Source organism: Melanostigma gelatinosum, assembly GCF_949748355.1.
Source record: "Melanostigma gelatinosum genome assembly, chromosome: 11".
Taxonomy (NCBI): Eukaryota; Metazoa; Chordata; class Actinopteri; order Perciformes; family Zoarcidae; genus Melanostigma; species Melanostigma gelatinosum.
The window spans coordinates 23,871,738-23,941,640 of record NC_136644.1 but is presented as its reverse complement, the minus strand read 5'-3'; the positions used below and the strand labels follow the sequence as shown (position 1 = coordinate 23,941,640).

At 42.7% G+C, this 69,903-nt stretch overlaps 7 protein-coding genes and 1 long non-coding RNA gene across 8 annotated transcripts; 4 read left to right on the top strand and 4 right to left on the bottom strand.

The window, feature by feature from the left end:
* The first annotated feature begins 17,238 nt into the window (after positions 1-17,238).
* Positions 17,239-23,901, top strand: LOC306784423 (mitochondrial import receptor subunit TOM20 homolog). The gene is made up of 5 exons (XM_079278401.1): positions 17,239-17,479; positions 21,967-22,013; positions 22,683-22,764; positions 22,950-23,092; positions 23,234-23,901. The coding sequence occupies exons 1-5, from the start codon at positions 17,356-17,358 to the stop codon at positions 23,276-23,278; spliced, it is 441 nt and encodes a 146-aa protein (XP_079134527.1). The 5' UTR covers positions 17,239-17,355; the 3' UTR covers positions 23,279-23,901.
* LOC306784406 (E3 ubiquitin-protein ligase TRIM21-like) lies at positions 19,178-21,487 on the bottom strand (the record flags this gene model as incomplete). Its single annotated transcript, XM_079278383.1, has 2 exons — positions 21,381-21,487; positions 19,178-20,805 (listed from the first exon to the last, which is right to left on the bottom strand). Exon 2 carries the CDS (start codon positions 20,801-20,803, stop codon positions 19,178-19,180), a length of 1,626 nt encoding a protein of 541 aa, XP_079134509.1. The 5' UTR covers positions 20,804-20,805; positions 21,381-21,487.
* Positions 23,902-24,486: 585 nt separating the features above from the next.
* Positions 24,487-36,705, bottom strand: LOC306785071 (uncharacterized protein; the record flags this gene model as incomplete). The annotated part of the gene is made up of 6 exons (XM_079279295.1): positions 24,487-27,820; positions 29,502-29,581; positions 33,025-33,130; positions 33,340-33,501; positions 33,670-33,766; positions 35,083-36,705. The coding sequence occupies 6 exons, from the start codon at positions 36,703-36,705 to the stop codon at positions 26,175-26,177; spliced, it is 3,714 nt and encodes a 1,237-aa protein (XP_079135421.1). The 3' UTR covers positions 24,487-26,174.
* Positions 36,706-39,391: 2,686 nt separating this feature from the next.
* Positions 39,392-41,215, top strand: LOC306784425 (mitochondrial import receptor subunit TOM20 homolog). Its single transcript, XM_079278403.1, has 4 exons — positions 39,392-39,432; positions 40,103-40,184; positions 40,370-40,512; positions 40,654-41,215. The coding sequence occupies exons 1-4, from the start codon at positions 39,424-39,426 to the stop codon at positions 40,696-40,698; spliced, it is 279 nt and encodes a 92-aa protein (XP_079134529.1). The 5' UTR covers positions 39,392-39,423; the 3' UTR covers positions 40,699-41,215.
* A 577-nt stretch (positions 41,216-41,792) lies between these two features.
* Positions 41,793-57,184, bottom strand: LOC306785070 (uncharacterized protein). The gene is made up of 7 exons (XM_079279294.1): positions 57,079-57,184; positions 51,526-53,162; positions 47,959-48,055; positions 47,629-47,790; positions 47,314-47,419; positions 44,533-44,633; positions 41,793-43,772 (listed from the first exon to the last, which is right to left on the bottom strand). Exons 2-7 carry the CDS (start codon positions 53,158-53,160, stop codon positions 42,136-42,138), a joined length of 3,738 nt encoding a protein of 1,245 aa, XP_079135420.1. The 5' UTR covers positions 53,161-53,162; positions 57,079-57,184; the 3' UTR covers positions 41,793-42,135.
* On the top strand, positions 46,664-47,653 carry LOC306784426. The gene is made up of 3 exons (XR_013772361.1): positions 46,664-46,740; positions 47,331-47,412; positions 47,598-47,653. It is a non-coding gene; the product is annotated as an uncharacterized lncRNA (long non-coding RNA).
* A 432-nt stretch (positions 57,185-57,616) lies between the features above and the next one.
* On the bottom strand, positions 57,617-62,521 carry rbm34 (RNA binding motif protein 34). Its single transcript, XM_079277943.1, has 12 exons — positions 62,461-62,521; positions 62,270-62,346; positions 61,415-61,586; positions 61,172-61,302; positions 60,698-60,905; positions 60,049-60,108; positions 59,653-59,696; positions 59,452-59,535; positions 59,305-59,368; positions 59,177-59,219; positions 58,942-59,060; positions 57,617-58,819 (listed from the first exon to the last, which is right to left on the bottom strand). The coding sequence occupies exons 2-12, from the start codon at positions 62,290-62,292 to the stop codon at positions 58,472-58,474; spliced, it is 1,296 nt and encodes a 431-aa protein (XP_079134069.1). The 5' UTR covers positions 62,293-62,346; positions 62,461-62,521; the 3' UTR covers positions 57,617-58,471.
* A 202-nt stretch (positions 62,522-62,723) lies between these two features.
* Positions 62,724-69,551, top strand: tbce (tubulin folding cofactor E). The gene is made up of 16 exons (XM_079278999.1): positions 62,724-63,047; positions 63,970-64,054; positions 64,333-64,479; positions 64,867-64,952; positions 65,322-65,421; positions 65,512-65,614; positions 66,339-66,415; positions 66,524-66,616; positions 67,294-67,358; positions 67,617-67,681; positions 67,815-67,967; positions 68,143-68,281; positions 68,816-68,884; positions 68,986-69,045; positions 69,164-69,255; positions 69,412-69,551. Exons 1-16 carry the CDS (start codon positions 62,921-62,923, stop codon positions 69,505-69,507), a joined length of 1,557 nt encoding a protein of 518 aa, XP_079135125.1. The 5' UTR covers positions 62,724-62,920; the 3' UTR covers positions 69,508-69,551.
* Positions 69,552-69,903: the final 352 nt, after the last annotated feature.

Here is a 69,903-nt window from a genome sequence, read left to right as displayed (position 1 = left end):
CTACATCGTGCGATCGCTATGTCATGCGATCGCTACATCATGTAGATCGCTACAGCATGTAGATCGCTACATCGTGCGATCGCTACATTGTGCGATCGCTACGTCGTGCCATCGCTACATCATGTAGATCGCTACATCATGTAGATCGCTACATCGTGCAATCGCTACATCGTGCGATCGCTTCGTCGTGCGACCGCTACATCATGTAGACCGCTACGTCGTGCGATCGCTACGTCGTGCGATCGCTACGTCGTGCGATCGCTACGTCGTGCGATCGCTACATCATGTAGATCGCTACATCGTGTAGATCGCTATATCATGCGATCGCTACATCATGCGATCGCTACATCATGTAGATCACTACATCGTGCAATCGCTACGTCGTGCGATCGCTACGTCGTGCGATCGCTACGTCATGTGATCGCTACATCATTAATTTATCCTTTTCTGTTGTTCTTGTTCTTCTATTTCATGTTTTAACATCTGCACTATTTTGTGTTTTATGTGTTGGATTCTTATCCTGCTTGTTTTTTTCCTGGCTTTATACATATTTGTGCTGTCATTGTTGGAGGGAGAACAAAAGCTCCTCTGTTATTGTTGTGCATGTCATAAATAAACACTTGAAACTTGAAACCGTGGTGTTCATGCATTAGAAATCCTGGCTGAATGAAACATTTTTCCTGCCTGTGGAATCAGATTTACTGTGGGAGCTGCAGCCCAGTCAGTGTGGTGACAGCATGTGTGTGTGTGTGTGTGTGTGTGTGTGTGTGTGTGTGTGTGTGTGTGTGTGTGTGTGTGTGTGTGTATTTGTGTGTTTAGCGAGGGAACAACACGCCTCAGCATTACCACAGTGATGATAAGTGCAGTTCAGACGGTCCACATGACAGGGTGGAGGCTCAGCAGTAGAAGAATAAGAACATCTCGGCCCAACTTCACTGACTGATATTATAAATAAGTACACACAGCACGAGTACAAAATACTAGTTTTTATCAAAAGAAGAATTGACTGTTTGCCACAGCCCTCACCAACAAGCAGTGTTTGAACACAGATCCCTTACATGATGCTTAATCTTGATGACCTTAATTTGAAATATTTCTTGAAACATTTTTTAAATTGTATCATCCTCCCCATTAACTGTTTATTTGTTGGTATATTTTGAATGCAACGTACTGTTACCTGTTTATTTCTGCCATTGTGCATTTCGTTTTTGCTACATTGATAATCTTTCTTGTTTATAGTTTTTTTTAAATCAACACTCTTTCCCACTTTGTGCTGCAACTGCTGCGTGACAAGTTCAATTTGGGGATTTATGAAAATGTTTCTTATCTAAACACACACACGCACACGCACACACACGCACACACACACACACACACAGACACAGAGCTGCAGATCAACAAGCTGTAAACACTGTGCATATTTTCAGACGTCACCTCCTCCTCCTCCTCCTCCTCCTCCTCCTCCTCCTCCTCCTCCTCCTCCTCCTCATCCTCCCAGCAGACAGCAGCTCCTCTGGGTTTTCTGCGTCTGGAGGCAGCAGGTGAGGAGATTCTGCTCGGTAACCCGTCGTCAAGGAAAAGACACCGCGCTGTGATTGGTGGAGAGCCGCAGCTCGAGGTGTGTGTGGTGTCTCCTGTCAGACAGATGAACCACAGCGAGGCGGTAAACCAGCTCTCTGTGTCAGGCTCATTGAAGAAGCTGGAACTGATTAACTGAAATAAATGGACGAATCAACGACAAACATTGCAGCCTGCACGCTCTCAACAGAAGCTGAACATCATGAGCTGCATATCTGTTGCAGAGGTGTTGCATTAGTTTGCACTTCAGCATCAGATATTTCTGTTATTTTGTCCATCCGCAACTTCGACTGTGCGAACAGATTCTGCACAAAAAAGATGTTTTTGAATTTAGTTGTTGAAGTTCTGTCAATATTACATAAGTGTGAAATGTGATTTCAAATGTTTCCTCCAGATTATTCTTTTTGTTTGTAGAGAAATTTCAACGATTACGATGCTAATCTCTGTGCGCTGCAGTGCATTTTTATATTCTACCACTAGAGGGCACTAAAGTCAGACATTTTTCTAATTACACTAATAATTACATATTGAGTTTCAGTGTCTCTCGGTCAGCTCATTTTCACACAAATACTAAAAAAAAGACTTTTTGAATGCAGCTATCTGACATTTACAACCATTTCACGCTTTGCAGAAGCAATAATTCATGATCATTTCTGTCACTTTTCATGTGGAAAACTGAGTGCAACGCGACAAATGTGCTCAATTGGACAACACGTTGAAGGAACGACTTCTTTTCTGGTATAACTCGGCCCCTTACTCTCTCACTTTACTGTCAAGTGTCTTTTTCTTCTCTCCCTGCTCATGTTGATATCCCTCACTGACTTCCACCTCCTCTTTTCTCCTCCTCCTCCTCCTCCTCCTCCTCCTCCTCCTCCTCCTCCTCCTCTCTGCAGTGTCCTCCAGAGATGACCAGGGGAGCCTTTTATACAATTACTGCCAGGGAGCCATAATTTCATTCTCTCTGTCTCTGTTGGTGGGTAGATGATAATATAAAAGGGGGGCGCTGCACCTGAAGAATACATAATGAATCAGAGAGCGTTGGATAAAAATAGCCAGGGAGAATGAGCGAGGGCACATGACTCTGTCCTCCTCCATCACAGAGAGGCCTGTGGTTTACATTTGAACCTCGTGTTGCTCTGGGAGAGGAGCGGATGGTCGTGATTTATTTTTAATTTTTTTTTCCTTTGGAAGACATCACTTTGAACCCAGCGCTGGCTTCTTCGATAAGACGCTGCGGCGCTCCGGATTGAAGGCAGATGTGTGGCGCAGTTGGCGGTTCTTCCTCTGTTATTCAAGTCAACCCTGATGAATAAGTGGTTTCAGTGTTTCACAACGACCAGAAGATGTGGACCGAAGTTTTCTTCGAAAGCTGAGACCTAAACACACACACACACACACACACACACACACACACACACACACACAGACGTGCACATGCTCTCAAAGGCTTCGTTCAGAATGCAGGCAAATCCGTTTCTCAAATCTCAAATCAAAGACTGCAAGTGATCAGATTGCATTTGCGTGTCCAGAAATGCATGTGTTGCTGTCGTATATGTCCAGTCACTCTTTTACCTCTGGTTTAGTCGCCATCAACTCCTGTGAAAACATATCTGTCTCTTTCGTGATTTCGATATTTGAGGACATTTATACCGTCACACCGGTACTCTTTCAATTACACAGAGAGCCTGTTACATTAAGAGAGTGCTGCAGTGTGTCCTATTTGTAGCCCCATTGTTGCCAGGCTAATACGTTTCTTTGTCTGGTAAAATTAATCAGCCTATAAAAGTGTTTAGGTGGCCCAGTTTTGGGAGTTTCGGATGTTTCGCTGCAACAGAGGAAATAAATTCCTGAGTGAAAACGAGTCAAAATCATCTCCTGATGTCTCTAACACTTTACTGCAATAACACACACTGACGACTAAGTCAAGTCTGTTCAGCAGCCAAGACCGACCGATTACAGAATATCAGAATGAGGAGCTCAGAAAGACCAAAGGAAAGATAACAGCCAGAGAAAACTCCCATACAGGCTGCACATTACAATTAAATATTCCATGTTTCACTTTTTCAAGAGAAAAGGTCCCACGGATGAGGACTATTTTGTCTTTGGACTAAAGCCGATTTCTGCTTGATGTCCTGGAGTACTATAGATACCTACAGCGTAGCTTTGATTTATATTGTGCCATCACATCGTTAGATGAGGGATCAGACCATATCATGCTTGTATTATATTCCCCCCAGTACACTGTGTTTACTTTCTTAAAGGTTCTCAATACGATATTCAGAGCGTTCATATAGCAGCAAACAGCTGTTTGCTATGTAAATATACAGAGAAGTAACGTCTGCCTGAGCAGAGAATGAAGTCATGAGCCCTCTGTGTGTTGTAATCCGAGCTTCTTTGTGCTTTGTTTACATAGCCGGGCCGGCCGCCCGTGCCTTTTAGTGCATGTTAGTGCATGTAAGCGTGCCCCGCACTGGATAACTCATGGCCGCCGCTGCAGTTCCCCCTCCGGTTAACACTGTTAGCTCTGTCAGCGCTGTTGTTTCTGTTTGCACTGTTAGCACCGTTAGCTGCAAGCTAACCGTCGACATGTTTGGAGCCGTGTAGAAATGCGTCCAATTTCCTTTAACTTGCTTCATGTTGTCTCCACTCTTAACGATCTCCACCGGAATCAGAAACTTCTAGGCTTCAACCGACATTGATCACAGTTCTCGAGCTTCTCTGTGGCGGCGTGCTAACTCCTTAACACACTTTTTTCCATTCTGTGTTGTCCAGTTTTGGAGAAGTCGGGGTCGACTTGCGTTCATGCCAATACGTTGTCTCATCAGCTTTGCACTTGAGTTCTTCAGAACGATGTATTATTTGAATTCAAAAGTTTTCAAACTTCTTCTTCGGCGAAAGTAAAAGTAATGTCGCTCTGATAAGAATGAACCGTGTCACCACAGCTCACACTCCATACGCCTCCTGTCACAGCGGGATATTTTCTGTCTGACGTTCCATTTCTCGGAGGCTTTTGACTGTTCATTTCACACCTGCATGGTTTTTTAAAAAAAACAACTCCCCAGCGAATGTGAAACTGAAGACTGTAGTCTTGACTGACCTGCAGTCTACCAGTTATGATGTGCTGTCCTCATTAGCCTGCTCGGGGATCAGCACACATTCACATTTAGATGAGGTTTAACCGTCGCCAAGGACTGGAGATTGGAGAGCGTCCCAGCGATGAAGGAAAACATCTCACGTCCTGCCTGCCAGCAACCAAAAGGAACAGTCGATGCAGAAATCAGATTCTTCTTTTTTCCCTTTTTTCTTCAATACATCTCTGCAGACCAAACAGAGTCCAAGAATTACACTTGGCACATCTGAGACGGGCTGGAAAGGCTTCAGCCGTAAACCGTAAGCTTTCAGTCAATCTGACAGACCTCCCAAATCATCCAAATCTCAGTACCCCCCTCCCCCCCTGCGTCTCCCCACTCTTGAGGAACGGTTAACTCCTGGGTTTTGAGTTTTTGTGTGTTAGAGCTCAAAGCATTCATCTTTCTGGCACGAAACAAAAACAGGACGGAGCTGTGTAACCGGAGAAAAGAGAGCGGCGGTCATTGAAGCTGCTCCGCGAGGCCAAAATGAGAAACAAATGGCTGCTTCTCTGTTAGCCATCGCTGCTGGCTCGCGTCCCGGACTCCTCGATCCCCGGAGACTGGCGTCTGTTCACTTCAACAACAAAAAGAAAACCTGCATCAGCATAACGAACAGAAACGTTCACAAGGTATCGCATTACACGGTGACTTATCAGGTAGGACAGATCTCATCGCCTTCAAGTCCTGTCAGGACGAAGGAGGGAGTGGTTTTAAAATAGAAACCAGGACGTCTCACTGTCTGTTTTGGACCTTTGGACCAGTTTTATTACAAAAACTAAAAATCTAAAGTATACTATAACGACACATTAAAAAAGAAAATAAAAGGGTTAGTATGCTACCTTTTGTTTGAAAACACAAAATGCAGCTGAGGCTGATGGTAAAAATTAAAAAACAAGCAAGAACTGGCAATAGCTGCAACCACGCACAAACATGCATGTTCACGCATTCACACACCCAACCTCATAAACACATGACCTCCACGGCAAATTCCAGCCTCCTATGGTGAAAACTGTTGCGAGCTATGAACTAGAATTTCACAGCTAAAAACGAGACTACAAGGTCTTTTAGTACGTAAAAAAAACTAAAAGCTAAAACTTTGCACCTGTGTGCGATCAAATAAGTACATTTTAAGATCAGGCTTTGGATTTAGAGGCCAGGCTGCGATCAGCTGTCCGGCTCAGTTTGGTTTCCTCACTGAGACCAGAGACGATCAGGTCTGACAATCAGAGGGCTTACTACAGTGTTGGCAGACTGACGACTAAAGCTGATTTGCGAGGCCGCAGGTACCGTCTGCTGGATCTCAAAGGGTCAGAGGTCACTGCGTGTGACTGACCACATGTACGACAGGATTTGAGGAATTACTCTTCGTCAACTTGACGAAATAAGTCACTCAAAATAGGAAAAATGTTAATCTGTGGTTTTGGATGGTCAGGAAACCCAAATAATAAACGGTTGAAGGAAAAGGAAGTGCCCTCAGAGTCACGAGGAGAAGGCAGTTCATGCAACTGGCTCTGCTCTCAGATTTTCCTGGCCTCCTTTTCCTCCCTGGGCGACCGAAGGAAGCGCTCCCAGCTCCGGCAGATAAGAGACGTGTGTTTCATGTGCTTTTGCTGGCAGCAACATCACAGCCAAATGTTCTCATTTCATTGGCAACCAGTGGCGGGGAGGAGTCCATGGGTGACGTGCCTCAGCAGAGAGCCACCTGGGTTCATCACTCAGGCGGCGCCACGGGAGTTTCCATCACCCGGCTTTACCTGACCTACTTCGGCGGTGCATTTTAAGACGACAGTGGGAGGAGGGAACACAGAGCCTCTGGGCTCTCGCGAAGAGCCTTCGTGAACTTTGGCCCTTCAAAGACAGGAATCCCTCGACAGCAGGCTGGTAAACAGACATGGAAAGGTGCTTACGTTCCTCTGGGTTCTATTCATAGTTCTATCATCGGTTCAGTCATTGAGCTGAGCTGCTCCGGACCAACTGACAGTCAGTAGGTGTGTTTCTATCCACTTGTTTTATTATCGATGCCCTGCTTGCAATTTTATTGGCCGTTGCCGATTTCCAACTTTTTAACGGCTCCAAAATGATTGAGTTTGTGGATCAAGAAGACAACAGCTGAGTCTGGTTGTTTGGTCAGAGTTCGGCAAAAACAGTCCAGTTTGGGGGATATTGGCTTCAAGGTCCAGTGTGTAGTCTTTTAAGGGATCTATTAGCAGAAATTGCAGACAATATCCACATCGATGTTTTCATTCGTGTATTATTCACCTTAAACAAAGAATTGTTGTGTTTTCGTAATCTTAAAATGAGTCTTCTGTACCTACACAGAAAGCAGAACCAAACACTGGCTCCAGAGAAAGCCTGTCGCGTTACCTCAAGGCCCCCAAAGTTCTCTGACGCGCTTGTGAAACTGCGCTAATGTGAGCCAACTGGTGCAATGACAGCCGGCATCTGAACTTTATTGCCCCAAAAGTCGGGTTATTATGGTGTGGATTACCTCTGATTGAGCCGAAGATCCTGAAGGACCTGCTTCTTGCCCCGTCAGACTTCTTTTTAGTGATGTCGCCTTGTGCCCACATCTCAGCTAGTAAGTATATTTATTACTATTGACAGACAGAACGATAGACAAAATCATGAAAATAACATTCAGGCCAGAATGTCCCCTCGAAAGGCAACAACATGTTGACAGTTTGCTGCATACCAAAGGTTATTCCCTTTTTCTGCCCTTTGATTGCAGGAAACCTCGCTGTGTTGTGAAGTCTGTTGCTGTCGTTGAGCAGCGGACAAAATCCAGACAAACTTCAGACACAGAACATTCTTTTTACTTCCTGTCCTCTTGACCTCTGCTGGTTTTCAGCCAATGAAAAAGACTGGAATGTGACTACTTAGAACTCCAGTAGGCCAATCGGATCAGACTCCTGGAGAAGTCTGATCTCTTCCTAATGAGAAGAGGAAGAGACTCACTCTGTCAGAGAGAAACGGAAAGCTTTCTCCTGCTCAACCTTTTTCTAATATTTCTGTGGTTTCATGCTCTGTTTGTGTGCTGGGAACAGTTTCACTACTTGGAACTTTTGCTAGAGAATATTTCCAAAACAAACTGTTGCCTTTGAGCAAGGCTCTACATTCCAGATGCTCTGGTGGCAACAACAACTGGGTGTACTGGGCAGCTTCCAGCTCTAAATGAGTGAAACCATATATCCTAGAAAACAGAGGGCATTCATGTTTCCTGAATCTATCTACCGGTAATATGTTTTAAAAGACCCCCAAAAAAGTTATGGAAATAGTATTGAATATAAAGTTCTTCCACCTGGGTCAGAACAGGACCAGACTTCTTTCTACTGCACAGATGGCACATGGGTAAAACCATTTGCTATTCACCACAGATCCCAGTTCAGTGAAGCTTTAAGCTTGTTTGCGTCTTTCATGTCAAAGTGGGAAGCCAGTTAGGGATCATGTGAGAGGAAGAAAAAAGGTGAAAAGAAGCAGATGGTAGCTCAGCAGAGACCCGTCTCTCCACACTACGGCTGCAACTGTTTAGTCTTTCAAATATTTATGTTCATCATAACTTCCCAGAAGCCCTCGAAAACTGAAAACAGAATAAAAGAAGTAAATCCTCTGGTTTGAGAAGCTGGAAGCAGAAAAAACTGCAAAATAAACCAGAAACGTGTAATTTATGGATTTTAGTCCATACAGGTTCCGTTAAAGGTGTGTGTGTGTGTGTGTGTGTGTGTGTGTGTGTGTGTGTGTGTGTGTGTGTGTGTGTGTGTGTGTGTGTGTGTGTGTGTGCGTGTGTTTTACTGTACAGAGGGGTCAGCAGGGTTTGAAAACTTCGTTGTGTAAATCCTAAATAATCCTGTGTAATCTTTGTAATCTTACTCAGCCTTGATTTAAAGGCCAATGTGTGTGTGTGTGTGTGTGTGTGTGTGTGTGTGTGTGTGTGTGTGTGTGTGTGCGCGTGAGAAGCCACTGCAGCATCTTTGGGTGTATTAGCAGTCTGCTGATTGTTTGTTTAGCTTCACAGAGACTGACCAATCAGAGGGCAACCAGTGTGTTTGTAAAGAAAAGTCACAATTTTCTCTTTTAAAGAGAATGAATGCACAACTTCCTGTTAGCTTCTGTTAGCGAGCTAGCTTAGTTATCTGTCCTCATTCGGAAATCATTAAGTATCTTTTTGTACGGTCATTTTGACAAAGATATAACTGGTTATTTCGTCAGCATTAAGCAACTAGAGTTCCCATGAGTCTTATCCCTGCACTATGAGACCTCATCAGAGTTGTGTTTGGTGAATGTGAACCCTGAACAAACAAGAAAATATACATATATATTCCCTCATTTTTGGCTATTGTAGTGTTGTCTGCTGATGAGACAAGACAAGAGATCCAGAATTAGTCGACAGACTTCTGTTATTTAATACGAAGGACAATGTTTTCATGGCCTTTCTGAAATCAAAAATGTGTGTTTCATGTTTTAAAAAAGCCGTCGTGACTTTTAAACTGTTCAAAAGGACGTTTGCAGCTCTGAAAATGAGCGTTTTTTTCAAATTTGCATTTTTTACAGTCGATATCAGAAATCAGTTGACTGTGAAACAGAGCAGCAGCAATACTGATGAAAATATTACTTCCACGGACTCGTTTGAAACTAATTTGTGAAACGTTAAAAGCAAACAGACTTTTGTTGTATCATAAGGTAATTTTTGGGACAGGGCTGCTTGAGTAGAGGGAGCCATGTTTGATTGCTTTTTACATTGATTTACATTAATGATTGCTACATTAAAAGTTGGAGGATCAAAGGACATTTTTAGGATCCTCTGGGGGTCATGCATGTCTGCACAATTTTTAACTGCAATCCGTCAAACAGTAAAATATCTAACAGACCGACATTTCCATCCTCAGAGCCGAGTCAGAAGGCTAAAAAAAGGTTATTTTTGGAAGGTGACGTTTTTCTCCTTTGGTGCATTTAGAGTGTAAAATGTCTTCATGCATAAGTTCTTAAACATGCCGCCTCATCAAACATGTTCAGGGGCATCAGGAGTCAGATACATTTCATCAGCTGCAGCCTCCCAACACAGCTGCAATTTCAGAATGTGATGATACAGGTGAGAGGACTCCTGGTTTTATCAGATAGAATAATAGCCAAACACACGAAAGCATCGACTTCCCTCCCAGCTCTGTTTCTCCCCGCCCTGTTTAATCACGGCCATGTGCTGCGCAGAGGTCAGAGGTCACAGAGATGTTAGCACGCCAAGCTTGCAGGTTCTCATTAGCCAGTAAGGTCGGCTCAGCCGTGTGGGAGCGAAAGGTTTTATCCCACAAGATTGTGGGTAAAAAGGAGAAACTGAGTCAGACAGTGATGGTGTGAGAAGTGGACAGAATTCACCTGATTCATTTTTTTTTTAAGTTGCGCTAAAAGGTCAAAGGTAAACCCACAAGAACATCACACACTCTTACATACACATACAGATACTTTCCTACATCATTTTGAAAAAAGTTAAATACAATTTCAGTTCTTTTGTCATCATACAATTGCAAAATTGGTTAATCATTTTCTTTAAAAAATTGGGGTTGTGCAGTCCTGGTCTACCTTTCAAAGAGAGGCCCTCGATAGTCTGCCGGGAACTCAGACTGAAAAGATACAAAGACTTTCTGGATATTAAAAAAAAAAAAAGACAAATGAAACTTTATTGATTTTTAACGTTTAAATATCCCTGTAACAAAAATATTCTGAAAAATATCACAAACCACTATCATTTTGAATAAATGAATGTTTAAATTGTACATCATTAGTTTCCTGGCTACATGCACTAATACCAACAACCAACCTGTCTCACGGTCGTTCAAGAAATAGTCACGAAATGTAATGCGCTGATTTGTGTACATTTGATGTTTTTTTCGTTTTGCTTAGCGCGACTTTCAAAGGAATGTTCAGGCAACAAAACCACCATAGCTCCATTTATGAAAAACGACTTGAGGGCATCGCCTTACAGCCACACTTTGGGACACGGACACCGGTCTTGTTGAAAGTCCTGTGTCTGTTTGAAAAGTCTGAAAGCTTGCAACACATTCACACTATGGGAAAAAGATTACTTCTCTATGAGAGTCTTTAAAATCCCAAATCCAGGTCCCCTCTTGGCTAAAGTTTAAGAACATTTACAAGACATTTGATTTTAACGTGATTTAAAACCTAAGTAGTGAACCTCCAGTATGTCCCCCGATGGCTCACTGGTCCACTAAATCTGTAACAAGGCTGAGGTCCCCTGTTGGCTAAGTACGCAAGTGCACACACACACACACACGCACACAAATCCCTTCCTCGGGGTAAATCTGGGTGGGAGGTTACGAGGTCAAACGGCATTGCTCTGCAGCAGTGTGTGGTTTAAACACACACACACACACACACACACACACACACACACACACACACACACACACACACACACACACACACACACTATGGCTGGCAGGAATAATTTTCCGTCACATCTCAGAGCTGGTGATGTGGATGAAGGTTGAACTCCATCATTAGAAACATGAACTCACTAAAACTAGATCAGAGGAGACTCTGACTGCTTGAAGTGATTCATACTAGTTTGTATGCCATTTCATATAAGAGGGTGACAGAGTTATACAAATTGTGTTTTATATCATGTATTAGTGCTGTTCAACTTCTGCAGAGTTTACTTGTTCATCTTTACTTTATTTTCTATTATATCTTTGTCTTTTTACATTTTCATAATTTCTTTTACTAGTTTTTCAATTGTATTGATACCAGAAAATGGATTTGTTATTTATATTCTTGTTCTTCTGTTCAAAGACAGGAATGACTGTATCCTCTATCAGGAGCAACACTGAAGGTAGTGGTCTGTGTTGTGGGGTTTTGCTGGACATATGTTCGTGCACACGTGAACACAACTCTCGCTCCCTTGCTGTTGTAGCTGACCAGAAACCAGCAAGTCCCGGCGTTTCATTAGCGCTTGCTAGTGAACATCGGGTCGACCCACAACCTGGACTTTCAGGTCGAGCGGGTTTGGGCCGGGATGAGTCGAACAACTAAACGACAAGGGGACGAAGGAGCTTTCCGAGCAAATTATAAAAAAAACAATGTGTGCAACAATCCAAACCAATTTTCTCCAGGCGCAACTTGAGCTTGAGAACTTTGGCATCTCTGCATTCTACGTGCACCGGATCGCGAGGGTTCAAACCGAACGTTACAGTCTAATCTCGTTAAAGAGTTTTTATTTAAAACACATTTTTATAATACATGAAAATGCATAAATCCATGAAACATTGTGTGAGTCATGACGATGATCTCTGAAAGAACAAGTCCTCATCTGGTTTTTAACCTGAACAGAAGAACATGAGATGACACGTCCAGCCCGGCAGCGCCACATGGTTCTGTTTACACGCTCACACAGGATCACACAAACATGGCTGGAAATCCAAACAACAGCTTGTTTGGAGGAGCTCCATCACTTCCTGATAAAGAAATTAAAAAAACCTCGGGCCCCCTGCTCCTTCTCTGCCTCTCACCCCGAGACTGACTGAGACCCCAAACACCCAACTCCCCTCTCTCCTGGAAACTAAAGCCGAGGAGAATATGTTTGTGTGTGTGGGAAACTCCAGTGAAGCTCAGCCAACCCCTTCGCTAATCCCCCAGAGTCTCCCGCAGCTCAGGAGTGTGTGTTTGTCTCTGTGTGTGTGTGTGTGTGTGTGTGAGACGGTGAAGCGAGGGTCCCACACTCTGCAGTCAGCCCACCCATATTTCATGTTTTCTTGTTCCGCTCGGCTGCTCACTCGCCCCTCAAGAAGGAAATTCCACCTCTCGCTCACCCAGACCCCGTCGTCCTCGTGACCGGATGGTCACATGACCGGACAGCCTACGTTTCCCACAGTGCAAAGGGGCCTTTTCAGTTTTGTTCAACGGAGGTTCTTGCTTGGTGCAAACATACGAAACATGTTTTATGTCTTGGATTCTCATTTTTACTCGTGTGTTTGTCTTTGATATATCTTATAGCATTCTTTGGAGGGGAAGAGTTTCTTTGTCACTGTATTTGTTGCATATAACAATAACAGTGAGAAATGAGCATTGTGCACTTCAGGTTTCCTCGTTTTAAATAGTCAATGTTGTTTTTCAAGGGTTTTTGGTTAGATTCCTTAAAATGGATCTGGGTTTAACGCGAGATTACGAGATTCTTACATTTTCATCTACGCCATAAAATACGTCATGTTGAATGAAATACATAATGTTCGTCTTGTATCGGCCTCTAAGATAACTGTCGATAAACTGGGAAACATTTAAGCCCATTTAAGATCAGTCTACAACAACTAAAGGTGCAAAAGAGGTTAAATAAACCGTCTCATAATAATAATCTCACCAGTAGTAACAATAAACTTTATTTATGAAGCAGATTGCCGCTAATTCTTCACGTCTCGAGTCGAGTAAAAGGAGGCGAGCGTCCTTCACGACGGTCATTAATTCAGCCTTCTGCGGCTAAATAGGTTTTAAAACCCATTAATGACGGCGCCTGAGAGGAACCGCTCTCCTTCAACCACTCTGAAGGTGAACACAAATTCACATTTCAGTACGAGCGGGAGGCTGCAGGCCTGAGGAAAGACACGCGGCGCTTTACGGACTTTACTTGCGGTGTTGCTGGTATTAGTCTTGCCATTGATTCGCTCCGTTTCGTGGGATCATACGGCTCTGGGGCTCTGGGGCTCTGGGGCTCTTTGTCTCGGCAGCTTCAGCCTCGCTAACGGTCCTCGGTGAAGGCTTCACACAGAGAGCTGCCATCTGTGGGGAGCAGGGCGCTGCCAAAGCAAATACACACACACACACACACACACACCAGAACAGACTGAAAGACACCTTCAACACACACACACACACACGTTTGTACTGGCTGATAACATTCAGACATGTAGATGCCCAATTGCAGCCAAAATGAAAGACCTCAGTATGCTTCAAATGTTGCTTGTTGTCGATCATCTCGTGCCTGATTCCACCGAATTGACGAGAGGGCTGCATCCAACTACTTGTGTGACTTTCTAGGACAGTCACATGCATTGTGATTGGTCAGGTGTGTGGAGGCGTGGAAGCAGACGAGGCTTAAACTCTGCATCAACCATTTCAACCGCAAGACAAACTGAAATACTCACGGAAACGGTATCAAGGACGTGAAGCGTTGGATGTCACAAAACTGTAATTGTCTTATTTCCGGCCGCCCAACACAGTAACTCTTTTCTTACATGCTGACAAACTGTGCACAGAAGCTTAGGAGTGACTTTTAAAAGCGCCGTGACACTGGAGGAGAAGGTGAAGAGAGTTGTGCGCAGAACGCAGCCGTAGATCCTCAGGTGAGAACCCTCTGGTTGATCCACCAGACTCAAGATGAAAGAAGGCTGCTCTTTCTCTATTGGGGCGCCTGAGGAAATGAGTCCAGCTCAATCAGTTTCATCTGTTAAATCCCTTCTGAAAACACACTGTTATAAACAGGCTTTTATGTGAGTTTAGTTTTGTGAAGTTTTGATCTGTTCTTAATTGTGTTTCTGCTTGTTGGTGTGTTTAATTGTATCTTTTTACCCAATAGATTACCTTTTATTTCTATTCTTTATTGTTGCTGCTTTGGGGTTTTATTGTATGTAACTTTGTAAACATTGTTTTTTTAAAAGTGCTGAACAAATAAAGGTTATTCATGAAAATCATCTTCCCTCTGGACGCTGAAATGTGGCGTTCAAACACGTCAGAAGTGTAACGTTGGTATCACGTATACGCAGAAGTCTCGGTTCAGTTCATGGCCCGGTTAGTTTTTGGAAAACTGTTGTCACTGTAAAAACAAGGAGCAAACACTTCTGTACTAAACTGTAGGAACACTGAAGGCAACAGGTCACAACAGGCTGGAAAACTGAAAAAGCATCTCTTATGCCATCAGGCTGAAGATATAAAATGGTGTTCGACTCATAAACCCGTTGAATGTGCGTCAGCGCGTTGGATGTGTTTCCACAGCGGTGGAGGAACGCAGACACGCTGTCATCATTTGAAACTTTAATCGCACTGCAGCATGTGTTTCCACAGCAAGCCAAGAGCCCGAACGAACACGTTTATGCTCAAAGTGCTGTTCGTTGCGTTGTTCTCCGTAAAGGCCAGAGGGCGTGCAAACAAGATATACTGTGAAGAAGCAAGAAGTCAAGATTGGTAGCGGCAAAATGCTTTAAACCAACCTCCTCGACGCCGTGGAGGAATTGTAATTTCATATTCATGGACATACTAAATTGCTTGTTTCTAAAGCATTTAAAAACGAGTTGGCCGTCTGCGTAAAACCCTTGAAAATGTTAAAAGTGCTTTCATCAGTGAACTAATTGTGACACGTCTGAAAAGCTCAAAACTACAGCTAGTAAATTCAGAAGCACACAACCAAGCGTCGCAACAACTTGCGGAGCTTCTTCGCACAATGACGGGGTCAATTTCTGGCTCGAGGCCACCTCACACCGGCTTCACTACGGAAACCAGGAACCAGGAACCAGCATGCAGGTCTTCCTGCTCCAGCGCTTCATACAGCTCGCCATAGTGTGACTGACTCGCACGCCAATCCACTTGTTGCGCTAACGTCAGCACATGTTGCTAACCGCGTACGGCAAAGTTCAAACCCCGCCTATTTTCACACCTGCGCACCAATCGGCATCCAACATGCACTTCATTTGAAGCATACGGAGGCCTTCAAAACAAGAAATCTAAAAATCTCAAACACGCATTTCGTGTTAAACACATGGAGTCAAATTAGGCAACCCCGTAGTTACTAATAGTAACCTGTGTTCTTTCTCTCGCAGTGAAGTGGCGACACAGTTACGTTGAACCCGATCCTCAGCAGGGTCAGATACCCCGGGTCACTTTCGTCACACTGACTGTAAACAGCGGCTGTCCTGCTCTCCCATGATGCCACAGGACAAACCATTCAGGCGTGTGTGTGTGCGTGTGTGTGTGTGTGTGTCTGCGCTGCTGCACACCCACAGATTGCAGTATTGTGTGTTGCTCATTCATGCTGCCGTACGAGCTGCTGGCTGTCTGTTTAAATCCTAAACACCATCAGGTATCAAGATATCCCAGGATGCAGACTCTGCACACATACACGCATGTGTGTGTGTTGGACTGTGACAGACTGAGCGTATTCTCAGTGTGTGTGTGTGTTTTATGGAGGCTGTGATGGATCAACAGCTACCCCTGCAGACAGACAGGCATCACTGCTGGTGTGCTGTGCAGCCTGCTGTACCCATAATGCCACGGGGCATGGTGTCTGTTTCAGTCTGTTTGTGTCTGTGTGACTCAGCGTCAGTCAGACAGGAACATATTTAACACTTTGACTTGAATGTGTGCTGATCGCTGAGGGGGAAACAACGGCAACTGGACTCAAACACATTTAAGAAGTTCTGACAAAATGTATGAAAGAGTTTATACATCTACTAATGAATTCATCTTATTTATTTCACACAAGTTGAAACATTTTCTCACTTGCTTGTAGTTTAAAGGAACAGTATGTGACATTTAGAGGGATTAATTGGCAGAAATTGAATACAATATTCCGAACTATGTTTTAATTAGTGTATAATCACCTGAAACTAAGAATCATAGTGTTTTATTTAGCTTTCAGAAAAAGCCATTTATATCTAAGCAGGGAGCGGGTCGTCTTCCAGGGAGTTCGCCATCTTGCACCGCCATGTTTCTACAGGAGCCCAGAATGGACACTGGCGAGAGATATTTCCGTTATCTGAAGGTAGGGATGCATTCAGAATATATATTTTATAAAGTAATTATTTTGCAATGTAGTACAGAAGAGTATTGATAAGGGTAGCTCCAAGTTGTACTAAAATCCTATAACTACCCCCTACCTGAAGGCCACCGTAGTTCTCCAGTACTTTTGGAAAGGGAGGGGTGAGCAGACAGGTGCAATCTGCAACAAACTCCTAGATGCCACTAAATCTTACACACTATTTCTTTTACGTTTTGCTGAAGTTTACATCGCACATTTCATTACATGTCCTCAATGTGCTTCACATTCAAACACATACAGCAAAAAGTAACATTTACATTAAGAATAGGACATCAATCCAACAAAATGCAAGAATCACATGGAATGGAAAACAAAACAAGACCATAAACTCATGATAACAATGTTTACTGAGATAATAACGCGAGTGAGAAGTAGAGTCACTTTCACATAGGCTTCAATACATTCGGAGCAGAGTCGCCCCCTGCTGGTCGGTATAGAGATTACATGTGTAAAACGCCTCTGTTTTGGCTTCACTTTTCAGAACCGGAGGTTGCCGCCTGTGTGTAACTGAGAAATGTCTCAATCTTTGCATGCAATTTATAATCATAAATCACGTAGGTGATATTGTAGAATTTCAAAACACTCACGCTTCTTCAAGCACTCCACCAATGGCTAATTTACAGCTCGGTAATACATGTGAATTGTTTTGAATTTTATAATTCCAGTCAGGCACTCCACAGCCGTCTACAAGCGGTCTAACGGAGGGGTCCTTCCAGGTCCTTCCTGCCCTGAGCCGCTCCGAACAGCCTCTCGACGTAACAACCGACCACCGGAGAAGAAGGAATAACGGTAAATTAACCCCGAAATCCTCCTCGAACCGACCGGGTCCCGGGAGTTATGATGGGCAGTAGGACCAGTGCGCTAGCCGCGGGGGTGTGCGGCGCTCTGCTCGTCGGTTACTGCATTTATTTCGACAAGAAAAGACGGAATGACCCCAACTTCAAGAACAGGCTGCGAGAACGTGAGTGTTGACCTCTTCTTTCCTTCTTCCTCACGTTCATCAGGCCCACGAGCTCAGATCCGGTCCAGTGTGTTCTGGTTCTGTTCGTAGAGGCTGACACAGGATGAGCTCGTGTCAAAGGCTCTGACGTCCCAGGAACAACCAGTTTGCAGCAGCACACAGTGTGTATATATATGTATGTATGTGTGTAACGTTATATAGATAGTGCAAACAAGAGACACAGTAAAATAAACAAGATCATAACAAGTATTATAAATAAGTAATAAAACAGTAAATAATATTAAATAAGTCAAACAAATCCACAATCATTTAAATAGTATGTATACAGACAGAATAATTGTGGTGTGTATGTTTATATATATATATATATATATATATATATATATATATATATATATATATATATATATATATATATACATATATGCATATATGCAGTTGCTTGCTGTCACAACACTAGCCTTGCTAAAGGGCTCCTCAGCAAACCGGCAACACAGACTCATTCATCAAGCTTGTCACACAACGACACAGTCGGCATCACTGCCAGCTGGACGTTTGGAGATTATGGTGTTACTCCGTGAACCTTTAGGACGAACACTTCAGCCTTTTGTCTCTGTGGGCGGAGGACCAACAAACCTCTGAAACACGAGTCTTGTGAAGTCTATTCATTGATTCAGAACCTCCAGTTTCTGACTGGTTGATGATTTTGTTGAGTAATTTCCACTTGTTGAGTTATGTTTTGAGTGTCAATCATCACAACTTCTCCAGTCAACGTCTGATACAAGAAGCTTTTATTGTGAAGCAGCAGTCACAGGACTCACAATACATTAGTAATGAAATACAACGTCAGCGTTTAGTGCTCAAGTCAAAGCGAACTCACACCTTGTGTTCAACAACCACTTTATTTTGCAGTTTTTATCCAACAATCATATATTTACAGATGTCTTTGACTCATAAGCCGTCTCACCAGTATTCATCTGGAGACACTATAAGCATGTAATAATCATCACTCTTAAATCAATCTTCATGACACAATGAAATAATCAGCAATATGTTTTTCTGCGGCTGCCCATCAGATAGAAAAACAAATAAAAATAATCAAGATATTTTGCAGTATTTCTTTTTAGTTTTCTGCTAATTTACTCAAACTGCAGCATGACATATTTGGTGTCTTTAGAAACAATGATTTCTTCTGGAAGTGAAAATAAATGTGTCTGTGGATTAAACAGAACGTGAGTCATGATGCAGGGTCGAAAGATGAACGTATTAAATAAACGTGTTGCCTTTGTAATGGGATACATATAATGACAATAGAGTAAATCAATCACCACAGTGAATTGACGCTTTTTCTCAAGTACCCAAAGTGCCTTTGGGTACTTGTTGATACCGATTAACAATATACACACGCGCACACACACACACACTTTCTCTCTACAGAACACTGGCTCACGTTACGCCAGGCTTGCACTACACTGGTGGAAACCCTGACAGATGATGCCAGACAGACACACAGCTGACAACCTCACTGCTAAACTAGTTCCTGTGAAGGAGACTTACAGGGAAAGTGGCTGCATGTGTACGAGTACATGAGCACAGTATCTGTGCATCCCCACTGTTACCAGATTCTGTAGAGAATAAGATGTAGAGCACACAGGGTTGATGCTGAATATGTTCCTCTGAATGAAGTGGGAGAAGTGATCAGTTTACTCCGACAGGAGAGATGATCAGAGGTGCAGAGTTTCTACCACCAGGACTGAAGTATGGGAAGAGTTTCTCAGTGAATGAGCAGCCAGTGAAGGAGTAGATAAGAGCTGCAGCATCTACGTCATAGAAGGAGACCAGACCCTCCTCATAATCCACAAACACCCCCACCTTCTGAGGCCGAGACTTCAGAGAGAGAAGAACTGAAGGGCCAGCAGCAGCTCTGTACTCATTTCCATTTCTCAAACATATGGTCCAATAACCATTCTTAGGGCTCAGTGAGGTGTTTCCCTTCCTGTTGATCGACTCTCTGGCCACTCCTAAATCCCAGTCACACTTTCTTTTAACTTGAACCTCAAAGTAAAATTTTTCTGAAGAGAAACTCTGTGTTCCTAAAACACAGGGATTGAGAGAAAATCTCTCTGGATTGTCAGGGAGTAATTTCAGTACATTACCAGAATGCACTTGTTTCCCATCATCAGACAAGATGAGACTGGGATTTGCTGTATCAGGATCAAGAGTCACATCCACTGCAAACTTCTGGATCCTCTTCAGCTCAGCTTCAAGCAGCTTCTTTATCTCTTTACTGAGCGTCTCCTCCAGCTGAGACACAGCTCTCACCACAGTCCCCTCATGTGATGGAGGAACACTGACCTTTGTCCAGTCCTTGGTGGGTGGTGGATGGTGGATGTTTGAGGACTGAACACTCTGGAGGAGATGGAGGTGGTCTTCAGAGAGTGAGAGCTGAACCACCTCAGTGCTTCTCTTCATCAGCTCAGAGATTTCCTGTTCCAGCTCTTTGATGAACGCTTCGGCCTGTTTCTCTGTTGTTTTCTTCTTCTCTTCTATTGTTTTGATGAGCTCATTCAGGCCTCTCTCAACAGACTCCTTCAGATCAGTGAAGACCTGAACACCTTCTGCTTTCTCTCTGTCTGCATCTTCCTCACTGAGGTCGACTGAGTGTTTGATCTCCTGAATCTTCACTCGTCTCTTCTGGATCATCTGCTGAATTTCAGCCTCTGTCTTCTTCAGCTCCACCTTCTTTCCTTCATATTCTTCTTTCAGAGGAACAACATCATGCATCTTATGATCTAAAACGGGACAAAGCGTGCAGACACATGTCTGGTCGGTCTTACAGAACAGCTCCAGAGGTTTATCGTGCTTCGTACACATCCTGTCTTCCAGGTTCTCCACAGGGTCGATCAGCTGATGTCTTTTCAGGCCTGACATTGTCAGATGAGGCTCCAGGTGAGTCTCACAGTAGGAGACCAGACACACCAGGCAGGACTTCAGGGCCTTCAGTTTGGTTCCAGTGCAGACGTCACAGGGAACTTCTCCTGGTTTGGACTCTTGTTGCTCTGAGCTGCTGGTTTTCTGTTGAGCTGACTGTCTGAACTGAACAACCATCTCAGAGATGAAGGTGTTGACCCTCAAATCTGGTTTTGTGTTGAAAACCTCTGTACACATGGGACACTGGCATCTGTCACTAGTATTCCAGTGTTCATTGATGCAGTTTTTGCAGAAGTTGTGTCCACATGGTGTGGTGACTGGATCAGTGAACACATCCAGACAGATGGAGCACAGGAACTGATCTTCAGATGACAGATAGTTTGCAGCAGACATATCTACACATAGAGTGCAAGAAAAGAAACACATTTTATTCAAAACAGAGTTTAATTATTTGTTTAAAAAGGAAACAAGTGTGATTATTTTTTATATCTTTTAACTTTTAAGTAAGAAACCAAGATCAAAGTCGTGCTGACAAGTTCAAGCTTGCTACTCTCACAAAGCAGCACAGAATAAGTCTAATGTGTGTTGAAGAACAGCACTGCTAACACATTTCCTCTCGCTGCTTCACAATAAGAGCCTCCCGCTGGTTCACTGGTAGAAAACCTTTAATGTGAAACAACAAGAGGCAATAAAGGAAGCGATCAGTGAACAGTAATAACAGCAGGAAAGCAGCAGTGAGACTGAAGTTCAAACCACAGAGATTCAGCTACAAGTTGCTAAAGTCCTGAGACTGTTCAAAGCTGTTACAGTGAGTTACTGTATAGTGGGACTGTGGACAAACACACAGAGTTATATTGTGAACAATTGATCAAGTATGAAGTGAAAAGAGTGGAACTTCCTGCCTGAGTAAAGTTCCAGTTTTGTGTTGATCCTGGTTGTTGAAAGTGTAAATATGATCAGCTGTACTCACCAGTGTTTGGAAGAGACTCTGCTGTGTTGTTGAGAAAGACCTGATGAAGTCACTTTGACTTTTCTTTGAGAGAAACACAGACTTGTCTTTACTGCAGTGTGTCTGCCACTCTGACAAACTCAACTTTCGTTTCTGGAGTGTGACGTTGAAGCTCTTCTCTTCAGTGTAGCTCCGCCTCTTACCTGGTGAGGTTTTGTTTCCTCCCTCTGGTTTACACGGACAGTCAGTCACGTGACCCTCATCATATTTGTCCCAGTTGTCTCTCCCATACACACCCCAAAGCCTGTCAAGGACAGAAGTTAAGTAGAAGTTGACCCAATGCATATGATTCATATCAGACATCTTGTTGATGTATCTGAACACATCACAAAGGTAAAAATGATTTTATGAAATGCAGTGAACCTGCAGGTAGTACATGGTAGGGCTGAAGTTAACCGTTCCAACAGTTAAGAACACGACACAAAACTCAGTTTGTTGTTTTTAGGTGAGTTATGTGCTTCAACTCTCTTTGGTCTTTAATTCAGGATAAAGGTGATCATCTGGACTCTGACTGTACGTGATGTTTGTTTCTGTGTTTCTGTCGCAGGGCGGAGAAAGCAGAAGGCAGCCAAAGAGAGGGCAGGTATGGCAAAGGTGAGCACAAACCTGTCGTACCACTTCCTGTTATCACCTGTCAATCAATCACATTAGTGAGCTGTATGGTGTGGGGAGGAAGATTTAAAATAGTCAAATATTACTCAGTGACTCTGAAGTTTGATGTAATCTTACTTGATGAAATAACAGTCACCATACAATAAATATTATTATTATTATCAGTGGATGTTTTGCTTGTTTATTTCTATACAAAATCCTCTTTATTAACACTGTGTGCTATATAACTATAATAATAATATTTATAACACAATTGTTAGGCTTTTATTCTGAAGTCAGCACATCTTCACTTCCTGTTTTATTCTGACAGTTTGATGACAACGGGCATTAAGATGTATCATGTAAACATACAAATGAAAGAATATGATGATGAATCTACTTTAACAGTCACCCACTATATACTTTTATTGTAAAGAGGACTTCAGTGATCAGCTGGTGGCTTTTATCTGGCTCCTGATTGGATGATGGTGATTGAAGGAGGCTCGCTCCCAGCATGCAGATGAAGTTGAACTGGCTCACAGATCAGAGCTCATTGCTGATCACCGTATGATGACTTCCTGTGAGGTCTGACCACAGAGACCCCAAAAAGAAACGGTGAAAACCAGAGAGCAGAGTTTTCCTTCCGCTGGCTGACCGTTGTTTGTCCTGCAGCTCCCGGACCTGAAGGACGCTGAGGCGGTGCAGAAGTTCTTCCTGGAGGAGATCCAGCTGGGGGAGGAGCTGCTGGCTCAGGGTAACACCTCCTCACACCAACACCTTCTTTACAGTCACAGTTTCATCTTCACTCGTGTGGTTTTACTGTTTCTCAGTCTTATTCCAGGCAGCAGTGAGTTGTGTCAAAGTCTGTCCTCTGGTCTCTGTGGAGTCCGTCATGGTGTCTTCACACTTTACGTCTGGTCTTTGTGCTTCGCTCCACAGGAGACTATGAGAAAGGTGTGGACCACCTGACCAACGCCATCGCCGTGTGTGGTCAGCCTCAGCAGCTGCTGCAGGTGCTGCAGCAGACTCTGCCTCCGCCCGTCTTCCAGATGCTGCTCACCAAACTGCCCAGCATCAGCCAGGTAGGCCCAACACTTCTCTCTATTCTCCATGTGGATCTCCATGAGTCCTTCTGTTCTCCACACAGAAACAACAACAACAACAGTTTAAAATCACGTGTTATCACTGAAACCAGCCGGTTTGTGTTCTGCTCTGTCCTGCAGCGTATTGTGAGTGCACAGAGTCTGAGCGAGGACGATATAGAATGAGGACCAGGAGGAGACAACCCCCAAACCCTCACCCTGCTCTTCCTCCCCTTCCTCTTCCTCACGTGGACCTTCCACGACGACCCTGCCAACGCCTCGGCCTCCATCGCTCCGGCCGACGTCCATCACTTCCTGAAGTGGAATTAGTTTTGTATTCCTGGTTTATCCACGACAGTCGTGTTTTGTTTTTGACTTCAATTACCCGTTTTGGGGTATTGAGAGTATCTGGATCATAACGGCCAGAGAAACACAAGAGCCCGTCCCCACTTCACCATCATGAGGTCTGTACTCATCAAGTGGACCGGGTGTGAACATGAATCCGCTCCTTCCTTCAGGGTGGTGTAGCACACGTCCTGACGGCATCATGTACCAGGTTTACACCGTCTGACATGTTTGTACCGACCATCTTCATGGTTCTTCTGATATCAGTCGTGGAAAGTTACAGGAACAGGAATCTTCTCTTTGCTCGGATGCTTCACAAAGTATTTATTGTTTGTTTTGTTATCAGTCGTCTTTCTGTTCGTTCTCGACTTGGAAACACTTTTGAAAAAGTGATGAAAAGTTTAGTTTTTGTCATTTTAAAGAGGACGACCCTCTTTAGGAAAATAAAAAATGTGAACAAACTCTGAAGTCGTCTTGTGAGTTTATTTTAAATGACATCACGCCTCCTCCAGCTGTTGCTCGTCTCTGTGTCATCGATATTCAGAAAGTAGCTTCTAGTGAGCAAACATTTAAAACAGTCGTCCTACAACGTTTACAACAGGTCGAGTCTTCATTTCTGTACCTATGATCTCACAGGACGAACCAAAGAGACATCCTAGAAACTACAGCAAAGATCTTCTCCTCCAGAGAGAATCATCCACAGCAGGGAAACTGAGTGTCAATCATCACAACTTCTCCAGTCAACGTCTGATACAAGAAGCTTTTATTGTGAAGCAGCAGTCACAGGACTCACAATACATTTGTAATGAAATACAACGTCAGCGTTTAGTGCTCAAGTCAAAGCGAACTCACACCTTGTGTTCAACAACCACTTTATTTTGCAGTTTTTATCCAACAATCATATATTTACAGATGTTTTTGACTCATAAGCCGTCTCACCAGTATTCATCTGGAGACACTATAAGCATGTAATAATCATCACTCTTAAATCAATCTTCATGACACAATGAAATAATCAGCAATATGTTTTTCTGCGGCTGCCCATCAGATAGAAAAACAAATAAAAATAATCAAGATATTTTGCAGTATTTCTTTTTAGTTTTCTGCAAATTTACTCAAACTGCAGCTTGACATATTTGGTGTCTTCAGAAACAATGATTTCTTCTGGAAGTGAAAATAAATGTGTCGGTAGATTAAACAGAACGTGAGTCATGATGCAGGGTCGAAAGATGAACGTATTAAATAAACGTGTTGCCTTTGTAATGGGATACATATAATGACAATAGAGTAAATCAATCACCACAGTGAATTTTAGATGCACCGATAGCGCTTTTTTTTTCAACAAGTGCATTTGGGTACTTGTCGATACCGATTACCGATATTAGCACTAAATAATACAATTACATAGCAAGCAATGCATTTAAAGTTATGCTTAAACTCTAGCCCTATTTGTAGGCCTCTGCTCGAAAATGGCATACCCATACTAAAGTGAGCACAGTTCTGTAACTACAAGGTCTATTTTAATGATGTTTGATGCTATAATCAGATCACAACACTTGTGAGATTGTTCAGATGGGTAATATTGTGTATATGTTGCTGGTTAATATCGTACATGAAGATATTACACAGCTCAAATAGAAAATATTCCGGTTCGCTGGGGAAAAAAGCACTTTTATTGATATTATGTTTTTGAAATAATGCAGCTGGCTGCCTAAAAACTCTCCCAAATCATAGCACAACCGATCAGTAGTTGTTGAATGAAGGTTAAAGTGGGATAAAGTGAAGAATAAGAGGCTTTAGTACAGAGAGGTCACGCGAGGTCGTCATTTTCGAACCAGCTGTTGCAGCTCTTACATTGTACTTTTATACACTATATAACTATATATTTCACTTTTTTATCACTCATATTATTCAATACATCTGAATACAGCCGTTAGGAATGATTTTGAGAGCAGGGTCCTCTCAGAGCCTGTCTCTGGCTGTCATCCATAGGATTTTCTCAGTTCCTGTGTGTGTATGGGGCTGTAGCTCAGCCTATCATCGGTCGATTTCAGTCAATGAGCCCGCCTTCGACGCGTCAGTCTCAGGAAGGCGGGTGTCGAAGCGGGTGTTGATTGACAGAAGTTTCAGTGAGTAAAGTTGCAAGAAGTGCCGCGTATCCCCGAGTTAAAATTCCATGGTGGATTGGCCCCCTTCTACAGGAAACTGATGGGCAGCCGACAGGATGCAGTTGCCAACAATGATTGTAGCTTTGAACCGGATAATTTTCGATGTTATTGTCATCATTCTTCATAAAAGGTGAGCAAAAACCAACGATTTTTTTCTGTGAAAACCAAAGGTATTTATGCGTTCTGTGTCGAATGCTCATGCAATTTTTGAACGATATTTACGAGCACCCCAAAGCCCGAGAGCCCCCACATTTGGGGGTGTCATGTGCAAGAGGTTTTAATTGTCATCAGATGTTCCTCCCTTTCTGACTGTATCATGATGCTGTTGCTACATTTTAACATTCAACTTTGTTGTTTTGCTGATACTAACAGCAGAGTTTGCACTCGGGAGGTCGCACGCACGCACGCACGCACGCACGCACGCACGCACGCACGCACGCACGCACGCACGCACGCACGCACACACTAGTTCATGTGAAGGAGACTGACAGGGATTCTGTAGAGAATAAGATGTAGAGCACACAGGGTTGATGCTGAATATGTTCCTCTGAATGAAGTGGGAGAAGTGATCAGTTTACTCTGACAGGAGAGATGATCAGAGGTGCAGAGTTTTTACCACCATAATTAAGACCAGGAAAGAAGTATGGGAAGAGTTTCTCTTTGAAGGAGCAGCCAGTGAAGGAGTAGATAAGAGCTGCAGCATCTACGTCATAGAAGGAGACCAGACCCTCCTCATAATCCACAAACACCCCCACCTTCTGAGGCCGGGGCTTCAGAGAGAGATGGACTGAAGGGTCATCAAGAGCTTCATACTTATTTCCTTTTCTCAACCATATGGTCCAGTAGCCATCCCCACGACTCAGTGTGATGAGTCCGTTCCTGTTGATTGATTCTCTGACCACTCCTAAGTCCCACTCCGTCTTTCCTTTAACTTCAACCTCAAAGTAAAATATGCCAAAAGAGAAACTCTGCTTTGCTAAAACACAGGGTTCGAGAGAAAATCTCTCTGGGTTGTTTGGGAGATTCTTCTTCACATTACAATGTTTCACTTGTTTCCCATCAGCAGACAGGTTGAGTTTAGGATTAGCTGTATCAGGATCAAGAGTCACATCCACTGCAAACTTCTGGATCCTCTTCAGCTGAGCTTCAGCAACCAGCTTGTCAAACCTTTTACTGAGCGTCTCCTCCAGCTGAACCACAGCTCTCCTCACAGTCCCCTCATATGATGCTGGAGGAACACTGACCTTTGTCCAGTCCTTGGTGGGTGGCGGATGGTGGATGTTTGAGGACTGAACACTCTGGAGGAGATGGAGGTGGTCTTCAGAGAGTGAGAGCTGAACCACCTCAGTGCTTCTCTTCTTCAGCTCAGAGATGTCCTGTTCCAGCTCTTTGATGAAAGCTTCGGCCTGTTTCTCTGTTGTTTTCTTCTTCTCTTCTATTGTTTTGATGAGCTCATTCAGGCCTCTCTCAACAGACTCCTTCAGATCAGTGAAGACCTGAACACCTTCTGCTTTCTCTCTGTCTGCATCTTCCTCACTGAGGTCGACTGAGTGTTTGATCTCCTGAATCTTCAGTCGTCTCTTCTGGATCATCTGCTGAATTTCAGCCTCTGTCTTCTTCAGCTCCACCTTCTTTCCTTCATATTCTTCTTTCAGAGGAACAAACTCGTGCGTCTTATGATCTAATATGGGGCAGAGCATGCAGACAAATGTCTGGTCGGTCTTACAGAACAGCTCCAGAGGTTTATCGTGCTTCGTACACATCCTGTCTTCCAGGTTCTCCACAGGGTCGATCAGCTGATGTCTTTTCAGGCGTGAAGCTGTCAGATGAAGCTCCAGGTGAGTCTCACAGTAGGAGACCAGACACACCAGGCAGGACTTCAGGGCCTTCAGTTTGGTTCCAGTGCAGACGTCACAGGGAACTTCTCCTGGTTTGGACTCTTGTTGCTCTGAGCTGCTGGTTTTCTGTTGAGCTGACTGTCTGAACTGAACAACCATCTCAGAGATGAAGGTGTTGACGTGCAGCTCAGGTCTTGAGATGAAAACCTTTGTACACATTGGACACATGTGCTGGTCGTTGGTATTCCAGTGTTCATTGATGCAGTTCTTGCAGAAGTTGTGTCCACATGATGTGGTGACTGGATCAGTGAACACATCCAGACAGATGGAGCACAGGAACTGATCTTCAGATGACAGATAGTTTGCAGCAGCCATATCTACACAGAGTGGAAGAAAAGAAACACAATTTATTCAAAATATAGTTTAATTTTTTGTTTAAAAAGGAAACAAGTGTGATTCGTTTTATATCTTTTAACTTTTAAGTAAGCAACCAAGATCAAAGTCGTGCTGACAAGTTCAAGCTTGCTACTCTCACAAAGCAGCACAGAATAAGTCTAATGTGTGTTGAAGAACAGCACTGCTAACACATTTCCTCTCGCTGCTTCACAATAAGAGCCTCCAGCTGGTTCACTGGTAGAAAACTTTTAATGTGAAACAACAAGAGGCAATAAAGGAAGCGATCAGTGAACAGTAATAACAGCAGGAAAGTAGCAGTGAGACTAAAGTTCAAACTTTTTTTTTGATTTGATTTATTTGTATAAAACAATGTAAATACATGTATAAATATAAAAATACAAATAATACAAATAAATACATTAAAAAATACAGGGTGACACAAAAAAGCGAAAAACACTTGTTTCCATTGTGGCCCACAGAAGGGAAAAATCACAGACAAACTTGACGACTTAATGAAAAAAATGATACTAATAATAAATAAATTGGTTGTTATCTTGAAGGGCATTTCATGGTAAAAAAATTGCTTAACCCTGATTTTAAAAAACGGTTTAGAATCGCTGGCCTTGATGTGACTAGGGAGGCTGTTCCACAGCTTTGCACCCGTGAACTCAAAAGAAGTAGATCCGAAGGACTTTACATGTGGAATGACGAAGGACAAGGTGCTGGACCTAGTATTGTGGTTGGAAGAATTTAGTTTAAATGAACCTGATAAATATTCAGGGGCCTGGTTATTGACAATATTGAACATATGGTTGAGTTTGAGTTGTTGAACTCTAAGATTCATGGGCAGCATATTGACCTGTCTGAATTGAGTAGGACCTATGTGTGTCCTAGGATGAGCATTAAGGAGGAAACGTATGATTTTGTTCTGCATAATCTGTAACCTCGCCTGATTTGTCTTGGTCAGGCCAGAGTACCAAGAAGAGCTGGCATAGTCCATATGACACTGGATTAGAGCTGATGTGAGTAGCCTTTTTGTTTGAAGATCTAAATGTTTGGCCTGCCTATATAGGAATTTCAATTTTGCACTAGATTTGCTGATAACTTTATCAGCTATGTAATCACCCGATAAGGTCTGATCTAGCTCCAGACCAATGTATTTAACACAGGATTTACTGCTGATAACAGTACCAGCACAGGCTACATCGATAGTGTCATTAACCAGGAGTCGTCTTTTGGATCCGAACAAGATCGATTCAGTCTTTCCTAAGTGGAGAGACAGTTTGTTGTCTATCAACCATTCTCTCACCGACTCAAGTTGAGAGGACAGGGTTTGCTGGATTTCTGCTACATTTTTGCCAGCTACCAACAAAGCAGAATCATCAGCATACAACAGCAGCTTGCAGTTAACTGCTGAGGGCATATCATTGACATATATGAGAAATAGAAGGGGACCCAGGATTGACCCCTGGGGAACCCCGCATGTAACTATAGCTGGAGTAGACAGGGTGCCCCCTACATCTACTACCTGCAGCCTTCCATCAAGGTAGGATTTGAACCAGGCTATGGTTGGTTCATTAAATGCTAAGGCTTCTAATTTGAGTAGGAGAATTTTGTGATCCACAGTATCAAAGGCTTTTTGTAGATCTAGAAGAGTCATACCTGTGTAGTTGCCTTTGTCTTGCTCATGTTTGACATAGTCCAATACGTGGATCAAGCAAGTATCTGTGGAGTATTGTGATCTAAATCCAGATTGGAACTCATATAAGAGTTTACTATCACTTAAATAGTGATTGACTTGTTCGTATACTATTTTCTCTATAATCTTTGATACAATGCTCAAAACCGAGACAGGTCGATAGTTGCCCACTTCTGTCTTAGAGCTCTTTTTGTGGATGGGAGTTATTCTAGCAGCTTTTAATTCCGCAGGAATTTTGCCTCTAGAAATGGATAAATTTGCAATATACGTTAAAGGACTAGTAATGAAATTGGCACCATCTTTAAGAAATCTAGAGGGTAGGTTGTCGAGACCGGTAGCCTTGTTCGAATTTAGAGAAGTTAAGTGGCCCAGCACTTCATCCTCCGTCACCACACGTAAGCTAAAACCATTTGGCTGAACACCCTTTTCTGTATAGAATTTTTTTACATGTTCTGGACCATATTTACCCAGACTGGAAGGCAACACTTTGACTAGATTGGAGGCAATTGTAGAAAAATAATCATTAAAAGTGTTTGCCACTTCCAGTGTGTCGAACAAGATACTACCATTTTTATCTAGACCTATATTCTGGGGTTTAGGTTTAGTTGAGTCAGAGGACCCCATACTACCTAGAAGCTTCCACAGTTTTTTAGGTTGAGTTTTAAATTCATCCACCTTTTCCTTATAGTAGTCCGATTTAGCCTTGTTTTTTTTGTATTGGACTTGGTTTCTAAGGTAAATAAACTTCTCATGCCAGACAGGGTCTTTTGTTTTGACAAATTTACGTGAAGCTTTATTTTTTTCGTTGACCAGATGAATAATTTCCCCAGTGATCCAAGGATCAGAATTGTTTTTGATACGAACTGTTTTATTTGGGGCTACTTGGTCCAGGACTGACACAAATTTGGTTTTGAAGGTTTCCCATGCTTCGTCGACAGTTTGACAACATAAAACAGCACCCCAATTTACTAGACCTAGTTTGGTTTCAAACACCTCTGTGGAGTAGTTTTTCATACACCTTATTTGTTTACTAGTATGTTGGTTGGTGGTCACCTTTTTACATTTTCTAGTACAGTAAACTAACATATGGTCGGTAGTCGGTAGACGGTAGTCGAAACCACAGAGATTCAGCTACAAGTTGCTAAAGTCCTGAGACTGTTGAAAGCTGTTACAGTGAGTTACTGTATAGTGGGACTGTGGACAAACACACAGAGTTATATTGTGAACAATTGATCAAGTATGAAGTGAAAAGAGTGGAACTTCCTGCCTGAGTAAAGTTCCAGTTTTGTGTTAATCCTGGTTGTTGAAAGTGTAAATATGATCCGGGTCTGTGTACGTTTTGAGAGTCTGTTTTACCGTTTAATCGAAAATACAGAAATACCATTGTTTTCTCGTTTTTCGTTTTAAATCAAAAACAGCCGTTTTTGATTTCTGAATCTAAAAACGAGAGAACCAAAGTCAAATAACGAGCCGATTTTGTTTTTTTGCAAATCCCTTTTTTGTTTTTGCCTTTAAAAAGAGAGCAAAGCACAACAGGTAACCCGGAAGTAAGAATATTTCCAAATAAAAGTCAAGGCAATAGAATGACCGGATGCAGGAAATGTTATTGTCTATGACGCTAAAGCAACCGCACCCTACGGTGGAAAAACAAACGTCAGTGCCAACAGCAACAACTCTGAACACAACAATTACTTTAAACTATATCACGAACTGTATTGCATCACACAATGCATCGATTAATCGAAAACTTGATTACTGCTGAGTACATGAATAAATTAATATTAAACTACATGTAGTCAACTACTGTTGCTAACACACTCCCATCGGCCCAGGACTCTTTATTGATATTCATTAACGTAATTTATTCTGATGTTACTCTGGTATGTGATTGCATCATAGACGATATAAGCATTTCTTGCATACGGTCATTCTATTGCCTTGACTTTTATTTGAAAATAGTCTTACTTCCGGGTTACCTGTCGTGCTTTGCGTCTCTTTTTAAAGGCAAAAACAAAAAAGGGATTTGCAAAAACCAAAATCGGCTCGTTTTTTGACTTTGGTTCTCTCGTTTTTGGATTCAGAAATCAAAAACGGCTGTGCGTTTCTGTTTTTGGTTTAAACGAGAAAACCATGTTATTTCTGTTTGTTCGATTAAACAGACTATCAGAACGTGCACGGACGGATCAGCTGTACTCACCAGTGTTTGGAAGAGACTCTGCTGTGTTGTTGAGAAAGACCTGATGAAGTCACTTTGACTTTTCTTTGAGAGAAACACAGAGACTTGTCTTTACTGCAGTGTGTCTGCCACTCTGACAAACTCAACTTTCGTTTCTGGAGTGTGACGTTGAAGCTCTTCTCTTCAGTGTAGCTCCGCCTCTTAACTGGTGAGGTTTTGTTTCCTCCCTCTGGTTTACACGGACAGTCAGTCACGTGACCCTCATCATATTTGTCCCAGTTGTCTCTCCCATACACACCCCAAAGCCTGTCAAGGACAGAAGTTAAGTAGAAGTTGACCCAATGCATATGATTCATATCAGACATCTTGTTGATGTATCTGAACACATCACAAAGGTAAAAATGATTTTATGAAATGCAGTGAACCTGCAGGTAGCACATGGTAGGGCTGAAGTTAACCGTTCCAACAGTTAAGAACACGACACAAAACTCAGTTTGTTGTTTTTAGGTGAGTTATGTGCTTCAACTCTCTTTGGTCTTTAATTCAGGATAAAGGTGATCATCTGGACTCTGACTGTACGTGATGTTTGTTTCTGTGTTTCTGTCGCAGGGCGGAGAAAGCAGAAGGCAGCCAAAGAGAGGGCAGGTATGGCAAAGGTGAGCACAAACCTGTCGTACCACTTCCTGTTATCACCTGTCAATCAATCAGATTAGTGAGCTGTATGGTGTGGGGAGGAAACTAAGATTTGAAATAGTCAAATATTACTCAGTGACTCTAAAGTTTGATATAATCTTACTTGATGAAATAAGTCACCATACAATAAATATTATTATTATTATCAGTGACGTTTTGCTTGTTTTTTTCTATACAAAATCCTCTTTATTAACACTGTGTGCTATATAACTATAATAATAATATTTATAACACAATTGTTAGGCTTTTATTCTGAAGTCAGCACATCTTCACTTCCTGTTTTATTCTGACAGTTTGATGACAAAAGGCATTAAGATGTATCATGTAAACATACAAATGAAAGAATATGATGATGAATCTACTTTAACAGTCACCCACTATATACTTTTATTGTAAAGAGGACTTCAGTGATCAGCTGGTGGCTTTTATCTGGCTCCTGATTGGATGATGGTGATTGAAGGAGGCTCGCTCCCAGCATGCAGATGAAGTTGAACTGGCTCACAGATCAGAGCTCATTGCTGATCACCGTATGATGACTTCCTGTGAGGTCTGACCACAGAGACCCGAAAAAGAAACGGTGACAACCAGAGAGCAGAGTTTTCCTTCCGCTGGCTGACCGTTGTTTGTCCTGCAGCTCCCGGACCTGAAGGACGCTGAGGCGGTGCAGAAGTTCTTCCTGGAGGAGATCCAGCTGGGGGAGGAGCTGCTGGCTCAGGGTAACACCTCCTCACACCAACACCTTCTTTACAGTCACAGTTTCATCTTCACTCGTGTGGTTTTACTGTTTCTCAGTCTTATTCCAGGCAGCAGTGAGTTGTGTCAAAGTCTGTCCTCTGGTCTCTGTGGAGTCCGTCATGGTGTCTTCACACTTTACGTCTGGTCTTTGTGCTTCGCTCCACAGGAGACTATGAGAAAGGTGTGGACCACCTGACCAACGCCATCGCCGTGTGTGGTCAGCCTCAGCAGCTGCTGCAGGTGCTGCAGCAGACTCTGCCTCCGCCCGTCTTCCAGATGCTGCTCACCAAACTGCCCAGCATCAGCCAGGTAGGCCCAACACTTCTCTTTATTCTCCATGTGGATCTCCATGAGTCCTTCTGTTCTCCACACAGAAACAACAACAACAACAGTTTAAAATCACGTGTTATCACTGAAACCAGCCGGTTTGTGTTCTGCTCTGTCCTGCAGCGTATTGTGAGTGCACAGAGTCTGAGCGAGGACGATATAGAATGAGGACCAGGAGGAGACAACCCCCAAACCCTCACCCTGCTCTTCCTCCCCTTCCTCTTCCTCACGTGGACCTTCCACGACGACCCTGCCAACGCCTCGGCCTCCATCGCTCCGGCCGACGTCCGTCACTTCCTGAAGTGGAATTAGTTTTGTATTCCTGGTTTATCCACGACAGTCGTGTTTTGTTTTTGACTTCAATTACCCGTTTTGGGGTATTAAGAGTATCTGGATCATAACGGCCAGAGAAACACAAGAGCCCGTCCCCACTTCACCATCATGAGGTCTGTACTCATCAAGTGGACCGGGTGTGAACATGAATCCGCTCCTTCCTTCAGGGTGGTGTAGCACACGTCCTGACGGCATCATGTACCAGGTTTACACTGTCTGACATGTTTGTACCGACCATCTTCATGGTTCTTCTGATATCAGTCGTGGAAAGTTACAGGAACAGGAATCTTCTCTTTGCTCGGATGCTTCACAAAGTATTTATTGTTTGTTTTGTTATCAGTCGTCTTTCTGTTCGTTCTCGACTTGGAAACACTTTTGAAAAAGTGATGAGAAGTTTAGTTTTTGTCATTTTAAAGAGGACGACCCTCTTTAGGAAAATAAAACATGTGAACAAACTCTGAAGTCGTCTTGTGAGTTTATTTTAAATGACATCACGCCTCCTCCAGCTGTTGCTCGTCTCTGTGTCATCGATATTCAGAAAGTAGCTTCTAGTGAGCAAACATTTAAAACAGTCGTCCTACAACGTTTACAACAGGTCGTGTCTTCATTTCTGTACCTATGATCTCACAGGACGAACCAAAGAGACATCCTAGAAACTACAGCAAAGATCTTCTCCTCCAGAGAGATTCATCCACAGCAGGGAAACTGAGTGTCAATCATCACAACTTCTCCAGTCAACGTCTGATACAAGAAGCTTTTATTGTGAAGCAGCAGTCACAGGACTCACAATACATTTGTAATGAAATACAACGTCAGCGTTTAGTGCTCAAGTCAAAGCGAACTCACACCTTGTGTTCAACAACCACTTTATTTTGCAGTTTTTATCCAACAATCATATATTTACAGATGTCTTTGACTCATAAGCCGTCTCACCAGTATTCATCTGTAGACACTATAAGCATGTAATAATCATCACTCTTCAATCAATCTTCATGACACAATGAAATAATCAGCAATATGTTTTTCTGCGGCTGCCCATCAGATAGAAAAACAAATAAATAATCAAGATATTTTGCAGTATTTCTTTTTAGTTTTCTGCTAATTTACTCAAACTGCAGCTTGACATATTTGGTGTCTTTAGAAACAATGATTTCTTCTGGAAGTGAAAATAAATGTGTCTGTAGATTAAACAGAACATGAGTCATGATGTGTTGATCATGACTCACGGGTTGATGCTGAATATGTTCCCCTGAATGAAGTGGGAGAAGTGATCAGTTTACTCCGACAGGAGAGATGATCAGAGGTGCAGAGTTTTTACCACCATAATTAGGACAGAAGTATGGGAAGAGTTTCTCTTTGAAGGAGCAGCCAGTGAAGGAGTAGATGAGAGCTGCAGCATCTACGTCATAGAAGGAGACCAGACCCTCCTCATAATCCACAAACACCCCCACCTTCTGAGGCCGAGACTTCAGAGAGAGAGGAACTGAAGGGCTAGCAGCTGCTCTGTACTCATTTCCATTTCTCAAACATATAGTCCAGTAACCATTCTGAGGACTCAGTGAGACTTGTCCCTTCCTGTTGATCGACTCTCTGGCCACTCCTAAAGACCAGTCAGACTTTCTTTTAACTTGAACCTCAAAGTATTTTTTTTCTGAAGAGAAACTCTGCTTTCCTAAAACACAGGTACAATCAGAAAATCTCTCTGGATTGTCGGGGAGTAATTTCTCTACCTTACCAGTACGCACTTGTTTCCCATCAGCAGACAGGATGAGACTGGGATTTGCTGTATCAGGATCAAGAGTCACATCCACTGCAAACTTCTGGATCCTCTTCAGCTCAGCTCCAAGCAGCTTCTTTATCTCTTTACTGAGCGTCTCCTCCAGCTGAGACACAGCTCTCCTCACAGTCCCCTCATATGCTGGATGAACACTGACCTTTGTCCAGTCCTTGGTGGGTGGTGGATGGTGGATGTTTGAGGACTGAACACTCTGGAGGAGATGGAGGTGGTCTTCAGAGAGTGAGAGCTGAACCACCTCAGTGCTTCTCTTCTTCAGCTCAGAGATTTCCTGTTCCAGCTCTTTGATGAAAGCTTCGGCCTGTTTCTCTGTTGTTTTCTTCTTCTCTTCTATTGTTTTGATGAGCTCATTCAGGCCTCTCTCAACAGACTCCTTCAGATCAGTGAAGACCTGAACACCTTCTGCTTTCTCTCTGTCTGCATCTTCCTCACTGAGGTCGACTGAGTGTTTGATCTCCTGAATCTTCAGTCGTCTCTTCTGGATCATCTGCTGAATTTTAGCCTCTGTCTTCTTCAGCTCCACCTTCTTTCCTTCATATTCTTCTTTCAGAGGAACAAACTTGTGCGTCTTATGATCTAAAACGGGACAAAGAGTGCAGACGCATGTCTGGTCGGTCTTACAGAACAGCTCCAGAGGTTTATCGTGCTTCGTACACATCCTGTCTTCCAGGTTCTCCACAGGGTCGATCAGCTGATGTCTTTTCAGGCCTGACATTGTCAGATGAGGCTCCAGGTGAGTCTCACAGTAGGAGACCAGACACACCAGGCAGGACTTCAGGGCCTTCAGTTTGGTTCCAGTGCAGACGTCACAGGGAACTTCTCCTGGTTTGGACTCTTGTTGCTCTGAGCTGCTGGTTTTCTGTTGAGCTGACTGTCTGAACTGAACAACCATCTCAGAGATGAAGGTGTTGATCCTCAAATCTGGTCTTGTGTTGAAAACCTCTTTACACATGGGACACTGGCATCTGTCACTAGTATTCCAGTGTTCATTGATGCAGTTTTTGCAGAAGTTGTGTCCACATGGTGTGCTGACTGGATCAGTGAACACATCCAGACAGATGGAGCACAGGAACTGATCTTCAGATGACAGATTGTTTGCAGCAGCCATATCTACACATAGAGTGGAAGAAAAGAAACACATTTTACTCAAAATATAGTTTAATTATTTGTTAAAAAAGGAAACAAGTGTGATTCATTTTTATATCTTTTAACTTTTAAGTAAGCAACCAAGATCAAAGTCGTGCTGACAAGTTCAAGCTTGCTACTCTCACAAAGCAGCACAGAATAAGTCTAATGTGTGTTGAAGAACAGCACTGCTAACACATTTCCTCTCGCTGCTTCACAATAAGAGCCTCCAGCTGGTTCACTGGTAGAAAACGTTTAATGTGAAACAACAAGAGGCAATAAAGGAAGCGATCAGTGAACAGTAATAACAGCAGGAAAGTAGCAGTGAGACTAAAGTTCAAACCACAGAGATTCAGCTACAAGTTGCTAAAGTCCTGAGACTGTTCAAAGCTGTTACAGTGAGTTACTGTATAGTGGGACTGTGGACAAACACACAGAGTTATATTGTGAACAATTGATCAAGTATGAAGTGAAAAGAGTGGAACTTCCTGTCTGAGTAAAGTTCCAGTTTTGTGTTGATCCTGGTTGTTGAAAGTGTAAATATGATCCGGGTCTGTGTACGTTTTGAGAGTCTGTTTTACCGTTTAATCGAAAATACAGAAATACCATTGTTTTCTCGTTTTTCGTTTTAAATCAAAAACAGCCGTTTTTGATTTCTGAATCTAAAAACGAGAGAACCAAAGTCAAATAACGAGCCGATTTTGATTTTTTGCAAATCCCTTTTTGTTTTTGCCTTTAAAAAGAGAGCAAAGCACAACAGGTAACCCGGAAGTACGAATATTTCCAAATAAAAGTCAAGGCAATAGAATGACCGGATGCAGGAAATGTTATTGTCTATGACGCTAAAGCAACCGCACCCTACGGTGGAAAAACAAATATCAGTGCCAACAGCAACAACTCTGAACACAAAAATGACTTTAAACTATATCACGAACTGTATTGCATCACACAATGCACCGATTAATCGAAAACTTGATTACTGCTGAGTACATGGATAAATTAATATTAAACTGCATGTAGTCTACTACTGTTGCTAACACACTCCCATCGGCCCAGGACTCTTTATTTATATTCATTAATGTAATTTATTCTGATGTTACTCTGGTATGTGATTGCATCTGTAAATAAAAATATACATTCATTCAATGTTAAACACAGCTTATACGCGGATATGTGAGTTCTAGTACAAGAAAGTCAAAAACGCCAGGTGGGGCACTCTCGCACTCGCCTGAACAAAGTGGAAATACTAGAACTCTGAAGGATAGCTTTTGCCCCAGTTAAATGTCACATAGTCTTACAGAGAACTAGTCTCAACTGCCTGCTCCATCTTAGAGATAGAAAGAGGCGCCCTTGCATATCTAGCGCCTAGCTTATCTAGTCGGCCGAACATAACAATATGTTGCTACATCAACATTTCACACACACTGACGTTCCAGAGAAGGCGGATCCCGGACGTGAGCCAGTGTGGGCGGAGATGCTCAGAGCTCCAACAGGTCATCTTAATGCTAAAAACAGATCCACCTCCTACTTTGCTTTGACCAATAGGCTCCAAAAGGAGGACCTAATATATGAACGCATGCGCACTCTGTCTAAGCGCCTTTTAGCTTTTCATTCACTCCTACAGAGTGAACTTTTTAGGCCCGTGCACGTTTAACTGCTGGACATAATACTTCTGTCACAAATAAACCTTATTGCTTGAATTGAGCTAAACGCCTCGACCTAAGTCTGTTCACCTGAGTTTTCTCCTCAACATGAGATTTATTCTCAACAATCATAGACGATATAAGCATTTCTTGAATACGGTCATTCTATTGCCTTGACTTTTATTTGAAAATATTCTTACTTCCGGGTTACCTGTCGTGCTTTGCGTCTCTTTTTAAAGGCAAAAACAAAAAAGGGATTTGCAAAAACCAAAATCGGCTCGTTTTTTGACTTTGGTTCTCTCGTTTTTGGATTCAGAAATCAAAAACGGCTATGCGTTTCTGTTTTTGGTTTAAACGAGAAAACCATGTTATTTCTGTTTGTTCAATTAAACAGACTATCAGAACGTGCACGGACGGATCAGCTGTACTCACCAGTGTTTGGAAGAGACTCTGCTGTGTTGTTGAGAAAGACCTGATGAAGTCACTTTGACTTTTCTTTGAGAGAAACACAGAGACTTGTCTTTACTGCAGTGTGTCTGCCACTCTGACAAACTCAACTTTCGTTTCTGGATTGTGACGTTGAAGCTCTTCTCTTCAGTGTAGCTCCGCCTCTTACCTGGTGAGGTTTTGTTTCCTCCCTCTGGTTTACGCGGACAGTCAGTCACGTGACCCTCATCATATTTGTCCCAGTTGTCTCTCCCATACACACCCCAAAGCCTGTCAAGGACAGAAGTTAAGTAGAAGTTGACCCAATGCATATGATTCATATCAGACATCTTGTTGATGTATCTGAACACATCACAAAGGTAAAAATGATTTTATGAAATGCAGTGAACCTGCAGGTAGCACATGGTAGGGCTGAAGTTAACCGTTCCAACAGTTAAGAACACGACACAAAACTCAGTTTGTTGTTTTAAGGTGAGTTATGTGCTTCAACTCTCTTTGGTCTTTAATTCAGGATAAAGGTGATCATCTGGACTCTGACTGTACGTGATGTTTGTTTCTGTGTTTCTGTCGCAGGGCGGAGAAAGCAGAAGGCAGCCAAAGAGAGGGCAGGTATGGCAAAGGTGAGCACAAACCTGTCGTACCACTTCCTGTTATCACCTGTCAATCAATCAGATTAGTGAGCTGTATGGTGTGGGGAGGAAACTAAGATTTAAAATAGTCAAATATTACTCAGTGACTCTAAAGTTTGATATAATCTTACTTGATGAAGTAACAGTCACCATACAATAAAGATTATTATTATTATCAGTGACGTTTTGCTTGTTTATTTCTATACAAAATCCTCTTTATTAACACTGTGTGCTATATAACTATAATAATATTTCCAGCACAATTTTTCGGCTTTTATTCTGAAGTCAGCACATCTTCACTTCCTGTTTTATTCTGACAGTTTGATGACAACGGGCATTAAGATGTATCATGTAAACATACAAATGAAAGACTATGATGATGAATCTACTTTAACAGTCACCCACTATATACTTTTATTGTAAAGAGGACTTCAGTGATCAGCTGGTGGCTTTTATCTGGCTCCTGATTGGATGATGGTGATTGAAGGAGGGTCGCTCCCAGCATGCAGATGAAGTTGAACTGGCTCACAGATCAGAGCTCATTGCTGATCACCGTATGATGACTTCCTGTGAGGTCTGACCACAGAGACCCCAAAAAGAAACGGTGAAAACCAGAGAGCAGAGTTTTCCTTCCGCTGGCTGACCGTTGTTTGTCCTGCAGCTCCCGGACCTGAAGGACGCTGAGGCGGTGCAGAAGTTCTTCCTGGAGGAGATCCAGCTGGGGGAGGAGCTGCTGGCTCAGGGTAACACCTCCTCACACCAACACCTTCTTTACAGTCACAGTTTCATCTTCACTCGTGTGGTTTTACTGTTTCTCAGTCTTATTCCAGGCAGCAGTGAGTTGTGTCAAAGTCTGTCCTCTGGTCTCTGTGGAGTCCGTCATGGTGTCTTCACACTTTACGTCTGGTCTTTGTGCTTCGCTCCACAGGAGACTATGAGAAAGGTGTGGACCACCTGACCAACGCCATCGCCGTGTGTGGTCAGCCTCAGCAGCTGCTGCAGGTGCTGCAGCAGACTCTGCCTCCGCCCGTCTTCCAGATGCTGCTCACCAAACTGCCCAGCATCAGCCAGGTAGGCCCAACACTTCTCTTTATTCTCCATGTGGATCTCCATGAGTCCTTCTGTTCTCCACACAGAAACAACAACAACAACAGTTTAAAATCACGTGTTATCACTGAAACCAGCCGGTTTGTGTTCTGCTCTGTCCTGCAGCGTATTGTGAGTGCACAGAGTCTGAGCGAGGACGATATAGAATGAGGACCAGGAGGAGACAACCCCCAAACCCTCACCCTGCTCTTCCTCCCCTTCCTCTTCCTCACGTGGACCTTCCACGACGACCCTGCCAACGCCTCGGCCTCCATCGCTCCGGCCGACGTCCGTCACTTCCTGAAGTGGAATTAGTTTTGTATTCCTGGTTTATCCACGACAGTCGTGTTTTGTTTTTGACTTCAATTACCCGTTTTGGGGTATTGAGAGTATCTGGATCATAACGGCCAGAGAAACACAAGAGCCCGTCCCCACTTCACCATCATGAGGTCTGTACTCATCAAGTGGACCGGGTGTGAACATGAATCCGCTCCTTCCTTCAGGGTGGTGTAACACACGTCCTGACGGCATCATGTACCAGGTTTACACCGTCTGACATGTTTGTACCGACCATCTTCATGGTTCTTCTGATATCAGTCGTGGAAAGTTACAGGAACAGGAATCTTCTCTTTGCTCGGTTGCTTCACAAAGTATTTATTGTTTGTTTTGTTATCAGTCGTCTTTCTGTTCGTTCTCGACTTGGAAACACTTTTGAAAAAGTGATGAAAAGTTTAGTTTTGTCATTTTAAAGAGGACGACCCTCTTTAGGAAAATAAAAAATGTGAACAAACTCTGAAGTCGTCTTGTGAGTTTATTTTAAATGACATCACGCCTCCTCCAGCTGTTGCTCGTCTCTGTGTCATCGATATTCAGAAAGTAGCATCTAGTGAGCAAACATTTAAAACAGTCGTCCTACAACGTTTACAACAGGTCGTGTCTTCATTTCTGTACCTATGATCTCACAGGACGAACCAAAGAGACATCCTAGAAACTACAGCAAAGATCTTCTCCTCCAGAGAGATTCATCCACAGCAGGGAAACTGAGTGTCAATCATCACAACTTCTCCAGTCAACGTCTGATACAAGAAGCTTTTATTGTGAAGCAGCAGTCACAGGACTCACAATACATTAGTAATGAAATACAACGTCAGCGTTTAGTGCTCAAGTCAAAGCGAACTCACACCTTGTGTTCAACAAGCACTTTATTTTGCAGTTTTTATCCAACAATCATATATTTACAGATGTCTTTGACTCATAAGCCGTCTCACCAGTATTCATCTGTAGACACTATAAGCATGTAATAATCATCACTCTTCAATCAATCTTCATGACACAATGAAATAATCAGCAATATGTTTTTCTGCGGCTGCCCATCAGATAGAAAAACAAATAAAAATAATCAAGATATTTTGCAGTATTTCTTTTTAGTTTTCTGCTAATTTACTCAAACTGCAGCTTGACATATTTGGTGTCTTTAGAAACAATGATTTCTTCTGGAAGTGAAAATAAATGTGTCTGTAGATTAAACAGAACGTGAGTTATGATGTGTTGATCATGACTCACGGGTTGATGCTGAATATGTTCCCCTGAATGAAGTGGGAGAAGTGATCAGTTTACTCCGACAGGAGAGATGATCAGAGGTGCAGAGTTTTTAACACCAGGCTTAAGACCAGGGCAGAAGAATGGGAAGAGTTTCTCAGTGAAGGAGCAGCCAGTGAAGGAGTAGATAAGAGCTGCAGCATCTACGTCATGGAAGGAGACCAGACCCTCCTCATAATCCACAAACACCCCCACCTTCTGAGGCCGAGACTTCAGAGAGAGAAGAACTGAAGGGTAAGCAGCAGCTCTGTACTCATTTCCATTTCTCAAACATATGGCCCAGTAACCATCCTGAGGACTCAGTGAGAATCTCTTCCTGTTGATCGACTCTCTGGCCACTCCTAAAGACCAGTCAGACTTTCTTTTAACTTGAACCTCAAAGTATTTTTTTTCTGAAGAGAAACTCTGTGTTCCTAAAACACAGAGACAAGGAGAAAATCTCTCTGGATTGTCGGGGAGTAATTTCTCTACCTTACCAGTATGCACTTGTTTCCGATCAGCAGACAAGATGAGACTGGGATTTGCTGTGTCAGGATCAAGAGTCACATCGACTGCAAACTTCTGGACCCTCGTCAGCTCAGCTTCAAGCAGCTTCTTTATCTTTTTACTGAGCGTCTCCTCCAGCTGAGACACAGCTCTCACCACAGTCGGCTGATATGATTGGCGGATGCTGACCTTTGTCCAGTCCTTGGTGGGTGGTGGATGGTGGATGTTTGAGGACTGAACACTCTGGAGAAGATGGAGGTGGTCTTCAGAGAGTGAGAGCTGAACCACCTCAGTGCTTCTCTTCTTCAGCTCAGAGATTTCCTGTTCCAGCTCTTTGATGAAAGCTTCGGCCTGTTTCTCTGTTGTTTTCTTCTTCTCTTCTATTGTTTTGATGAGCTCATTCAGGCCTCTCTCAACAGACTCCTTCAGATCAGTGAAGACCTGAACACCTTCTGCTTTCTCTCTGTCTGCATCTTCCTCACTGAGGTCGACTGAGTGTTTGATCTCCTGAATCTTCAGTCGTCTCTTCTGGATCATCTGCTGAATTTCAGCCTCTGTCTTCTTCAGCTCCACCTTCTTTCCTTCATATTCTTCTTTCAGAGGAACAAACTCGTGCATCTTATGATCTAGAACGGGACAAAGCGTGCAGACACATGTCTGGTCGGTCTTACAGAACAGCTCCAGAGGTTTATCGTGCTTCGTACACATCCTGTCTTCCAGGTTCTTCACAGGGTCGATCAGCTGATGTCTTTTCAGGCATGAAGCTGTCAGATGAGGCTCCAGGTGAGTCTCACAGTAGGAGACCAGACACACCAGGCAGGACTTCAGGGCCTTCAGTTTGGTTCCAGTGCAGACGTCACAGGGAACTTCTCCTGGTTTGGACTCTTGTTGCTCTGAGCTGCTGGTTTTCTGTTGAGCTGACTGTCTGAACTGAACAACCATCTCAGAGATGAAAGTGTTGATCCTCAAATCTGGTCTTGTGTTGAAAACTTCTTTACACATGGGACACTGGCATCTGTCATTAATATTCCAGTGTTCATTAATGCAGTTTTTGCAGAAGTTGTGTCCACATGGTGTGCTGACTGGATCAGTGAACACATCCAGACAGATGGAGCACAGGAACTGATCTTCAGATGACAGATAGTTTGCAGCAGCCATATCTACACATAGTGTGGAAGAAAATAAACACATTTTCATCAAAATATAGTTTAATTATTTGTTTGAAAAAGGAAACAAGTGTGATTCATTTTCATATGTTTTAACTTTTAAGTAAGCAACCAAGATCAAAGTCGTGCTGACAAGTTCAAGCTTGCTACTCTCACAAAGCAGCACAGAATAAGTCTAATGTGTGTTGAAGAACAGCACTGCTAACACATTTCCTCTCGCTGCTTCACAATAAGAGCCTCCAGCTGGTTCACTGGTAGAAAACATTTAATGTGAAACAACAAGAGGCAATAAAGGAAGCGATCAGTGAACAGTAATAACAGCAGGAAAGCAGCAGTGAGACTAAAGTTCAAACCACAGAGATTCAGCTACAAGTTGCTAAAGTCCTGAGACTGTTCAAAGCTGTTACAGTGAGTTACTGTATAGTGGGACTGTGGACAAACACACAGAGTTATATTGTGAACAATTGATCAAGTATGAAGTGAAAAGAGTGGAACTTCCTGCCTGAGTAAAGTTCCAGTTTTGTGTTAATCCTGGTTGTTGAAAGTGTAAATATGATCAGCTGTACTCACCAGTGTTTGGAAGAGACTCTGCTGTGTTGTTGAGAAAGACCTGATGAAGTCACTTTGACTTTTCTTTGAGAGAAACACAGAGACTTGTCTTTACTGCAGTGTGTCTGCCACTCTGACAAACTCAACTTTCGTTTCTGGAGTGTGACGTTGAAGCTCTTCTCTTCAGTGTAGCTCCGCCTCTTACCTGGTGAGGTTTTGTTTCCTCCCTCTGGTTTACACGGACAGTCAGTCACGTGACCCTCATCATATTTGTCCCAGTTGTCTCTCCCATACACACCCCAAAGCCTGTCAAGGACAGAAGTTAAGCACAAGTTGACCCAATGCATATGATTCATATCAGACATCTTGTTGATGTATCTGAACACATCACAAAGGTAAAAATGATTTTATGAAATGCAGTGAACCTGCAGGTAGCACATGGTAGGGCTGAAATTAACCGTTCCAACAGTTAAGAACACGACACAAAACTCAGTTTGTTGTTTTTAGGTGAGTTATGTGCTTCAACTCTCTTTGGTCTTTAATTCAGGATAAAGGTGATCATCTGGACTCTGACTGTACGTGATGTTTGTTTCTGTGTTTCTGTCGCAGGGCGGAGAAAGCAGAAGGCAGCCAAAGAGAGGGCAGGTATGGCAAAGGTGAGCACAAACCTGTCGTACCACTTCCTGTTATCACCTGTCAATCAATCACATTAGTGAGCTGTATGGTGTGGGGAGGAAACTAAGATTTGAAATAGTCAAATATTACTCAGTGACTCTAAAGTTTGTCAAGAAGAGTTGAGCCCACAGAGCTGCCTCGAAAACATGCATACACGATCAGGGGAAGGTCAGGATATAAAAAGCATAAAGCATATACTCAGAAATCAATAGTTAAAGTGTAATCGAAAGATAAAGTGTATGATCATTATATAACAAAATGTTTAATCAATATGTAACGAATGTCTAATGCATAGAGTGATTTAACAAATGTAAACCTGATAATAATAATAAGTGTATCTGAGTATAGTGCAGTCTGAGTGTAGAAAGTACGGAGAAAGAGGAAGTAAGCAGGGCGGTTGCTTCAAGGGATGGGGAAATAATGATGGTTGAGAAGAAAAGACACAAAGCACAATAATGATGAAGGATGAGATCAATAATCATTTTATAAGCAAATGTGTACTAAGTAAACTGATTTAACAAATGTAAAAACTGATTAACAAATGTTCTGTGTGACCGGAGCCGAGATGTGGGAAGAGTGTTTTGTCAGGATGAGTCAGCAGAAAGAGTGAAGTTAGGAACAAATGTGCGAGTGTAGGAAAAGGGGAAGTGCAACAGATGTTGAACACCCAGACAGGGAAGTTGGGGTGATTTCCTCATGCACACACACACAAAAGTTAGGTCATTTTCGAAGCACAGGCACCAGATCAATGATGTCATGTTCATCATGGGCTGAGGGACCCCGTGTTGAGGAAGAGGGGGGAGAGACGCGAGAGGCAGCCCAAAATTGTTATAAAAGAAGTAACTTGCAAACAGCAAGACGGGAATTCACGATGGGACGCCGACCGAGCCATCCATGGAGAAACACTGGACCTCGTTCGACAGCCGCGTCCGAGGACTTCGTCTCTGTTCACGGAAAGAAGACCGCCGTTCGTGGACAAAAATTGAAAGACGGAGAATCACCTCTCCCCCCTGCTCGCCTTTACCAACTGGACAACGGAGAAGACGCAGCAGCCTGAGAAAGACTTTGTACTGAGTTTTGAGGACTGTTGAACGGACTCTGCTGCAGAGCAGGAGGACCGAGGGTCTGGCCAGACCCTCGGTCCTAACAACTCCAAAAGAACCTTTTCATCGCACCATTGGACATCCAGCTCCAACCGAGCCGTCTCGGCAACTAAAACTAATGAGTATAATCAAAGAAGAAAATTAACGGAACGAATCGAGTGTAGTGACATTTTATGTGAGCTGTAGCTTAACCCTTGCAAACTAACCAAATATAACCTGCAATAAATATCTAATCTGCATTTAAAGTAAATTTCTCAAGTGCATTCATTTGCTCAAGTAGTAAAAAGTTCCTCGTGGCAGTAAAAAGTTAAAGCCATTGTATGTCTAACAACTGAGTTCTGAAAGGTTATCCTAGAGACCGAATCCACTTAACAACCCCTTACGGTTTTAGAAAGAAGTAATCCTAGCCGTTAAAACCTAACCTGGCATTTACCAAGAGCACGGATCCATAAGAGGGAAGCTGCCATAACCGACGCGACTGGTAGGAGCGCCCGGGGTCAGGGTGGCCCCTCGACCGAGTGCACTCAGACCGGAGGAAGCAGGGTAGACGTCGGGAGTAACGGCAGTTAGAAGAGCCAGGCGAGTTCCCTCGCAAGAACACCAGCTCGACAATCTTTTAATAGAGAGCTGAGTCAGTAAGTAGCCCCGTATCGGGCCAGAAGTACCCCAGGATCTAACAAGTTTGATATAATCTTACTTGATGAAATAACAGTCACCATACAATAAAGATTATTATTATTATCAGTGACGTTTTGCTTGTTTATTTCTATACAAAATCCTCTTTATTAACACTGTGTGCTATATAACTATAATAATATTTCCAGCACAATTTTTCGGCTTTTATTCTGAAGTCAGCACATCTTCACTTCCTGTTTTATTCTGACAGTTTGATGACAAAAGGCATTAAGATGTATCATGTAAACATACAAATGAAAGACTATGATGATTCATCTATTAACAGTCACCCACTATATACTTTTATTGTAAAGAGGACTTCAGTGATCAGCTGGTGGCTTTTATCTGGCTCCTGATTGGATGATGGTGATTGAAGGAGGGTCGCTCCCAGCATGCAGATGAAGTTGAACTGGCTCACAGATCAGAGCTCATTGCTGATCACCGTATGATGACTTCCTGTGAGGTCTGACCACAGAGACCCCAAAAAGAAACGGTGAAAACCAGAGAGCAGAGTTTTCCTTCCGCTGGCTGACCGTTGTTTGTCCTGCAGCTCCCGGACCTGAAGGACGCTGAGGCGGTGCAGAAGTTCTTCCTGGAGGAGATCCAGCTGGGGGAGGAGCTGCTGGCTCAGGGTAACACCTCCTCACACCAACACCTTCTTTACAGTCACAGTTTCATCTTCACTCGTGTGGTTTTACTGTTTCTCAGTCTTATTCCAGGCAGCAGTGAGTTGTGTCAAAGTCTGTCCTCTGGTCTCTGTGGAGTCCGTCATGGTGTCTTCACACTTTACGTCTGGTCTTTGTGCTTCGCTTCACAGGAGACTATGAGAAAGGTGTGGACCACCTGACCAACGCCATCGCCGTGTGTGGTCAGCCTCAGCAGCTGCTGCAGGTGCTGCAGCAGACTCTGCCTCCGCCCGTCTTCCAGATGCTGCTCACCAAACTGCCCAGCATCAGCCAGGTAGGCCCAACACTTCTCTTTATTCTCCATGTGGATCTCCATGAGTCCTTCTGTTCTCCACACAGAAACAACAACAACAACAGTTTAAAATCACGTGTTATCACTGAAACCAGCCGGTTTGTGTTCTGCTCTGTCCTGCAGCGTATTGTGAGTGCACAGAGTCTGAGCGAGGACGATATAGAATGAGGACCAGGAGGAGACAACCCCCAAACCCTCACCCTGCTCTTCCTCCCCTTCCTCTTCCTCACGTGGACCTTCCACGACGACCCTGCCAACGCCTCGGCCTCCATCGCTCCGGCCGACGTCCATCACTTCCTGAAGTGGAATTCGTTTTGTATTCCTGGTTTATCCACGACAGTCGTGTTTTGTTTTTGACTTCAATTACCCGTTTTGGGGTATTGAGAGTATCTGGATCATAACGGCCAGAGAAACACAAGAGCCCGTCCCCACTTCACCATCATGAGGTCTGTACTCATCAAGTGGACCGGGTGTGAACATGAATCCGCTCCTTCCTTCAGGGTGGTGTAGCACACGTCCTGACGGCATCATGTACCAGGTTTACACCGTCTGACATGTTTGTACCGACCATCTTCATGGTTCTTCTGATATCAGTCGTGGAAAGTTACAGGAACAGGAATCTTCTCTTTGCTCGGCTGCTTCACAAAGTATTTATTGTTTGTTTTGTTATCAGTCGTCTTTCTGTTCGTTCTCGACTTGGAAACACTTTTGAAAAAGTGATGAAAAGTTTAGTTTTTGTCATTTTAAAGAGGACGACCCTCTTTAGGAAAATAAAACATGTGAACAAACTCTGAAGTCGTCTTGTGAGTTTATTTTAAATGACATCACGCCTCCTCCAGCTGTTGCTCGTCTCTGTGCACGAGTCATCGATATTCAGAAAGTAGCTTCTAGTGAGCAAACATTTAAAACAGTCGTCCTACAACGTTTACAACAGGTCGTGTCTTCATTTCTGTACCTATGATCTCACAGGACGAACCAAAGAGACATCCTAGAAACTACAGCAAAGATCTTCTCCTCCAGAGAGATTCATCCACAGCAGGGAAACACTGAACTTCCTGTGCTGCTGCTGCATCACTTTCTCTTTGTCTTTGTAAAATGTTCAGGCTAAATAACTGTGTTTGCATCACGTTCACATTTTGACTTTCGACCCCTCAAGTTTCTGCGTCGCCCGTCTGTCTTGCGTTGCCTGGAATCCCACAATGCATTGCGATGTCCCACAATGCCTTGCGGTGTCTCACAGAACATCAACGGTGAAACTTTGCGCTGCATCCAGTGGTTCTTTGGTGCATTTCTGTTTTATTCATTCGATGGCAGTGAAGACAAAGATTCAGTTGTTTACCACTTTGGAGGTTCACATCACGCGACTCATGATTTCAGAGCATTTGAAGGGTTACAAATATTTAGCATGAACATTATAAAACTACATGCATTAAATTAGAGTTTAATTATTTTGAAGGACAAACTGTGTTAGGAGCAACACTTCAGCCTTTTGTCTCTGTGGGCGGAGGACCAACAAACCTCTGAAACACGAGTCTTGTGAAGTCTATTCATTGATTCAGAACCTCCAGTTTCTGACTGGTTGATGATTTTGTTGAGTAATTTCCACTTGTTGAGTTCTGTTTTGAGTGTCAATCATTACATCTTCTCCAGTCAACGTCTGATACAAGAAGCTTTTATTGTGAAGCAGCAGTCACAGGACTCACAATACATTAGTAATGAAATACAACGTCAGCGTTTAGTGCTCAAGTCAAAGCGAACTCACACCTTGTGTTCAACAACCACTTTATTTTGCAGTTTTTATCCAACAATCATATATTTACAGATGTCTTTGACTCATAAGCCGTCTCACCAGTATTCATCTGTAGACACTATAAGCATGTAATAATCATCACTCTTAAATCAATCTTCATGACACAATGAAATAATCAGTAATATGTTTTTCTGCGGCTGCCCATCAGATAGAAAAACAAATAAAAATAATCAAGATATTTTGCAGTATTTCTTTTTAGTTTTCTGCAAATTTACTCAAACTGCAGCTTGACATATTTGGTGTCTTCAGAAACAATGATTTCTTCTGGAAGTGAAAATAAATGTGTCGGTAGATTAAACAGAACGTGAGTCATGATGCAGGGTCGAAAGATGAACGTATTAAATAAACGTGTTGCCTTTGTAATGGGATACATATAATGACAATAGAGTAAATCAATCACCACAGTGAATTTTAGATGCACCGATAGCGCTTTTTTTTTCAACAAGTGCATTTGGGTACTTGTCGATACCGATTACCGATATTAGCACTAAATAATACAATTACATAGCAAGCAATGCATTTAAAGTTATGCTTAAACTCTAGCCCTATTTGTAGGCCTCTGCTCGAAAATGTTATACCCATACTAAAGTGAGCACAGTTCTGTAACTACAAGGTCTATTTTAATGATGTTTGATGCTATAATCAGATCACAACACTTGTGAGATTGTTCAGATGGGTAATATTGTGTATATGTTGCTGGTTAATATCGTACATGAAGATATTACACAGCTCAAATAGAAAATATTCCGGTTCGCTGGGGAAAAAAGCACTTTTATTGATATTATGTTTTTGAAATAATGCAGCTGGCTGCCTAAAAACTCTCCCAAATCATAGCACAACCGATCAGTAGTTGTTGAATGAAGGTTAAAGTGGGATAAAGTGAAGAATAAGAGGCTTTAGTACAGAGAGGTCATGCGAGGTCGTCATTTTCGAACCAGCTGTTGCAGCTCTTACATTGTACTTTTATACACTATATAACTATATATTTCACTTTTTTATCACTCATATTATTCAATACATCTAAATACAGCCGTTAGGAATGATTTTGAGAGCAGGGTCCTCTCAGAGCCTGTCTCTGGCTGTCATCCATAGGATTTTCTCAGTTCCTGTGTGTGTATGGGGCTGTAGCTCAGCCTATCATCGGTCGATTTCAGTCAATGAGCCCGCCTTCGACGCGTCAGTCTCAGGAAGGCGGGTGTCGAAGCGGGTGTTGATTGACAGAAGTTTCAGTGAGTAAAGTTGCAAGAAGTGCCGCGTATCCCCGAGTTAAAATTCCATGGTGGATTGGCCCCCTTCTACAGGAAACTGATGGGCAGCCGACAGGATGCAGTTGCCAACAATGATTGTAGCTTTGAACCGGATAATTTTCGATGTTATTGTCATCATTCTTCATAAAAGGTGAGCAAAAACCAACGATTTTTTTCTGTGAAAACCAAAGGTATTTATGCGTTCTGTGTCGAATGCTCATGCAATTTTTGAACGATATTTACGAGCACCCCAAAGCCCGAGAGCCCCCACATTTGGGGGTGTCATGTGCAAGAGGTTTTAATTGTCATCAGATGTTCCTCCCTTTCTGACTGTATCATGATGCTGTTGCTACATTTTAACATTCAACTTTGTTGTTTTGCTGATACTAACAGCAGAGTTTGCACTCGGGAGGTCACACACACACACACACACACACACACACACACACACACACACACACACACACACACACACGCACACGAAACCCTGACAGATGATGCCAGACAGACACACAGCTGACAACCTCACTGCTAAACTAGTTCATGTGAAGGAGACTGACAGGGAAAGTGGCTGCATGTGTACGAGTACATGAGCACAGCATCTGTGCATCCCCACTGTTACCAGATTCTGTAGAGAATAAGATGTAGAGCACACAGGGTTGATGCTGAATATGTTCCTCTGAATGAAGTGGGAGAAGTGATCAGTTTACTCTGACAGGAGAGATGATCAGAGGTGCAGAGTTTTTACCACCATAATTAAGACCAGGAAAGAAGTATGGGAAGAGTTTCTCTTTGAAGGAGCAGCCAGTGAAGGAGTAGATAAGAGCTGCAGCATCTACGTCATAGAAGGAGACCAGACCCTCCTCATAATCCACAAACACCCCCACCTTCTGAGGCCGGGGCTTCAGAGAGAGATGGACTGAAGGGTCATCAAGAGCTTCATACTTATTTCCTTTTCTCAACCATATGGTCCAGTAGCCATCCCCACGACTCAGTGTGATGAGTCCGTTCCTGTTGATTGATTCTCTGACCACTCCTAAGTCCCACTCCGTCTTTCCTTTAACTTCAACCTCAAAGTAAAATATGCCAAAAGAGAAACTCTGCTTTGCTAAAACACAGGGTTCGAGAGAAAATCTCTCTGGGTTGTTTGGGAGATTCTTCTTCACATTACAATGTTTCACTTGTTTCCCATCAGCAGACAGGTTGAGTTTAGGATGAGCTGTATCAGGATCAAGAGTCACATCCACTGCAAACTTCTGGATCCTCTTCAGCTGAGCTTCAGCAACCAGCTTGTCAAACCTTTTACTGAGCGTCTCCTCCAGCTGAACCACAGCTCTCCTCACAGTCCCCTCATATGATGCTGGAGGAACACTGACCTTTGTCCAGTCCTTGGTGGGTGGTGGATGGTGGATGTTTGAGGACTGAACACTCTGGAGGAGATGGAGGTGGTCTTCAGAGAGTGAGAGCTGAACCACCTCAGTGCTTCTCTTCTTCAGCTCAGAGATGTCCTGTTCCAGCTCTTTGATGAAAGCTTCGGCCTGTTTCTCTGTTGTTTTCTTCTTCTCTTCTATTGTTTTGATGAGCTCATTCAGGCCTCTCTCAACAGACTCCTTCAGATCAGTGAAGACCTGAACACCTTCTGCTTTCTCTCTGTCTGCATCTTCCTCACTGAGGTCGACTGAGTGTTTGATCTCCTGAATCTTCAGTCGTCTCTTCTGGATCATCTGCTGAATTTCAGCCTCTGTCTTCTTCAGCTCCACCTTCTTTCCTTCATATTCTTCTTTCAGAGGAACAAACTCGTGCATCTTATGATCTAATATGGGGCAGAGCATGCAGACAAATGTCTGGTCGGTCTTACAGAACAGCTCCAGAGGTTTATCGTGCTTCGTACACATCCTGTCTTCCAGGTTCTCCACAGGGTCGATCAGCTGATGTCTTTTTAGGCGTGAAGCTGTCAGATGAAGCTCCAGGTGAGTCTCACAGTAGGAGACCAGACACACCAGGCAGGACTTCAGGGCCTTCAGTTTGGTTCCAGTGCAGACGTCACAGGGAACTTCTCCTGGTTTGGACTCTTGTTGCTCTGAGCTGCTGGTTTTCTGTTGAGCTGACTGTCTGAACTGAACAACCATCTCAGAGATGAAGGTGTTGACGTGCAGCTCAGGTCTTGAGATGAAAACCTTTGTACACATTGGACACATGTGCTGGTCGTTGGTATTCCAGTGTTCATTGATGCAGTTCTTGCAGAAGTTGTGTCCACATGGTATGCTGACTGGATCAGTGAACACATCCAGACAGATGGAGCACAGGAACTGATCTTCAGATGACAGATAGTTTGCAGCAGCCATATCTACACAGAGTGGAAGAAAAGAAACACATTTTATTCAAAATAGTTTAATTATTTGTTAAAAAAGGAAACAAGTGTGATTATTTTTATATCTTTTAACTTTTAAGTAAGCAACCAAGATCAAAGTCGTGCTGACAAGTTCAAGCTTGCTACTCTCACAAAGCAGCACAGAATAAGTCTAATGTGTGTTGAAGAACAGCACTGCTAACACGTTTCCTCTCGCTGCTTCACAATAAGAGCCTCCAGCTGGTTCACTGGTAGAAAACTTTTAATGTGAAACAACAAGAGGCAATAAAGGAAGCGATCAGTGAACAGTAATAACAGCAGGAAAGTAGCAGTGAGACTAAAGTTCAAACTTTTTTTTTGATTTGATTTATTTGTATAAAACAATGTAAATACATGTATAAATATAAAAATACAAATAATACAAATAAATACATTAAAAAATACAGGGTGACACAAAAAAGCGAAAAACACTTGTTTCCATTGTGGCCCACAGAAGGGAAAAATCACAGACAAACTTGACGACTTAATGAAAAAAATTATACTAATAATAAATAAATTGGTTGTTATCTTGAAGGGCATTTCATGGTAAAAAAATTGCTTAACCCTGATTTTAAAAAACGGTTTAGAATCGCTGGCCTTGATGTGACTAGGGAGGCTGTTCCACAGCTTTGCACCCGTGAACTCAAAAGAAGTAGATCCGAAGGACTTTACATGTGGAATGACGAAGGACAAGGTGCTGGACCTAGTATTGTGGTTGGAAGAATTTAGTTTAAATGAACCTGATAAATATTCAGGGGCCTGGTTATTGACAATATTGAACATATGGTTGAGTTTGAGTTGTTGAACTCTAAGATTCATGGGCAGCATATTGACCTGTCTGAATTGAGTAGGACCTATGTGTGTCCTAGGATGAGCATTAAGGAGGAAACGTATGATTTTGTTCTGCATAATCTGTAACCTCCCCTGATTTGTCTTGGTCAGGCCAGAGTACCAAGAAGAGCTGGCATAGTCCATATGACACTGGATTAGAGCTGATGTGAGTAGCCTTTTTGTTTGAAGATCTAAATGTTTGGCCTGCCTATATAGGAATTTCAATTTTGCACTAGATTTGCTGATAACTTTATCAGCTATGTGATCACCCGATAAGGTCTGATCTAGCTCCAGACCAATGTATTTAACACAGGATTTACTGCTGATAACAGTACCAGCACAGGCTACATCGATAGTGTCATTAACCAGGAGTCGTCTTTTGGATCCGAACAAGATCGATTCAGTCTTTCCTAAGTGGAGAGACAGTTTGTTGTCTATCAACCATTCTCTCACCGACTCAAGTTGAGAGGACAGGGTTTGCTGGATTTCTGCTACATTTTTGCCAGCTACCAACAAAGCAGAATCATCAGCATACAACAGCAGCTTGCAGTTAACTGCTGAGGGCATATCATTGACATATATGAGAAATAGAAGGGGACCCAGGATTGACCCCTGGGGAACCCCGCATGTAACTATAGCTGGAGTAGACCGGGTGCCCCCTACATCTACTACCTGCAGCCTTCCATCAAAGTAGGATTTGAACCAGGCTATGGTTGGTTCATTAAATGCTAAGGCTTCTAATTTGAGTAGGAGAATTTTGTGATCCACAGTATCAAAGGCTTTTTGTAGATCTAGAAGAGTCATACCTGTGTAGTTGCCTTTGTCTTGCTCATGTTTGACATAGTCCAATACGTGGATCAAGCAAGTATCTGTGGAGTATTGTGATCTAAATCCAGATTGGAACTCATATAAGAGTTTACTATCACTTAAATAGTGATTGACTTGTTCGTATACTATTTTCTCTATAATCTTTGATACAATGCTCAAAACCGAGACAGGTCGATAGTTGCCCACTTCTGTCTTAGAGCTCTTTTTGTGGATGGGAGTTATTCTAGCAGCTTTTAATTCCGCAGGAATTTTGCCTCTAGAAATGGATAAATTTGCAATATACGTTAAAGGACTAGTAATGAAATTGGCACCATCTTTAAGAAATCTAGAGGGTAGGTTGTCGAGACCGGTAGCCTTGTTCGAATTTAGAGAAGTTAAGTGGCCCAGCACTTCATCCTCCGTCACCACACGTAAGCTAAAACCATTTGGCTGAACACCCTTTTCTGTATAGAATTTTTTTACATGTTCTGGACCATATTTACCCAGACTGGAAGGCAACACTTTGACTAGATTGGAGGCAATTGTAGAAAAATAATCATTAAAAGTGTTTGCCACTTCCAGTGTGTCGAACAAGATACTACCATTTTTATCTAGACCTATATTCTGGGGTTTAGGTTTAGTTGAGTCAGAGGACCCCATACTACCTAGAAGCTTCCACAGTTTTTTAGGTTGAGTTTTAAATTCATCCACCTTTTCCTTATAGTAGTCCGATTTAGCCTTGTTTTTTTTGTATTGGACTTGGTTTCTAAGGTAAATAAACTTCTCATGCCAGACAGGGTCTTTTGTTTTGACAAATTTACGTGAAGCTTTATTTTTTTCGTTGACCAGATGAATAATTTCCCCAGTGATCCAAGGATCAGAATTGTTTTTGATACGAACTGTTTTATTTGGGGCTACTTGGTCCAGGACTGACACAAATTTAGTTTTGAAGGTTTCCCATGCTTCGTCGACAGTTTGACAACATAAAACAGCACCCCAATTTACTAGACCTAGTTTGGTTTCAAACACCTCTGTGGAGTAGTTTTTCATACACCTTATTTGTTTACTAGTATGTTGGTTGGTGGTCACCTTTTTACATTTTCTAGTACAGTAAACTAACATATGGTCGGTAGTCGGTAGACGGTAGTCGAAACCACAGAGATTCAGCTACAAGTTGCTAAAGTCCTGAGACTGTTGAAAGCTGTTACAGTGAGTTACTGTATAGTGGGACTGTGGACAAACACACAGAGTTATATTGTGAACAATTGATCAAGTATGAAGTGAAAAGAGTGGAACTTCCTGCCTGAGTAAAGTTCCAGTTTTGTGTTAATCCTGGTTGTTGAAAGTCTAAATATGATCCGGGTCTGTGTACGTTTTGAGAGTCTGTTTTACCGTTTAATCGAAAATACAGAAATACCATTGTTTTCTCGTTTTTCGTTTTAAATCAAAAACAGCCGTTTTTGATTTCTGAATCTAAAAACGAGAGAACCAAAGTCAAATAACGAGCCGATTTTGTTTTTTTGCAAATCCCTTTTTTGTTTTTGCCTTTAAAAAGAGAGCAAAGCACAACAGGTAACCCGGAAGTAAGAATATTTCCAAATAAAAGTCAAGGCAATAGAATGACCGGATGCAGGAAATGTTATTGTCTATGACGCTAAAGCAACCGCACCCTACGGTGGAAAAACAAACGTCAGTGCCAACAGCAACAACTCTGTGAACACAAAAATTACTTTAAACTATATCACGAACTGTATTGCATCACACAATGCATCGATTAATCGAAAACTTGATTACTGCTGAGTACATGAATAAATTAATATTAAACTACATGTAGTCAACTACTGTTGCTAACACACTCCCATCGGCCCAGGACTCTTTATTGATATTCATTAATGTAATTTATTCTGATGTTACTCTGGTATGTGATTGCATCATAGACGATATAAGCATTTCTTGCATACGGTCATTCTATTGCCTTGACTTTTATTTGGAAATATTCTTACTTCCGGGTTACCTGTCGTGCTTTGCGTCTCTTTTTAAAGGCAAAAACAAAAAAGGGATTTGCAAAAACCAAAATCGGCTCGTTTTTTGACTTTGGTTCTCTCGTTTTTGGATTCAGAAATCAAAAACGGCTGTGCGTTTCTGTTTTTGGTTTAAAACGAGAAAACCATGTTATTTCTGTTTGTTCGATTAAACAGACTATCAGAACGTGCACGGACGGATCAGCTGTACTCACCAGTGTTTGGAAGAGACTCTGCTGTGTTGTTGAGAAAGACCTGATGAAGTCACTTTGACTTTTCTTTGAGAGAAACACAGACTTGTCTTTACTGCAGTGTGTCTGCCACTCTGACAAACTCAACTTTCGTTTCTGGAGTGTGACGTTGAAGCTCTTCTCTTCAGTGTAGCTCCGCCTCTTAACTGGTGAGGTTTTGTTTCCTCCCTCTGGTTTACGCGGACAGTCAGTCACGTGACCCTCATCATATTTGTCCCAGTTGTCTCTCCCATACACACCCCAAAGCCTGTCATGGATGCATGACTCATATCAGACATCTTGTTGATTAATCTGAGCACATCACAAAGGTACTTCACTAAATGTTAACAGGTTTTAAACAGGTTTACTAAAAATAGATAAGATGTGAATGCAGCATTAATGGAACACTTCAACATTTTAATTGGCTGTCTACCACAATAACTACCACATCTGGATGTGAAACATGAAGCTACAGACAGGATGTGGTTAGCCTAGCTTAGCATAAAGACTAACAGCAGTCTGGTGACTTTTTTTATGCAGCGATTTATGGTGGAAATGTCTTTACGTATGTGATGAACAACACAAAATTCATACGTCAGGTGACAAAGCAAAATATCAGGTCTCTCTGGGATTCTGTATTCCTTTCAAATATTTAATGTTATCTCTTCTGAGTCAACACAAATCTAGGGCTTGATTTACTCTTCTGTCCTCTTGTTGTGAGTAACCTCTCTAAATGTGCATGTGGCTCCACATCCATGATACATTCATTCATTTTTAAAACCCCTGGACTTTGTGTTTCAGCAAAGTTTCCGTTTATGTTCGAAACTTTTTGCACATTCAAAACATTCCCCACATATCTGTATTCTGATAAGTCGAGAATAAAGTCGGAATGTTACGACAATGTCGTTATTTAATGAGAATAAAGGCTTAATATTTCAAGAAAATCAATGATTTGATCGTATCTCATTCAGACCGTCTGACGGACAGAGAACCCTGTCGGCTGTGAGATGCTCTTCATCGGAGGTGGAAAACCGAAACTAACTGAAAACACTTCAGATCGTCAGACATAAATCTCACCATCATTGTCCACACAAATTAGAACTGCACCACTTCCGATAAAGTGCAGCTCACAGCTTTTCAGCGGGAAGCATCCCGGAGTAAAGAGACGATGCCAAACACAGCAAAGCTTTCTAAAAGTGAGAGCAGACGCAGAGACAGCGACTTCATTTCCTAATTCTCTAATTATTATTATTATGATCCTAACGGGGCCCATCACTACTCCGTCATCGTTGACAGACTACAATTCTTTCTTTTGGTTTATCTTTAGACGGTAGTCGAGTCCTCACACACTTTCTATTGCTGAGCTGTAGATCGGGTATCAGATATGAACAGTCTTTCTGGGCTTGGATTTCTTCTTCAGTCCTTTCTTTTTAATCTTTTTGTTTGGATCCACCATCTCTCCTTTGAAGGAGGTGGAGCTCTTCTGCTGGTTTCCAGAGAACTTCTTTTTAGACTTGAAACCGCCTCCTCTCTCCTGACCCGAGCCCTTCATGGGGCCCTTCATGGGGCCCTTCATGGGGCCCTTCATGGGGCCCTTGCCGGTCCTCCCTTTGGTTTCGTTGCTGTCCGTCTTATTCTTCTGCCTCGACGCCCTCTTCACCCGGATGGCTCTGCCCTCCAGTTTGGTGCCTTCCAGTTCCAACGCCAGCTGCACCGAGTCGGCGCTCTGCAACAGGAAGTACCAAACGGGTACAACACCATTAACTCTCACATAAAACCCGGTACAAAAAAAAGAACCTCAAGAGAACACAAACGAAAAAAAGAACAGCGCCGTTTGGGTCGTCGTACCTCAAACAGGATGTAACCGAATCCTTTCCCGAATCCAGAGTTCTGGTCTCGCACCAATCGTACGGCCTCCACTGTGCCACACTCCTCAAAGTGCCGCCGAAAAGCCAGTTCGTTTAACTCTAAACACACACACACACACACACACACACACACACACACACACACAGCAGGTCAACTTCGACACAAAATGACGAACATCAACACTCGTCAAGATTAAAACAGCGGACAGACTCACCGAACGAAAGATTCCCCACAAATACGGAGCGTTTGTTTTCGTACTGCAAGACAAGCACAATGTCACCAAATATGTTCCAAAAACTCACGTCAACAGATTTACAGATGAACTGCGATGTGGAGACTCACCGCTGAGCCGTTCGTCACTCTGTCCACTCGGATGTGGAAGTCTTTCTCGACCTCCATGCCGTTCCTGTGAGCAGAGACGGACGGAGAGCTTGTTGTTGTTGTAACGAACACGGCGACTCTATTTGTGGGAACGGTTGAATGACTCACCTCTCCAGCGCTTTGGCGACTGTGGCCTCGTCCTCAAACACCACGTAGGCGTTTATGCTTTGCTTTTTTGGATGACTTTTGCGTCTGGGAAGTAAAAAAGAAGAAGATGGCAACCCCACACGAGAGTTTAACATGTGAAGCGGTTGTTTTGGTCGTTCATCAACTCTTCACTCTACAGAACGGATTCAAACTGAAACTTACTGAATAACGGCCACTTTGCGGGACATTAAGGGATCCTCTCTGACCTACAGGGAGCAAAGAAACCAGATCATTGGGAGCTGAGGAGAAGTTACATAAATAAATAAAATTCAACTTTGGTGAACTTTGACATCTTGACCGGCAGCAAAGTGTCTTGATCTTTGAGATCTGAAATCTGTCGTCTGAATAAACTGTGCATTTATGGTTCAATGATATTTAGCGAGGGAGCTTCTTCTTTCTCCCTCTTCAACAATCTTTCCTGAATGAAATGATGAACAATCCGGAGAACAAGATATCAGGGAGGAGTAAACTGCAGTGAAGCAGAGAAAGAAGCTGTCGCGTGTTCCCGGCGGTTCAGTGCTATTTGCTGGCGTTGTTTGTGTGTCGTTGTGTTTTTACCACAGAGCGAAAGCGGATGGACTCGATGGTTCCTTTTTCTTTGAAGAGGCTTTGCAGGGTCTGAAACACAAAGGGGGGAAAAAAACATCAGGTTCTTCTTCTCTACTACAGATTATTGATTAATCCAGGAATAAACAATGACAGAAAATCAGGTTGAAAGTTTAAAGCAGTGAAGCTGTGGAGGCCAAATGTTTATGTCTTCTGTTCTCATTCGTCAAAACTCTGAGTTTGTTAATCTAATGTACACTTTTAAACATACACAATTAAACTCGACGCCTTTTCAACTGCGTTCACACAAAAACATTGTTATTACTGTCGGCTGACGAGGTGTAGGTCCAAAAGTAAACGGTTTATTCTGTTGGATCCATATTTTTATTATCAGTTGCTGCATTTTGTCCCCGACAGGTCACAGCGCACGATAAATGTATTTTAAAATGTAGCGTAACATACTGTAGGAGTCCAGCACTTCATCCTAAACGAAGTTGAAGTCTGATAAATGATAAACTGGCTTTCTGTAACCGGCCCTTAGGTGTGTTAAAGCTCTGTTTCCATGGTCTCTATCAGGCCTGTCATCATAATTACATTATTAACTGACCTCAGTCGTTTTTACGTTAAAAACAAGCATTTCAATCTTCTGTTGTCTCTGTACCTTCCTGGTGCAGCTGATGGGCAGGTTGCCAACAAACACCGTCCTCTTCTCCTTTTCCACCTCCTCCTCTTTACTGGCTCTCAGCCTCTGCCTCTTCATCACCCACTGCTCTGCGCTGATCTCTGCCCCCGGCTCTTTCCTCTTCTTCTTTTTAGCAGGCGCCGCCTTCCCTCGCTCTTCCTCGTCGGCGTTCTGTAAACTGATCTCCCTAAAAAGCAATGGAGGCGAGAGGAAGAGGAATTAAAGAAAAGAGGGGGACGGATGTAACAGAATCAAAGAGGGAAAACCAAAAGACAAGAAGTGACGAGGATTTTGTGAAAGAATATTTAGAGAGCAAAAATAACAACAACGTTGGTGTTGTATACAAATGCAAAAAAGAAAAGAAAACAACAGAACACGGAGGAAAGAAAGTAAGAAGAAGACGACGACAGCTCTGTGGATTAACGAACTGATGTCTGTTTCTAAACTCCATACCGGTTGTCCAGCTTCTGGTCGGCTTCTGATTTCTCCTTAAGTTGCTTCTGATTAATCTTCCGACTGGGCTGACCTTTGACCTCTGGAGTTTCCTTCTGTTGCTCCTCTGCTTCTGTGCTCTTCTGAACAGGCTGCCATAAAAACAACCACACGGTACATGTTAAAGTACAAGTGTGGATTAGAACTACAGTAACCAGCTGTTTTAAGAAATGAATACGTCTTTTTTGTGTGTGTTTGCGTTACCTTGGGTGCAGGCTGAAACAGAAGACGACCAGCCGGTGCAGCGGTGCTGAATAAAGTCGACAGCGATCCGGAGGCGGCAGACTTCTTCTTGAATAAACTTCCTGACACCTGACCCACCTCGTAGTCAGCTGCCGGTTCCCCCGACACTGCCTCCTCACCGACGACAGAAACACTGAAATGAAGAAGGTGCAGAACACAGACAATGTCAGAATCCACGATTCTCGCAGTTGCTAAATTAAAGAGGGTGACAGTAAATATGAAAGATCGGCTCAGAGAATACAGTATGTGAGTAAAAATATGAACTGATCAGGAGTAAAAGAGAGGATATTCATCAGGGTACGGAATACGGGGTTGGAGTCTTACAATAACTACCGGCAGATAGATTAGGGTTACATTTTCAGTGCAAAGTAAAAATGCACTGAAAATAATGTGTAACTATCTTAGTTTTAGTTCCTATCACATACTGTAGCTGATTTTGCACACAACACATATGAAAAAAAGTACAGCTGAAGCTATTAGTTGATTAACTGATCAGAAAATCAACTGCCAACTCCTTTGATAATCGCTAAATCATTTTTAATTTAAAGACATTTCATGGTTCCAGCTCCACATGTCAATCATTGTAATATAGTAGTAATATATTGAGGTTTGGTTTGTTAGTTGGACAAAACAAGTAACATTTTCAATGCAGGACTTCTCCTTGTATTAGATTGTTCATACAGTGTGATATTAGTAGTTTTACCTAAATAAAAGGATCTGATAGTGAACACTTCATTCCCCGCTGCCGAGGGTTGATATAAACAGTAAAATTAATGATATTGAGACATTTTGTCGTGTAAAAATGTGTAAACAAACCTCTTCTGGAGTTTCTTCTTCATGGTTTCTTCCGGAGATTATGCCAGCGTCACTCGGAAACTGATTTCTGGTTTGTTCTATTTATCGAAACACGTAATTTATCGGGTTAAATGCAGCAATCAAACGAATTTCTACGATTTTAAACGCCAATAACACGAGAGTTATTACACACGTTCACACGTTTTCCTTACCAGCACACGGCCCGTCCTACTGCAAATCACTTCCCATCGGGAGCAAGGTCGCTGCGACACAATAGTTCCTTTTTGTTTTTCATTAACGTCGATTTAATATCGCCGAACTACGCACTACAGATATAGAATAGTGGGAGTCAGACAGGGTTAAGCTAGAGTACGTAAACGTACATATTTAATATCATACGTATTTCCTATCAGTTTTATTTGTGAAAACATTTGTGTGCAGCTTCGAAATCTGTCACTTCCGGTGAGCCAGAGACGTCAATATTTTGGGTTGTAACGTTGAACTGCCAGCTAGATAGAAGCTAACCTACATTAAAGCCTGTATTTTAAAACGTCACATGTTATCTTTATATCTCTCTATGTCAGTAATTATTTAACAAATGTTTTTCATCGTTTAAGGAGGGGAGGATTGTGGAATACGGTGAACGCTAGCTAACGACAAGTTCTAACGTTGATGATTGAAAACAAGGCTTCGATGGGAGTCGACCAGGCGGAGCCGGAGGACTTGGTGAGCAGGCGGGTGTCCTGCGACGGGGAGCGGGCCACGGTGCGATATGTGGGCCTGGTGCCACCGACAGAAGGTCGGTTAAAACCTCACACACTCACTCTATCCCCAGTGTTTAGGTCACTGTTCTTGCAGCTAGTCGTAGCAGTGGTGGGATGTAACGAAGTGTATTTAACGTTACTCAAGTGTTTAACGTTACTAGCCTCAAGTACAGGTTTAAAGTACTCGTGTGCTACTTTATACTTCTACTCCACTACATCTCAGAGAGAAATGCACTTTTTTTAATCCATTACATTTATTTGACAGCTTTATTTACTTCAGATTGTTAAAATGAGATATTATCATTATTGTGATGAAATTATGATGTACGATTCGAGGTTTAGATAAAACATGGTTGATTCCTTAGTGAAATTCACCCAGCAGTTTATAAAGTAATTAAATTAAGCTCCACCGTTACCAGCTGCAACATTAAAGTGATGAACACATTATCGCATCAATAATTATAACCCAATAATATCATTAACATTATTCAGAAATTGGCCATTTTGCACAAAGAGACCTTTTACTGATTGTACTTTAGGTATATCTTTAAGTGTACTTGAAGTACACTTAAAGATATAAGTATACTTAAAGATATAGCGAGACAATGAATACTTAGGACAACGCACAAAGGGAACTCCAGAAGTCTTTCTCCAGCGAGAGAAAAGAAGGCTGCATGACATCTGCAGCTTTGTAGTCGGACAGATGTTTGACCAGCTTCCTCATGCTTTGCCTCACCAAACATTATTAGAGTCTTTAGCCCAGAGCGTCTCAAACAGTCAGGTTTGGGATCAAATGTCTCGTCAGATGTTTGCTTGTGTTTAGACGACATTCAACGTTGGAGAACTTCTTCATGGAATTGAAAAACTTACTGAAAAACTCCCACATGCCCACCATCGGTACTCCACCTCCCACACGTGTTGATGCACTATCACTGATCAAGTGTTTGTTTTGTTCAGGGCTGTGGCTCGGCGTTGAGTGGGATAACCCAGAGAGAGGCAAACACGACGGCAGCCACGAGGGAGTCCAGTACTTCACCTGCAGGTCAGTTGCTACCGGCACTTTAATGCCTCGTGAAGCTGGAACGTTATTATCCGCTCACATGAGTTCATATGCACATTTCTGAAAGCGAAGCTTATTTTTTACGTCTGTTAGACTAAATAAGACGTTTGATGACAAGTGAAGAACATGTTCTTGTTACATTCAACAAATACAATAAGAATCAATAGCTCAATCCACAGTTATACAATCTTTTAATTTGCTTATTTGATCTGATCTGAAATGAGTAAAGGTCCCTGATGGTTTTCTCTCCACCCTCTCAGACACCCTAAAGGAGGCTCCTTTGTTCGTCCAGCGAAGGTGCGCTTAGGCGTGGACTACCTGACCGCTGTGCGACAGACGTATCAGATCGACACAGAGGCGGTGATGAGTAAGGACATCTCCGTGTTGGGCAAAATCAAGGACCGCGGGTACGAAGCTCATCGGACAGTTTTTGTCGATCAGTTTAAATTTCTTTTGAGTGTTCATTTACACAGAGGCAGTGCCTTGCTCAAAGGCAGCCCTAGACCCCAGTTGCACCGATGTGGTTTAATAATGATCGAGGGTCACTGACGTTTTTCTGGACTGGAAACAAATTCAAAATCCAAGTTCCAACAGTTCCAATTATAGTTAGAGTAGCCTTTATTGAAGGAAAGTAGAAACGGTAGACCTATTGTAGTACAGGTGATTCCATCTGGATAGTATTTGTTGTTGTCTGTCTTACTGGAGAGGAGGAGGTAACATGATTAAATAGTTCAGGGCTCAAGGACCTGTTTCCTTTTTATTGATCCTTTTTTTTTTTTTTTTTGTCTCGACAGTTATGAGAGTCTTCCATCAGCGCTGCTCAGCCGCTGTGAAGTGAACGGGCCCGGGGCTGACGGAGAAATCAGGAAAACAACGCCATGTATCTTTTTACACACCCAGCAGGCCTCATGTGGCTTCACAAAAAATGACTTTCTGATGTAAAGTGACAGTGTTAACGTGGTACACCAAACTGAGGATATAATTAAGATAGTACTCAGTGTTTGTCGCCAAACTACAGACATTCAGCTCCTTAAGGACAAGAATGTTCCCATTGGAACCCATTAAAAGCACATTTCTTTTACAGCATAAAATCATGCATTCCATGATATCAAACATTTAATTTGGAGCCCTGACTTCAAAGTCCCAAGAGCAAATACACGCTATCCCCTAGGATAAAGTATACAGAAAGTACTGCACTACGTCGGCGGTGTGAATGTCAGCTCAGTGAGTCCTTAACGGCAATGATCAGACGTGCAGTGGTTGGACATGAGCAGGTCTCTGCTGTCCTGCTGGGAGGACGTGTCAGCCATCACTCAGCAGCTGGACGAACTGGAAAGACTACAGCTGATGTAAACATTCCTCTGACTACGTCTGTTGGATTTGATTTTCATTCTGTCTTTTCACTGACGCTTCCGCTTGTTTTATTGTTGTTTATTTAGCAACAATAGACTGCGTCTGCCCTCTGACGTCTCGGCTCACTGCCAGGCTTTCTGCAGCCTCAGAGTCCTCGTCCTCAACTGCTGTGACCTCACCTGGCCACAGGTACACCTGTCCGTACATAACGGGGCACGTAGCGCACTGTAGCACACTCGTAGCGCACACGTAGCGCACTGTAGCGCACACGTAGCTCACACGTAGCTCACACGTAGCGCACTGTAGCGCACTCGTAGCGCACTGTAGCACACACGTAGCTCACTCGTAGCTCACACGTAGCTCACACGTAGCTCACACGTAGCGCACTGTAGCTCAAACGTAGCGCACACATAGCTCGCACGTAGCGCGCACGTAGCGCACTGTAGCGCTCACGTAGCTCACTCGTGTCTGTGTTCACCGGAGCCCCGAACTACGTAGAGAGTTTAACGTACCCAGGCGTGATCACGCTTTATTGACTTATGTTGTATTTATATGTATTGATGTTTTATTTATAAATAAAGTATATCGGGAAAAAATATGTTGAATACTTAAACAATTAATTATTGTCAAAAAATATACTTTTAAAGAAATTTATTTTGGAATTCATGTATCTTCCTATATTCCACCACAGCATACATTAAAAAAGTATAAATACTTATTTCATATCATCGACATATGTTGTCGATACAAGCATCATATTTATCTCAAACAAATGATTCAAAGCTCTCTGTACGTCATATCCATGTTGTTATATGTCGTTTTAAAATCATGTGCGTGTGTGCGTGCGTGTGTGTGTGTGTGTGTGTGTGTGTTTTACTCATGGATTTATCTCTCCCTGCTGGTCTCTGGTCAGATCCTGGAGTGCGCCCCCATGTGGCCACAGCTGGAGGATCTTTCCGTACAAGAGAACAACGTCACCGAGCTGCAGAGGTAACGCTGTCGCTTCCTGCTTCCTGTTTCCTGTTTCCTAATTCATCCGACGTTGGGACTCTTTGTGTAACTCTGACGTGTAACTCTGATGTGTTTGATGTTTTAAAGGCCTGAAGGAGTGCTGCGCTGCCTGAAGAGCCTCGATGTGTCCTGTAATCAGTTAGTGCAGCACAGCGTGCTCACTTTAGCAGCTCTGCCCAGGTACAGTACACACAGACACACACTTTCACACACACGAGCATTCAAAAGGTTGGAATCAGCTGTTAGATTGATGTTTCTTCTTCTTTCCTTCAATAAAGGCTTTTCTAACACCGATAGAACAGTATGATTCAGACACCAGATGTATTCTTTACATTTGAAATAGTTTTGGCCCCAAAAGAATAAGAATTAAATCAAACTTTCATTCAGTCAATGTCTCAAACTGATAATCTTCCAGCTTGTTATTTGGCTGCATTGTTGTGAGACACTTGAAACAGAAACATGTTCTTATTTAAATCTGCACACATGTTGATGCTGAGCTTCCAGTTCCTTTGACCCGTGACTGGTGATATTTCTTCTCTTCTTATTCAACTGTTGCTCCGATGGATCTTTGTCTCTTTCTTTCAGTCTGGTTCTGTTCTCCATGTACAAAACAAACCCGTCATATAAAATACCATCTATTTGCAAAGATGACTTTCTACAAACTAAAAGCATGAAAGACCTTTCAGAAATATAGAGACGTCCTCTCAGACATCTGACTGTCACGAATCAGACTCGTGTGGCAGGAGACTCATAACATTTCAACTCTAGTATCTATCGAATTTAGGGCATTTTTATGTCGTCTTTTTTTTTTGGCAAAAGCTTCTGAAATAAAATGGAAAAACGCTGTTTGATTGCAGACTGGAGCAGCTGAACTTGTCCAGGACGGGACTGTCTGACATTCGATTTGATGACGCTGCTCCTGGTGAAAAAAACATTTTAATAACTCACATTAATAATTACTCTGTTCAACATTTAACCTCCTACTGCTTCACAGTCACATCCTCAGTTAACCATGTGATGCACTTTCTTTGAAGAATGCTGTTTAAATATAGTTTAATATTATTATCATGATTAATAGTATTATCTACACTGTATGTCTTTTATAGCATTATATCAAAGAAGAGGTTTTGATAAAATACTGATGATTATTGATTACTTATGTTGAGTCTTTCCTCTGTAGGATCTCAAACAGCCATGTTCTCGACGCTGATGAAGCTCACCCTGGACGGCAACAACATCTCTGAGGTCAGTCGACAGAGAACAGAAACTCTGTTCAGCGTCTGTTGGTCCATAGTTTCACTTGAGTTACTCTGATTCATGGAAAACAGCAACGCTGCTCTGAAGTTGATCTCTCTCTCTCTCTCTCTCACTCTCTTAGTGGTGTGTGGTGGATGAACTGGCGAAGCTTCCCAGTTTGGCTCACTTTTCGTGTCGCGGTAACCAGCTGGTGAGCAGTGATGGAAACCCCAAAACAGTCAATCAGCTGCTCATCGCCAAACTGGGACAACTGGTCTTCCTCAACAACACTAAGGTGAGTGTGTGTGTGTGTGTGTGTGTGTGTGTGTGTGTGTGTGTGTGTGTGTGTGTGTGTGTGTGTGTGTGTGTGTGTGTGTGTGTGTGTGTGTGTGTGTGTGTGTGTGTGTGTGTGTGTGTGTGTGTGTGTGTGTGTGTGTGTCATGCTGACCCATTGCCATGATTTCCATCAGATCCTCCACAAAGAGAGGAGGGGGGCGGAGCTCGACTACATCAAGATGTTTGGATTGGAGTGGCTGAAGGCGGGTGGGAGGAGTCAGCCCAGCGCCCAGTTCATCAGTCAGCACCCTCGTTACCTGAGCCTCATCGACGGTAAATCCCAGCAGATGATTTAAAGGAGCAGTCAGTAAAAATGTGACTCTGGGCTGACATCTAGAGGCAGCTGTAGGGAACTACAGCAAACACGTTTTCTCCTCCGTGAGCCTCGGTGGTTTCTGGGAAATTCAACACTGTTCACATGCTGCATGTCATGACATGGACCAGTGTACAGCAACAAAACACACATTACATTATGGTACATTACAGTTCAATTGGGATTATTCACAGCTTATTTACAGTATGACCAATAAGGTAGCAGATACTTTATGGCTGTACTTCATGTTTTCAGTGTTTTAATAAAAATAGAAAATCACAGCATTTCAAACGAAGTGTATCTTTAATGTTTTTATAGATTAAAATAAATATTTCTCGTTTTTGAAAATCATTACTTCTGTTCTACCAGAACACAATTAACTGATTGTTAAATTCCTTTTAGAATAAATAAAGGTTATTATTATCATTATTATTTCGATTTCTCCTCCTATGACCTGAAGTGATGATGATAATGATGAAGATCATGTGTTTCAGAGTATGGCGCTCCAGAAGAAGGCGAGCTGAAGAAGCCGAAGCCGTTTGCCCTGAAAAATCAGCTGTTGAGTTAGTCCCGCCTCTTTCTGCTCTCTGATTGGCTGATATGACCACTGAAGGATATTTGATATTTACTGAACACTGATCTCGTCCTCGTCTCTCCTCACCAGAGATCACGTTTGTGTTTCCTGATCATGCGGACCGGAAGCCGATTGAGAAGAAAGTTCTAGGTAATAGAAGTCAAGAGCGTCTCGTAGCTTGTATGACACTTTAAATTAACTGAGAAAATCAAACTGAAATATGGAATCAGGTCCAGTTGAGTTGAACAGTGTGTGGTCTGTTCTGCAGCCTCCATGGTTGTTCAGAAGGTGAAGGGACTCCTCTACAGACTTCTGAAGGTTCCTGCAGCAGATCTGAAGCTCACCTACACCAGCCCCAAGGTAAAACATGCACTTTAATGCCATTAACTGTGGGTGGGACAGTGTTTTCATATCCTAGAAAACCATTGACGTCCGTGAATTCATCAATATTCTGCACCAGAAAATGTTCATAGAGCGTCTGTTGCTGAGACTTTTCTTTCATCCTTTTCTTTGTAGATGTTGGGGACAGAGTTTGAGATCGACAGTGACCTGAAGACTCTACAGTTCTACTCCATAGAGGACGGAGACCAGGTGTTGGTCCGCTGGTCCTGACCCTGCAGAGGTGAGGAAGCGACCCCGGTCTCACGGAACGGAACTGAACTGCACTTGCTTCTGTGTGAGACTGAGATCCAGAGACGACACACTGCGAGACGCATTAACGTCCCAATGACGCTCATTCTGGATCTGTTTCCAAAATGTAACCGCACCCGGAGCAAATCCCCTCTCAGCTTCATGCATGGCGACCTGTCCCCTTGTTCTTCCTGCAGGACTTCATTCTGAATCACCATAAAGTGAAATGTACACGCGCACTAACAAATTCAAGGATGTAATAAATGAACACTATTTGCATATTTAAAGAGGTTTTATTGAGGCTGTTAATGTTCCCTCTTTGGCTGTGGGTCAGGACACACTGACCCGTTTCATCCCCGATGTTACAATGAATCTGCA

Coding starts and splice junctions, on each gene's coding strand:
- tbce (XM_079278999.1), top strand. CDS start 62,921: ATGATTGAAAACAAGGCTTCGATGGGAGTCGACCAGGCGGAGCCGGAG. Junction 64,055..64,332: donor GTCCAGTACTTCACCTGCAG/GTCAGTTGCTAC, acceptor CCACCCTCTCAG/ACACCCTAAAGGAGGCTCCT. Junction 64,480..64,866: donor GGCAAAATCAAGGACCGCGG/GTACGAAGCTCA, acceptor TTGTCTCGACAG/TTATGAGAGTCTTCCATCAG.
- LOC306785070 (XM_079279294.1), bottom strand. CDS start 53,160: ATGGCTGCTGCAAACTATCTGTCATCTGAAGATCAGTTCCTGTGCTCC. Junction 47,791..47,958: donor GGAAGGGGAGGAAGAGCAGG/GTGAGGGTTTGG, acceptor TGTGGAGAACAG/AAGGACTCATGGAGATCCAC. Junction 44,634..47,313: donor GAGCTGCAGGACAAACAACG/GTCAGCCAGCGG, acceptor TGTCCTTGACAG/GCTTTGGGGTGTGTATGGGA.
- LOC306784423 (XM_079278401.1), top strand. CDS start 17,356: ATGATGGGCAGTAGGACCAGTGCGCTAGCCGCGGGGGTGTGCGGCGCT. Junction 22,014..22,682: donor AGAGGGCAGGTATGGCAAAG/GTGAGCACAAAC, acceptor TTTGTCCTGCAG/CTCCCGGACCTGAAGGACGC. Junction 22,765..22,949: donor GGAGGAGCTGCTGGCTCAGG/GTAACACCTCCT, acceptor TTCGCTCCACAG/GAGACTATGAGAAAGGTGTG.
- rbm34 (XM_079277943.1), bottom strand. CDS start 62,292: ATGAAGAAGAAACTCCAGAAGAG. Junction 60,906..61,171: donor GACCAGAAGCTGGACAACCG/GTATGGAGTTTA, acceptor ATTGCTTTTTAG/GGAGATCAGTTTACAGAACG. Junction 59,220..59,304: donor GAGTGACGAACGGCTCAGCG/GTGAGTCTCCAC, acceptor CTTGTCTTGCAG/TACGAAAACAAACGCTCCGT.
- LOC306784425 (XM_079278403.1), top strand. Junction 40,185..40,369: donor GGAGGAGCTGCTGGCTCAGG/GTAACACCTCCT, acceptor TTCGCTCCACAG/GAGACTATGAGAAAGGTGTG. Junction 40,513..40,653: donor AACTGCCCAGCATCAGCCAG/GTAGGCCCAACA, acceptor TCTGTCCTGCAG/CGTATTGTGAGTGCACAGAG.